Here is a 70,392-nt window from a genome sequence, read left to right on the forward strand (position 1 = left end):
TTAAACGAAATCACGACGCGACATAGGATATCAACAGTGACACTATTTAAGTGACAGTTTGACTGTCAAATCCATGTATTGGTGTGTGGCCATAGACTTTTATAGAGAGAGCGCGTTTCATTTTCTTTGCCATTTCATTAATTTATGTGGCATTTCTAAGTCCTGCATAACCCAGTACGTGTGACAAAATCATTGGTACAAAACCACAGATATTGATCTGTTTTAAGCAGTCAATCTATGTCATCTTGAAAACGATACACTTTTATACTAATATCACCAATCTGAGGTAAAATGGATGTGTAATTCCACAACATTTTCTGGGGTGAAAATGAAGGTTTGTGTAGGTTATTAACACAAACTGTCCACATTAGGGAAATTCGCAGAATATACAATTTACTATGGCAAAATATTTCAACATGTCTATTTAAGATGATAGTATACACTATATATACAAAAGTATGTGGACACCCCGCCAAATTAGTGGATTTGGCTATTTCAGCCACACCCGTTGCTGACAGGTGTATAAAATCGAGCACAGAGCCATGTAATCTCCATAGACAGACATTGGCCTTACTGAAGAGCTCAGTGAATTTCAACATGGCACCACCTTTTCAACAAGTCAGTTAGTCAAATTTCTGTCCTGCTATAGCTGCCCCGGTCAACTATAAGTGCTGTTATTGTGAATTGGAAACGTCTAGGAGCAACAACGGCTCAGCCTTTAAGTGGTAGGCCACACAAGCTCACAGAACGGGAGTCCCCGCAGCAAGCCTTCCCAAAAGAGTGGAGGCTATTATAGCAGCAAAGGGGGAGCCAACGCCATATGCCCATAATTCTGGAATGAGATGTTCGACGAGCAGCTGTCCACATACTTTTGGTAATGTAGTTTGTTGCCCACTCGCAAACTATTGCAACAATGACATCTCTTTCTCACTCATTTAACCATTTAGAGAGTAAAATAATGCTCTCAACCACATTTTAACCAGGTGCTCTAGACTAGAGCCTCCATCGTCTGTACAGCAGCCTGAACGTTTGACATCCCTACCTTTTAGGTTTCTCTTTGTGTCTAGTCCATTGTACTGGCCTGTGTGATGTGTAGGACTTTGATGCATTTTATTGCTTTATCGTTTATCACCTGAAAATTCAGTCTCAGCCAACAATTGTTGATATCCTCCGTCCCTTACCTGACCCTTACAGACGCAGATGCCGGACCCGAAGACGTTCAAGCAGCACTTTGAGAGCAAGCATCCCAAATCCCCAATGCCCCCAGAGCTGGATGATGTTGAGGCTTAAAAGACCAACACACACAATGGACCTACAGCTGGGTTAAGATGCTCTCATCATTCAGACTCCCAGTTTACATGTTAGAAGCAAACTCTTTCCCTATGCTAAAGTTGTATTTTGTATGACTCAATATGTGGATATGTTGTCACTCATCGCCTTTCATGTTGTGATTCACAGACACACGATGACCACGATTAGAGCGCTGCAACTGGAACTTAATGGTGTCAAGAGACAAAATACTGAGACCCCTGGACATGGGTGGGGGATATTTGTGACAATGACATAAAAAGGGGGGCAGAAGCACACCAGCACCCCATATTATATGTCCAACCATCCCTGAACTTCAGACTCTTTTGAAGCGCCCATCTTAATTATATGAGCCCACTCTACCTACATCCCTTTTCCCCATGCTGTTTCCTTCATTAATACCTGATTCAGTAACATCTAGACTGTTACACGTCTAAAAGTATCAGGGTGTTACTGTTTTTGCAACTTTTTCTCAGTTGTGTACCACTGTCTTACTTTAACCACCAACTCTTTTCTAAACCTCCTCCCATACACTCTTGTGCAAATCATTTCTGCTTTCTTTGAGAATGGTGTCATAGTGGAAAGGATTTGTTATTTGCCTAAGACTGAGTCTTGTTCTGCCTGTAAAAGGCCCTGGTTGAAATAGTGCCAAAATCACTGTGGATAGTCACCTGGTCCACGTTGTAACAGTTGTATTTTGCATTTGACCATTTCCAAGAAATGTAGCAATATATATGAAATCATTCCTCTGCCTATTTGATCCATTCTGAAGGAAAGCAGTGAATATGTTTTGTGTGTGAGAGAGAATATGTATGCCCTGTAAATCTAGCAGAAAATGTGTTGCTTCCAAATGCAAGTTAAACGCCATTCCGTCTATACTGATACCAGACAAATGCATACTTACAAGTATTTTCAAATGTATTTCCAATATACTGGAATGCTATGTAGCTGGAGAGGGGTTGGAGTTTCTGGAGGTCTGTGTTCACTGGCAATTCCTCTCACTTCTGCATCAAATCAACCTCTACAATATATATTTTACTTATTTTATTACAAATATAGCAGTACAGAGTCCTCCATAAATATATTGACAATGACACATTCCTGTGTATTGGATCCTCTGTACATAGAAAATCTGCAAACAAATAGGAATGACATTTGCCATTGCTACTAACTTGTTCAAAGTATAATTAAAGAAATGTAAAAAAAAAAATGTAATTTGTCACGCACTTATGGTCCATATTTTTTGAGTTTTAATTGAACCATGTGTAGTACATCTAAAAGAGACAATGAGAAATTCTTGGTTCAACAAGACAACAGTCATCAAAAGGGTAGAAATGTAGCGTTGCACATGTCAGAGTACTTTACAGCTTTGATTGGATCCATATAATATATGACAAAGGGTGATGTAATTATCTGAATTACTGTAGATGTGAATAGTTTAAGAGTGAAGTATGGTTATAAGTCGAATGCGAAGATCCGTCGTTATGAAAGAGGTAATGGGTGTTATTCATATGCCATTCTCACACTCAATATCAATATATTATACTGAACAAAAATGTAAACACCACATATAAAGTGTTGGTTTCATGAACTGAAATAAAAGATCCCAGAAATGTTCTATATGTACAAAAAGTTTATTTCTCAAATGTTCATGAATTTACATAAGTTTACATCCATGTTAGTGAGCATTTCTTCTTTGCCAAAATAATCCATCCACCTGACAGGTGGGGCATTTCAATAAACTGATTAAACAGCATGCTCATTAGACAAGTGCACCTTGTGCTGGGGACAATAACAGGCCACCTTATAATGTGCAGTTTTTCCACACAACATACTCAGTTTTTTCTCAAATTTTGATGGAGCATGCTGACTGGTGGATTGTCCACCAGAGCTGTTGCTGGAGTAGTAATTTCTCTACCAATGTCGTTGTAGAGAATTTGGTAGTATGTCCAAGCGCAGACCAATTTTAACCATGACAGCTCAGGACCTCCACATCCAGCTTCTTAACATGCAGTATCATCTGAGATCAGACACCCCGATAGCTGATGAAACTGGAATTGCACAACTGAAGAATTTGTCAGAAGAAACCGTCACAGGGAAGCCCATCTGCGTGTTCGTCGTACTCACCAGGGTCTTGACCTGACTTCAGTGGACAAATGCTCACCTTTGATGGCCACTGGCACACTGAAGAAGTGTGCTCTTCATGGATGAATCCTGCATCGCGTGGGCAAGCGGTTTGCTGATGTCAACATTGTGAACAGAGTGCCCCATGGTGGCGGTGGGGTTATGGTATGGGGAAATAAACTATGGACAACGAACACAATTGCATTTTATCGATGGCAATTTGAATTGAATGCACAGAGAAACCGTGACGAGATCCTGAGGCCCATTGTTTCATTCATCCGCCGCCAACAACTCATATTTCAGGATGATAATGCGCGGTCCCATGTTGCAAGGATCTGTACACAATTCCCAGAAGCTGAAAATATCAACATTCTTCCATGTCCTGCATACTCACAAGCATGTTTGGCATGCTCTGGATCAACGTGCAGGACAGCATGTTCCAGTTCCTGACAAAATCCAGCAACTTTAAAAAAATATTGAAAAGGAGTGGGACAACATTCCACAGGCGTCAATCAACAGCCTGATCAACTCTATGCTAAGGTGATGTGGGCTCCCGAGTAGCGTAGCGGTCTAAGGTACTGTGTCAGTCGTGCAAGAGGTGTCACTGGTTCAAATCCAAGCTGCATTATTATTGTTATTTGACCCTGCTGGTAATCTATGAACATTAGAACATCTTGGCCATGTTCTGTTATAATCTCCCCCGGGCACAGCCAGAAGAGGACTGGCCACCCCCATACCCTCTCTAGGTTTCTTCCTAGGTTCTGGCCTTTCTAGGGAGTTTTTCCTAGCCACTGTGCTTCTACACCTGCATTGCTTGCTGTTTGGGGTTTTAGGCTGGTTTCTGTACAGCACTTTGTGACATCAGCTGATGTAAGAAGGGTTTTTATAAATACATTTGATTGATTAATTGCATCACACCCGGCCGTGATTGGGAGTCCCATAGGGCGGAGCACAATTGGCCCAGCGTCATCCGGGGTAGGTCGTCATTGTAAATAAGAATCTGTTCTTAACTGACTTGCCTAGTTAAAAAATGTTATATTAAAATATATATATATATTAAATTAAATGTGTCCCGCTGCATGAGGCAAATGGTGGTCACACCAGATACTGACTGGTTTTCTGATTTCTCCTATCTTCATTTAAAAAGGTATCTGTTACCAACAGATGCACATCTGTATTCCCAGTCAGGTGAAACCCATAGATTAGGGCCTAAAGAACATATTTTAATTGACTGATGTCCTTATATGAACTATAATTCAGTAAAATCATTGAAATTGTTGCATGTTGAGTTTATATTTATGTTCAGTGTAGATACATACTATTTAGCCTCATATTGCCAGATTATTGCTATCAACCCTGTTTGTATCTTTTGGAACAATGGTAGTGAAGTTTATTAAAATGATGTAGAATAGATGAGCCACCACAGATGTTACAGGCATCCACAGGTCTTGACCACCATGTTGCGATGCTTCTTTAGGATCACATTGTTGTTGTCCTCGTAGAAGAGTACAGAGATGGGACTGAGCTTGGTGGGTGCCAGAACGCTTTGGGAACCTCATCTGGCTTCAAAAGGTGAACCTGCCATGAAAAAAGGTCAATCAGATTTATTCATACATACACTTTGATATAATCAATGATAATATCCTGTTTATAAAAGAGGTATGGATTATTATTATGCATATGCTTCAGTGCTCTCCTACCTCAGTGGGATGTGGTTTCGCCCCCCTTGTCTGAATGTGGTCAATATGTTTTATCCCGGGTTGTCTGTGCTCCACAAGACTTTATAGCCCACTGAGCCAAAGCCTAGACTTTCAGAAGTTCAACAACAACTTCCATGAAACAAGCTAAAACATTTCAATGTGCCATTGACCTAGCTAGTGACTTTAAAAAAAAAGATTTGGTCTTTAAGTTTTATATTATACACACACAACATAGGAAAGCCTCTGGTGACAAAATAGGGTCAATGGAATTAGAATGATGACCAGGAATTGTATAGGATTCTAATGGTAACCATAGAGTTCCAAACTAATTTCTATGGTAACACAGCTGTCAATTTTGTAAACAACAATTTCAAATATATGTGTTGCCATGAGACATCTAACCGTTAGAACATATCGGCGTTCTATTGAACGTTTTCTGTTCGAAAACAAGAACAACTTCAATTTGCTGTTCAACAACAACAAACTTGACTAATTTTTGAGACCTGAGATTGAAACATCGACTGGAAAATGCCTGGGTGCTTTTCAAGATTGACGGAGAGAGTGCGAGGACGTCGGCAGCCTTCTGCGTCGACAGGTTATTCAAATTCATTTATGGGTTGTTTTTGTTGTCTTTTTCCGTTTTGCAGGGTTCGCGATCGTCGGGAGGTGGACAGCGACAGCGACTTCGAAGAGGGTACGTGGAGTTTTAAACTTCTTATTTTACCACATTCAACATTGACAATGTAATTTGTTAAATGTTGTGTATTTCTGTAATCCAAACTTTCAAGGTAACGTTAACTTGAGTAATTGTTGCTAAGCAATGCACTTTTGCTAGTAGTACTAGCTAGCGTGCTACGTTTTACGTCCTAATAATTGTTTGTTTGTTTTCCTTTTCCTACTTTTAGAATCAACTGTACTGGATGAGGTCCAGTTGGATGTGCCACTGCTGCCAGTTATCCTTCATGTCCAGGATGCTGCTATCATCCTTGAGGATGTGCCAACTATCCTTGAGGTACACTTTTCAGAAAGCTTTTGGTTTTATGTTTGAAAAGTATCCCACATATTCATTCTGAAAATCTTTGTTGTCTGCTTTAGGAGGCCACTGGTAATTGGCAGCTGATACCGATTAGGTTCAGCCCCCTGTACTGTGGGCCTGTTGTGATCAGGGTAAGAGAACCACACACAGTCACATCACCGTTACAATGTTTGCTGTTTCTAACCTGAATGTACTGTAATGTCACCCCCCTCTTGTGCAGAACAATGCCAGTCCAGTGGCTAAAGCCTGGAGAACTTTCCAGTTCATCAGCCCCATTATCACCTACATGCGTGGGGGATCCCAGGTATGTGTCTTTGTAACTATCTAGTCCTAATCTACATTGTCCGAGACATGTGATCAAGATGGAAATATGTTGCAGCGATGGCTGATGTTGTTTTGTTGATGTTACTTGTCGTTTCTCTCCACAGCAGGTGGTGGTGAGGATGCACCATGTGAGTAGGGTTCGAGGCCTGGAGACTCAACTGGTGTGGGCCATCTCCAAGGAGACAGCCAGGCTTAGTCCAGAGGGCATCCCCTACTGTGCCACCAAGGTGCAGTCCGTCACTTGGATCCAGGTAAGATGTAAATACTACTGAAATAGTATTAGATTAGGCTTTTCTTCACTTATTCCATTTGGCCTTAACATGTCATCTCTCTCTGTCAGTATGTGGCTGGCAGGGTGACCCAGTATGCGTCTCACCTCCGCCACGAGACGTCTGTGGACGTGACGTTTGGCTGCTACCAGGTAAATAAACATTTTCCTATGTATATAGAATACCAATTACTGTGCATTTTTCCATTAGATATGCTCTGTTTTCTAATAATGCGTGTGTGTGGTAAACAGGTGTGTTGTGTGTGTTTTTGGAGCAGCAGACTGATGTCTCGGTGGTGTACGCCACTCTCCACATGGGGCTGGATGGGCTGCTCTCCTCCACGGCATGGTCGGAGGCTGCCTCCGTCTCTACGCCCACCAATCAGCAGTTCACTGAGCCAGAGCCTGAAGGCCACAACTGCTATGAGGTCAGATGTTAGACACACAGCTACACATTCTATAGACTAGTAGCATTAAGATCCATCCATTGACCCATTGTTTGTCATGTCACTGATGTTGAATGTTTGTTCTGTTGTTGTAGGGCTGGGAGGAGGACCTGCTGCCTGAGGAGAGGGAGGTTCCTCTGCTAAAGTGAGTTCCTCTAAATATCTGTGTAGTCTGGGCTTGTCAGATGCTGAAGCATAGTTGTCACCATCCTATATCCCCATTGACTCTACTGGTTGACATTCTCCATTCCCTCCCTCCCACAGCCTCTACCTTACCACCAAGAGAGTGGAGGACATCGCCTTGAGGCTCGTCTCCCTGCGCCAGGCCTTCACTGTGAGTGGACCCACCTAAAATGTTTCTCTCTGTATCTTCTTGTTCTGTCTGTCTCCTAGAGGAAGATGGGTGTCTCACCCTAACTTTTCCCTCTTCTCTAGACACTGCTTGGTTCCACCCTGAGCAGGAACCATCTGTTTGTGGCAGGAAAGGTCCTAATGGGCGCACTGGTTCAGGCCCACCACATGGTAGCTCACTAACTCATTATTCATTCAAGGGAAAGAGAGCGTCCTCAGTGGGAAATGTGTTCTGTTCATTAACATCAACGCTCTTTGCTTTGTGATAGGACGAGGCCGAATTCATCCGTGCCTATAATGACTTTGTGGACTACCTGAGTGACCCCTCGAAGGAGATTGACATTGAGAGGGAGCTGGCTGAGGCAAAGGTGGGTTCATTAACTCTTTAATGTCTCACTTTGGGTTCTTCCACATGCATGTCTTTTATACATCACAGTATCTGATCTGTTTGAAATCATTCCTATTTTCTTGTCCTAGATCCATCATGTTAACCTGATAGATGTCCTCTTTGAACTGGTGCTGTTTGGGTTGATGATAGCTCAGAAGTCCCTGATTGTGGTAAGTAGCATCTCACTGGTACATGTTTCGATGTCTCTATTAGCAAATTCACTTCAATTTCTCTTCTCTCCTCCTCTGTTTCCTTTAGCACCCTGGTGGGTTCATGGAGCATCTGTACGCTCTCCTGTACTCCTTCCTGCCCGCTGCTGCCAGCATTGAGCCAAAGGCTGAGAGATACCTGCTGCTGCTCAATGTAAGAGTCAAGAGTTTACTTCCTTATTCCTAGTTGACCTGAATAACAGGGTTTCAATGACATTTTACAGGGAGTAACTCTCCTTGTCTCTTTCCTCTTGGTAAGCTAGTAACTCAGAGGCATTATCTATGGGTTGTGTGGTGTTCTCTTCAGGGTGGGCTGATGGCTCTGCTTGATGACATGTTTGGGCAGCAGCTGGCCTGGTACTTTAACCCAGAATCTCTGGTCACTGAGCTCTCCAGCCTCCTGGAGTACCACCTGGAGAACCTCATGGCCAGCATGTAGTCCTACTGCAGAGATCTGAAAGGCCACTCTCTCTCTGTCTGTCCATCTCTCTCTCTCTCTGTCCGTCCGTCCATCTCTCTCTCTCTCGCTCTCCATCCATATCTCTCTCTCTGTCCATCTCTCTTTCTCTCTCTCAGGATTTGAGGACTTGAAGTGCTTTGTTGAACCTTGATTAGTTAACACAAATTAAATTAATGTATTCTCTTGTTTTCTCTCCCCACAGGATTCTTGTGACACTTTGCCACCTAACAGGGATCTAGACACTAATGCACTACATTACTTTGCACTGAATTTTACATTTTTAAAAAATATAACTGGTAGTTTAACAGCATTTGTCTCTGTCTTTTTATTTACTTAATCATTTCATCACAATTTCCTCTTCCTGGAAATATGAGGCTAATATTACATGAACAATTATGCTTTATTCTTTAGATATGGAAATTAACAACAACATTTAATTGATTTACAGGTACTAAAGGCCCACACTTTATGGCATTGTTTTGTGATGTGTGAGTCTGCCATTGTAGACTTAGGTAACTTGGGTATATTACTTTAAATTGGCCATATTTCCCATTAATGTCTGAGCCAATTACCTTCTTTCCCACTGAAACCAAAGTTATCATTCATGTGAGAGAGGGTGTAGTAGTGCATACTGACCACTAGTTGGATCATAGCGTGGTTGGTGGCGTTCATGTGAGAGAGGGTGTAGTAGTGCATACTGGAATTACCTTTATTTTTGCATAAATTGGTAAGACAATTTTATCTGATCTTCATCTAAGTCACAACAGTTGACAAACACAGTGTTCTGAACTAATAACACACTAATTGTATTTTTCTTGTCTATATTGAATACATAATTTAAACATTCACAGTGTAGGTTGGAAAAGTATGTGAACCCCAAGGCTAAGCTAACCTGAGGGTCAGCTAACCTGGAGTCCAATCAATGAGACAAGATTGGATATGCTGGTTAGAGCTGTCTAGCCCTATAAAAAAAACACTCACAAAATTTGAGCTCGCTATTCACAAGAAGCCTTGCCTGATGTGAACCATGCCTCGAACAAAAGAGATCTCAGAAGACCAATACATTTTTTGGACTTGCATAAAGCTGGAAAGGGTTACAAAAGTATCTCTAAAAGCCTTGATGTTCATCCGTCCACGGTAAGACAAATGGAGAAAGTTCAGCACTGCTGCTATTCTCCATAGGAGTGGCCATATGGGAAAGATGACTGCAAGAGCACAGCGCATTATGCTCAATGCCAGTGTCAGCTAAAGACTTACAGAAATATCTGGAACATGTTAACATCTCTGTTGACGAGTCCACGATACGTAAAACACTAAACAAGAATGGTGTTGGTGGGAGGACACCACGGAAAAGCCACTGCTGTCCAAAAAAAACATTGCTGCACGTCTGAAGTTTGCAAAAGTTCACCTGGATGTTCCACAGCGCTACTGGCAAAATACTCTGGACAGATGAAACTACAGTTGAGTTGTTTGCAAAGAACACACAACACTATGTGTGGAGAAAAAAAGGCAAAGCACACCAACATAAAAAAAAACATCCCAATGGTTAGGGGCTGCTTTGCTGCAGCTGCTTTGCTGCCTCAGGACCTGGACAGCTTGCTATCAGACATTTTGCAGGAGAATGTTCGGCCAATCTGTCCACCAATTGAAGCTCAACATAAGTTGGGTGATGCAACAGGACAACGACCCAAAACACAGAAGTAAATAAACAACAGAATGGCTTCAGAAGAAAATGCGCCTTCTGGAGTGGCCCAGTCAGTCCTGACCTCAACCCGATTGAGATGCTGTGGCAGGACCTCAAGAGAACGGTTCACACCAGACATCCCAACAATATTGCTGAACTGAAACAGTTTTGTAAAGAGGAATGGTCCAAAATTCTTCCTGACCGTTGTGCAGGTCTGATCCGCAACTACAGAAAACATTTGGTTGAGGTTATGGGTGCCAAAGGAGGGTCAACCAGTTATTAAATCCAAGGGTTCACATACTTTTTCCACCCTGCAGTATGAATGTTTACATAATGTGTTCGATAAAGACATGAAAACGTATAATTTGTTGTGTGTTATTAGTTTAAACAGATCCGATAAAATTTTACGACCAATTTATGCAGAAATCCAGGAAATTCCAAAGTGTTCACATACTTTTTCTTGCCAGTGTAGTTGATCACAAACTCAAGGAAGGCAAGAAGCCAGCAAATTCCTGTCCACTTTGAAAAGGTATTCACAATATTCTAATAATACAGGGGGTTAGGAAAGAAAACACTTGGCCTGGGGTCGTTCAGTGGTCTTGTGCTGTGGTGGAATGTCTCACCATTATGCTTGCACCAATCCAATGCTTTTAAATGCATGAGGTGAAATGATGCAGGGTATCAGAACACAGCTTATTTCTTTCCCCAAAATCAATTTGTCTCCTCAATCACTCTTGCCACTTGCTCGTAATTTTCTTGCCTGCTGAAATTCTCCCCCCTCCCCTTCTATCCCCCACCCCATTGTGCTTTTCCCTCTGAAGGCTTTTTCTACATTTTTTTTAACACTTTTTCAGTTTTAGTTTTTTTAAATGTAGGTAAAGTAGTAATAATAAAATAATGATAATAAATAAAAAATGTGTACTCTTGGCAAAAAAAGAAAGTTCAAATACATAAGTCAACATGAGTGCATATCCATAATCACAGTAAACTGTTATAATAGAAAATATGTTTTTTTTTAATGTATTATAATATAAGCAAAACTATGACTGAATGTGCCTCCATGAAGAATCCCCTCCCCAATATCTCCCTTCTCCCTCAATAGGACACCCCCAGCACCACCATCCCCATCAACCTCTCCCACCCCTCAACCACAAAACAAAATAATTATAATAATCATAGAAATTAAAATAAACATACATACAGTGCCTTGCGAAAGTATTCGGCCCCCTTGAACTTTGCGACCTTTTGCCACATTTCAGGCTTCAAACATAAAGATATAAAACTGTATTTTTTTGTGATGAATCAACAACAAGTGGGACACATTCATGAAGTGGAACGACATTTATTGGATAGTTCAAACTTTTTTAACAAATCAAAAACTGAAAAATTGGGCGTGCAAAATTATTCAGCCCCCTTAAATTAATACTTTGTAGCGCCACCTTTTGCTGCGATTACAGCTGTAAGTCGCTTGGGGTATGTCTCTATCAGTTTTGCACATCGAGAGACTGACATTTTTTCCCATTCCTCCTTGCAAAACAGCTCGAGCTCAGTGAGGTTGGATGGAGAGCATTTGTGAACAGCAGTTTTCAGTTCTTTCCACAGATTCTCGATTGGATTCAGGTCTGGACTTTGACTTGGCCATTCTAACACCTGGATATGTTTATTTTTGAACCATTCCATTGTAGATTTTGCTTTATGTTTTGGATCATTGTCTTGTTGGAAGACAAATCTCCGTCCCAGTCTCAGGTCTTTTGCAGACTCCATCAGGTTCTTCCAGAATGGTCCTGTATTTGGCTCCATCCATCTTCCCATCAATTTTAACCATCTTCCCTGTCCCTGCTGAAGAAAAGCAGGCCCAAACCATGATGCTGCCACCACCATGTTTGACAGTGGGGATGGTGTGTTCAGCTGTGTTGCTTTTACGCCAAACATTACGTTTTGCATTGTTGCCAAAAAGTTCAATTTTGGTTTCATCTGACCAGAGCACCTTCTTCCACATGTTTGGTGTGTCTCCCAGGTGGCTTGTGGCAAACTTTAAACAACACTTTTTATGGATATCTTTAAGAAATGGCTTTCTTCTTGCCACTCTTCAATAAAGGCCAGATTTGTGCAATATACGACTGATTGTTGTCCTATGGACAGAGTCTCCCACCTCAGCTGTAGATCTCTGCAGTTCATCCAGAGTGATCATGGGCCTCTTGGCTGCATCTCTGATCAGTCTTCTCCTTGTATGAGCTGAAAGTTTAGAGGGACGGCCAGGTCTTGGTAGATTTGCAGTGGTCTGATACTCCTTCCATTTCAATATTATCGCTTGCACAGTGCTCCTTGGGATGTTTAAAGCTTGGGAAATCTTTTTGTATCCAAATCCGGCTTTAAACTTCTTCACAACAGTATCTCGGACCTGCCTGGTGTGTTCCTTGTTCTTCATGATGCTCTCTGCACTTTTAACGGACCTCTGAGACTATCACAGTGCAGTTGCATTTATACGGAGACTTGATTACACACAGGTGGATTGTATTTATCATCATTAGTCATTTAGGTCAACATTGGATCATTCAGAGATCCTCACTGAACTTCTGGAGAGAGTTTGCTGCACTGAAAGTAAAGGGGCTGAATAATTTTGCACGCCCAATTTTTCAGTTTTTGATTTGTTAAAAAAGTTTGAAATATCCAATAAATGTGTCCGACTTGTTGTTGATTCATCACAAAAAAATACAGTTTTATATCTTTATGTTTGAAGCCTGAAATGTGTCAAAAGGTCGCAAAGTTCAAGGGGGCCGAATACTTTCGCAAGGCACTGTACACACGTGTACAGTACATATACATAAACATATTCACAGGAAACTCAACTTCTCATCTCTTTTCCTACATCAGATATGCAGGTGACATTTCCACGTGGATGACAGCACACAATCAACAAGACGGAGATGCTCTTCATCCGAGGGAATGCCTGCCCATTCTCAGATGTTAGATCATCTGAGATGGTCACATGTCATTTACATTCCAGCCCTTGTCAGCTCCAGATTTGACTACTTCAACTCACACCCTGCTGGAATGCCTGCATTCTCAGATTCCCCTCTGTTATTAATCTCTATATTGTAATCAATAAAGTGTTTCAAAATGCTGTACTTTTATGAACATATGTGTTTAGATCATTTCTGAGAGAGAAGGGGTGTAATATCTCCAGATGAGCATGTGGTACCCTTCCTCACCCATGCTGACAAGATGTTACTTCTTGTGGGGTCTATGCCTTGAAAGTAAGTATGAGAGTATAAGTAATGTACCTACTAAAAGTATACTGACTAAAAGGCAAAACAGAACTGTCAAATTATATTATAGCTGTGTCGTTGTATACTTGCGAATTAGAATCTTAAATTAAACATTGTTTTGTTGGTGAAAACTGAAAACTGGTTGTGACCGCTGCCCACAATGGCTCCACCAGTCCTGTATGAAAACTATCCCATCATTGGAGGATTAAGTCTGCCCTGCCTGTAAGGACTAGGTTAGCCTTGAGTTCCAGGCGACGGTATCACCTGGAAAACTTTCCAGAAAAAGTGGACTAAATGTTCAGTCGAGCTGTTGCAGCTTTCCAATATTTGTTGTCTTTTTATATTTGATTTGTCATTCTATATCTTATGCAAAGATTGAAATTTGTATTTCTTATTTAATGTTAACAAACTTAACGTTGTGATTAATATTTGTTATTTTATTAAATGTTTCTAAAATAAAAGTTTGTTTCTTTATACTCCAATTTAGCTTTCTTTTGCACGCTTTCTTTTGCAACCGAAATAGGCAACCGAAATTAATGTATGTGTGTTTATATTAGTGGGAGTAAAATGTCGGCAGGATATAAACATTTCAGAACTGCTAGTCTAATAAGACATTGGTGAGAAGACGAATTTTGGCAAAGAGATTTATTTATAAACAAATAGCCAAACCGAAAACTGCAGATATTACTAGTGCATCGCGCGATCAAACCGACATAAAAAAAAAATCAAATGAAACGTAGCCTAACGTGATCAGAATTCTCAAGTCGCAGTAATGAAGAATTGAGTTGGCAGGGTGGAGCTGTTCTGTACAACACCGGAAGAGTCATCTTTATTTCACCCTTCCTGACTGCTGATGAGCTCTTAAAGTGGCACTGCACCGAAAAGGCTCCGTGCAGGATTTCGCCAAAATGTAACCTACTGGACAAAAACTGGTTGAATCAACATTGTTTCCATGTCATTTCAACCCCAAAAATCTATGTGATGACATTGAATCAACGTCTTTTTTTCACTCAACTTTGAACCTAAATCCAATTACATTGAGGCATTTGTTTTCATTTTGAATTCAAGGTTAGTTAACAACTAAACCCAATGTAAATCAAAACTAGAAGTTGAACTAATGTCTGTGCCCGGAGAAAAGTAATTTGTCTTAGTAAACATGTTTTGAAATACAGTAGGTTGTAAAATACGGTCAATACAAAAGATCTTCTGTTGGATCTGACAATTAATCTTGATGGTTGTACAGTCATCTCAAATAAAACTGAAGGACCTTGGTGTTACCCTGGAACCCGGTCTCTCTTTTGACGAACATAGCAATAGTATTTCAAGGACAGCTTTTTTCCATCTACGTAACATTGCAAAAATCTTAAACTTTTTGTCCAAAAATGATGCAGAAAAGTTAATCTATGCTTTTGTCACTTCTAGATTAGACCACTGCAATGCTCTACTTTCTGGCTACCCGGATAAAGCACTAAACTAGGGCTGATTTCAAGATTTTACTGCTAACCTACAAGGATTTACATGGGCTTTCTCCTACCTATCTCTCCGATTTCGTCCTGCCGTACATACCTACACGTACGCTACGGTCACAAGACACAGGCCTCCTTATTGTCCCTAGAATTTCTAAGCAAACAGCTGGAGGCAGGGCTTTCTCCTATAGAGCTCCATTTTTCTGGAATGGTCTGCCTATCCATGTGAGAGATACAGACTTGGTCTCGAACTTTAAGTCTTTATTGAAGATTCATCTCTTCAGCAGGTCCTATAATTGAGTGTAGTCTGGCCCAGGGGTGTGAAGGTGAATGGAAAGGCACTGGAATGACGAACCACAATTGCAGCTACGAACCACAATTGCAGCCTCTGCCTGGACGGTTCCCCTCTATCCACTGGGATTCTCTGCCTCAAACCCTATTATGGCGAGTCACTTGCTTACTGGTGCTCTTCCATGTCGCCCTGAGAGAGGTGCGTCACTTGAGTGGGTTGAGTCACTGACGTGATCTTCCTGTCCGGGTTGGCGCCCCCCTCAGGATTATGCCGTCAATATAATTACATAGAGGAAATCTTGGTCTTTTTTGGTAAACAGCTGAGGTGTGGTGATGGAGGAATGAGGCCATCCATGACCACGAGATCAAAATGATTGTTTTAACCATGTTTTGACCACTAGACTACCTGCCGCCCCATCAATTATTAAGTGTCTATTCGTGTCGTTGGTCATCGTTTACATCCACACAGCTCTTTCTCTTATAGACATGTAGCTGCACTACATGAGGTATCTGATTAGTTTGATTAATAGTATGTATCTTAATTTAGAGAAAGATTATGGTTTTGATAGAAGTTTGTTGGTTTCCTTGTTAGTTGGTAAATTATTATTTGAACAACCTTTTTGCCTACAAAAACAACCATTTACAGTTGAAGTCGGACGTTTTAGGTTGGAGTCATTAAAACTTGTTTTCAACCACTCCACAAATTTCTTGTTAACGAACTATAGTTTTGGCAAATCGGTTGGGACATCTACTTTGTGCAAGACACAAGTCACAAATCGTTGAAGTGGGAGACTTTTATCTCCCTCACCAACATTAAACATCTGCTATCTGAGCAGCTAACCGATCGCTGCAGCTGTGCATAGTCCATCGGTAAATAGCCCACCCAATTTACCTACCTCACCCCATACTGTTTTTATTTATTTACTTTTCTGCTCTTTGCACACCAGTATCTATACCTGCACATGACCATCTGATCATTTATCACTCCAGTGTTAATCTGCTAAATATAAATTATTCGCCTACCTCCTCATGCCTTTTGCACACAATGTATATAGATTTTTTTTCTTTTTTTTTCTACTGTGTTATTGACTTGTTTATTGTTTACTCCATGTGTTGTTGTCTGTTCACACTGCTATGCTTTATCTTGGCCAGGTCGCAGTTGTAAATGAGAACTTGTTCTTAACTAGCCTACCTGGTTTAAATAAAGGTGAAATTAAAAATCTAATTTAAACAAATTCCACAATTGTTTACAGACAGATTATTTCACTTATAATTCAATTCCAGTGGGTCAGAAGTTTAGATACACTAAGTTGATTGTGCCTTTAAACAGCTTGGAAAATTCCAGAAAATTATGTTATGGCTTTAGAAGCTTCTGATAGGCTAATTGACAACATTTCAATCAATTGGAGGTGTACCTGTAGATGTATTCCAATGCCTACCTTCAAACTCAGTGCCTCTTAGCTTGACATCATGGGAAAATCAAAAGAAATCAGCCAAGACCTAAAAAAAAAAATGTTTAGACCTCGACAAGTCTGGTTCATCCTTGGGAGTAATTTCCAAACGCCTGAAGGTACCACATCCATCTGTACAAACAATAGTATGTAAGTATAAACTCCATGGGACCACACAGTCATGGGACCCTGACTCAGTTACACCAGCTCTGTCAGGAGGAATGGGCCAAAATTCACCCAACTTATTGTGGGAAGCTTGTGGAAGGCTACCCAAAACGTTTGACCCAAGTTCAACTATTTAAAGACAATGCTACCAAATACTAATTTAGTGTATGTAAACTTCTGACCCACTGGGAATGTGACGAAATAAATAAAAGCTGAAATAAATCATTCTCTCTACTATTATTCTGACATTTCACATTCTTAAAATAAAGTGGTGATCCTAACTAACCTAAAACAGGGAACTTTTACTTGGATTAAATGTCAGGAATTGTGAAAAACGGAGTTTAAATGTATTTGGCTAAGGTGTATGTAAACTTCCGACTTCAACTGTATATATAACAAATGCCTATATTTAGACACAAATAACATTGTTAATAATGATACTTATTATTATTTATTTATGGCGCTTTTCTTTACAAAAAAACAATCTCAAAGCGTATAAAATCTAAACAAACGAACAACAAATGTAGATTGATTGATGGAGATTGAATGTCTCAATTTGGATTCGAATGAAAGGTTGGGAGTTGAGGCTGAAAAAAATGGAAAAGGCACTGTAGCTTCAGAAGGGGGTGCATCGACCGTAGAGCCAGAGATAAACAAATAGTCTGACAAACAGACACGGAGCGCTTCGTCAGTGCACCACATCTGCTTCTCCACGGTCAGATCCTCCATAGGACCTGCTTCTCCGTAGGTACTGGTCCTCCATTGGCGAACGTTTTGCGCCCACCTGGGTGATGCCACGGCTAATGAAAAGCGACCACATCTTGGCAGTGATTAAGAACAGTCCCTGAGCCTCCTCTGCCACCTCTACACACAGCATGCAGTACTTGTTGTAATAATTCCCGACAAATGAAACCATAATAATAATATTACACCATTAATATTAATAATAGAGATTTGTCTAACTGTCTAACTAATAACAATGTTCATTTACATCTCTATGGTCCCTCACCAAAGAACATCCGTAATTGCATGTGCAAAACCCGGATGTTATAACAAGAAATTTGCTTACTATTTCAGCAAATCAGCGTGTAGGACGCTTGACTGAGCCATCTAATGACCAATGAGAGGGAAGTATTTTCTAATAAGGGGCGGGCTTTAATCCTAAACAGCAAGGAATAAGTCGCTGACACTTCCTTTCGTGGCCGAGTTGGCAGATAACAAAAGTGGCACAAGGACGGTTAAAGTGAACATGGCCCCCAGCGTGCAGTTGAACGATGCAGTGTCCGACGTAAAAAAGGGAATTCGGGCAATCCTTCTCGGACCCCCTGGTGCTGGGAAAGGAACACAGGTGAGTGAGTTATGCGAAGTGCAGGAATGGGAGACCGCATGGCCGACACTGCCACCTAACTGTATACACCTTGTCCTGAAGTTCATTCTGAATTGGCTTGCATAGCTTTCCCAAGTTTTGTGTAATGAATTGGGTTTCTAGATCAGACGGATGAGGAAGTATAATGCAAGTTGTAGTTAGCTAGCCTAGCTAACAAGTTATGAGCATTTGTTAAGTTGAATGAATGTAGCCATTTCCCTTCGAACTAACGTTATCTGGTGCTGACCAGTTTGATTTGTGAACTTGCAACACTTTGGCACACAGTCAATGTGGTACTCGTCTCTGGAGTCGCATGCCAATGTATTGTATGAAGGGCCCTTTTAACTGACTTTCAAAGTCCCATTAGGTGACTATGCTAATCATACTCTCCAGCTGGCCAGAGTCAACTACTTTCATTTGATCTAACCAGGTTCAATGAACGTGTAGACTATTGACTTCCCTGTCAATAAGCTCAGTGTAATTGTTATTTAGTTTCTGGGAGTCTCTGGTCCGGGAGAACAATAGGTTGTTCATGGTTTTGTTTGAAATGTGTTTGTGCTGGAACACCTGCAGCTTCCCAGGACCGAAGTTGGGGACGTCTGTACTTCCTTGCTGTAGTGGCTGGATAGCTGCACAGCATTGCCTTATAAAACACTACCATTTTTTGGGTTGCACAGGTTGGTTAAAGTACTGTAGGGCGTTCAGACACAGTGCTTTCTGAAGGTATTCATACCCCTATTTGGTTGTTACATCCTGAGTTTTTAAAAGCGAATAATTTGAGGTTTTTGGGGGGTCAATGGCCGACGCATAATACCTTATGACGGGGTTGCCCCAACTCGGGGCTGGCCTGTGGATGGTTTTATTTGACATTCTTTAAAAAATTGATTAATTGAGAAGCTGTAATGTCTTGATTCTAAGTATTCATCCCCGTTGTTATGGCAAGCCTAAATAAGTTAAGGGGGAAAAATGTGCTTAAGTTGCATGGACTGTGTGCAATAGTGTTTAACATGCTTTCTAAATGACTACCTCATCTCTGTACCCTACACATACAATTAATTATCTGTAAGGTCGTGCAGTGAATTTCAAACACAGATTCAACCACAAAGACCAGGGAGGTTTTCCAATGCATCGGAAAGAAGGGCACCTATTGGTAGCTGGGTAACAATATAAATAAATTAATAATATTTTTAAAAAGACGTTGAGTATACTAATTACACTTTGGATACACCCAGTCACTACAAAGATACAGGTGTCCTTCCTATCTCAGTTGCTGGAAAGGAAGGAAGTCGCTCAGGGATTTCACCATGAGGGCAATGGTGACTTGCAAACAGTTAGCGTTTAATGGCTATGATAGAAAACTGAGGATGGATCGACATTGTAGTTACTCCACAATACTAACCTAATTGACAGTGAAAATAAAAATATTCTGAAGCAAAGCTCTAAAGTAATACTGCAAAAAATGTGGCAAAGCAATTCACTTTTAGTCCTGAATAGACAGTGTTAAGTTTGGGTCAAATACAACACATTAGAGTACCGCTATCTATATTTTCAAGCATAGTGGTGGCTGCATCATGTTACGATTATGGGTTATGCTTGTTATCATAAAGGCTTGGAGTTTTTCAGGATAAAAAAAAGTTTACGAAATGGAGCTATGCACAGGGAAAACCAGGTTGTCTGCTTTCTAGCAGACACTGGGATATGAATTTTCATTGTCTAAAATGAGGCCAAATATACACTGGATTTGTTTACCAAGAAGACGGTGAATGTTGCTCAGTTACGGTTTTGTCTTAAACCTGCATGAAAATCTATGGCAAGACTTGACAATGGTTGTCTAACAGTGATCAACAACCAACTTGAGAGCTTGAAGAATGTTGATCAGCATAATGGGCAAATATTGTACAATCCAGGTGTGCAAAGCTCTTAGACTTAACCAGAAAGACTCACAGCTGTAATCGCTGCCAAAGGGGATTCTAACATGTGTTGACTCGGTGGTATGAGTACTTATGTCATTTAGATATTTCAATTCCATACATTTTCTAACATTTCTAAAAACATTGTGTCATTATGGGGTATTGTGTGTAGATGGGTGAGATTAAAAATATATATTCATCCATTTTGAATTCAGCCTGTAACACAACAAAATGTGGAATAAGTCGAGGGGTATGAATACTTTCTGAAGGCACTGTACTTGTGGTCTGGCTTGGAAGCTCTTAAGTATTTAGTCCCTTGGGGGTTTGGTCTTTAGCTCTCAGTCGTGGCGCAACTTGAACATCACTGTGAAATTTAAAAACAAAATGGCAACACGGTTGTCTCCTTGAAACAACTGTACTGCATGTGCTATGGCATTTAATTATTCAACCCACGTTTGTTTTTCCAGAAGTGTCCCATGCCCTCCACATACATCTAGACATTAGTCTCATGTCATAGGTGGAGGCTGGAGGGATGTTGCTATCAACTATTAAGATTCAGCACGACTTGAATGCCTTGAAGGACTCTCGCCTGTTGTATTAGTTTGACATGTTGGGGGGTGGAAATGCGTTGCTGTACTTTTCTTCAGAGTTGTCAAGTTACACTTTTGAAACATGAGACATGGCTACATAAATGCTACCCCTGTTGCCTTTGCAACATTAGGCTTAATGCCAATAATCCCCCTCCCTCCCAGGCTCCTCGGTTGGCAGAGCAGTACTGTGTGTGTCATCTGGCCACGGGGGACATGCTGAGGGCAATGGTGGCCTCTGGCTCTGAGCTCGGCAAGAGGCTCAAGGAGACCATGGATGCCGGGAAACTGGTAAGATGTGTTCATATGTTAGTTCTGACCGTGTCTCTGTGCTCATTTTAATAGGAATGAATCTGTTTTGTGTCACTGGTTCTGTAGATTAGTGGTAATCTGAGACCGGTTTACTTGGACCTCTGTCCCAATTGTGTGTTCTCATGCCTTTTTTTGTCTCACTGCTTATCACTGTCAACTTACTCATAGGTCAGTGACGAGATGGTGGTAGAACTCATAGAAAAGAACCTGGACACGCCTCCCTGTAAGAAGGGGTTCCTATTGGACGGATTCCCCCGCACAGTGAAACAAGCAGAGATGGTGAGGATTGGTTGGTGCCTGACTCTATTTTTGCTGTCAATTCCCAGAGCAAAAGTGTCTCTTGCTGTTACTCAAGCATATGCAGTGATGTAGTGGTTAAACCGATTGCCGGTCGCGGTGGAAAAAAAAGAGTGCTTCCTACACTTTCAATGCATTTTTCTGCAAAAGGTGGGTTAACTGTCGCGCAAAATGAAAAGGATGTGTAAACTGCGTTTACCCTCGACTACATCACTGGGCATATGAACCTGTTTTCTCCCTGCTCCCATGTTTCATGAGTCCCTCTCTCCTAGCTGGATGACTTGCTGGAGAAGCGCACAGAGAAGCTGGACTCTGTGATTGAGTTCTCCGTCGATGACTCCCTACTGGTGCGCAGGATCTGTGGCAGGTAGGACCAAATATTGTATAGCGGGAGAAGAGAGGGGGAGACGTGCTGCGGTGACCTGTGGTTTGATCCAGTTATTATAGACCATTTGTTGGAGAAATTGTCATGAAATGGAGCAATGCCTCCTTAATCCACAACAAACAGTGATCTTTATTGAGGACACGGCTTCATACAGAGGAAATAATTTGGCTATAGTCCATTCCAAATGTTCACATTCGCATGTCAAAAGGGGTTCTTTGTGTGGCCATTATGTGGTGTAAAATGTGGGCCAATGGCAGTGTGGTTGGGCTTGATGGAGGATGGGAGTGTTGTTGAAATGGTGTTAAACCATGTGGCCCATTAACTTTCTCCCCCCTCAGACTAATTCACCAGCCCAGTGGTCGCTCCTACCACGAGGAGTTCAATCCACCCAAAGAGCCCATGAAGGATGACGTAAGTACCTTGACGAACGTCCCCCTTTCTGAGTCTGGAAACCCTACTTCTATTGTAGAACCCAGAGGAAGCTGGTTGTATAATCCTTTAATCACATGTTTTCAAATGTTTCTGGGTCAATTTGCACTTCAAAAAGTGTGTGCCCGCTCAGTGTTTGAACAAATATTAACTTTTAACGTGTGTGTTCTTATAGAAGTGTGTGTCTGTCATATGAAGAATGTAGTGGCTCATTTGAAAAGACTCTTTCACAAGTGTTGTGACACACAATCCCTTGGCTAGGAGTTGTTCCGTGCAGGTGGCTTTGAGCTCTTGTTACAGATGCACAGAAATGGCTTTCAACACACAAATCAAAAGGGTTCTAGTGTGGTACCCAGAGATGTAGATCGGTGCTACTGGCTTGGAAATCTTTGACACCGCTCAAGGCCTTCACAAGCCCTTCTGTGTTCATCATAGATCCGAAAGGACTGGATAGGAGGTAATTAATATGGTAGAAGATGCACTTGACCATCTGGAGGGCTAGAGGGAGCCCTCACCATATTTCTTAAACCTATCAAATTTGTATAGATCTGTGAACACTGAAAGTGTTGGGAGGAAGAGAGAAATAAATAACGGGAGAGAAACCAATATGGCGCTTTTCAGTCATATGAACCCTAATGTCTTCTCTCTCTGTCCCCCATCAGGTGACAGGGCAGCCGCTGATGCGCCGCAGCGACGACAACGCGTCGACGCTGCGCTCGCGGCTAGAGGCCTACCACCGGCAGACGGTGCCCTTAGTCAAGTACTACAGCGCCCGCGGCCTGCACAAGGCCGTCGACGCTGCCCAGTCCCCCGACGTCGTCTTCGCCTCCATCCTCGCCGCCTTCTCCTCGGCTACAGCCGCCCCCTGTAAAGACCTGGTGCTCTTCGTCTAAGCTCCCTTCCACTTCAGTCGCTTCTTCACTCTCAGGACTCTGGTCCGTGCTCCTTTCGTCTAGCTTTCCAACTCTCCTCCTCGGGACTAGTCTGTGCTCCGTTCTCTACGGCTCTACTTTCTGGTGGGGTGTACTTGTATTTGAATGCGCTCCTCTACTAGGACTTTCCCCGGAAACTACAGAGAATAGCTGATTTTATAATGGTGTGTATAAGATAAGTGTAACGTCCCCCTTGGGTCAGGTATACATATTGGTGGAAATGTATCTTCATTGTGATGGCCCTTGTACTTGGATTAAATTGAGCAAGCTGTAGGGAATATGGACGTGATTAAAAATGCATTACAGTAAATGTAATACATCTTAATGTGATGTCATTAGTTTGAAAAATTAATGACGGGGATAGATGATGCGAATGTCAGTCTACTCAGAAATGAATTATCTACTTGACTCTTGTACTTTGACACTTGGTGTGCATTGATGTTCTTTGGTTAGTGAAACTGAAAGCATGCCTTTTTTTTCTAGAGCATAGCCACAAACAAAAAGTACCTGTCATACCGATGTATATTTAGTTCCTGTTAACCAACACTATTTTTATGTTCCCATTGATACGATTTCCATCCCGCTCTATAAATAGGCTACCTGTTGACTCATTTGTCCTTTCCTTTCTAGATTTTTGTCCCTTCTCCCTCTCTGTAGTCAACTGTGATCTCTGCATTTGGATGAAACATCTGCATGCCGATTGTGACTTATTGCCTTTGAATGTGACTGCATGATGTTCTCATGGTAGTCAGAAAACAATAGCAGTTGTATTGTGTAAAGCTATATTGGCCAGTAGGCTTGCTGTGGAAATTTTCCTAGCTTGACTAGATAATGTTAAGTATCAAAACAATGATTATTGAATTCTGCTTTTAGTTCCTGTCGTCAAGTTTGATACGGGCAAATGATTGTTAATGTGCTGCTAAGTCGTGTTGTGGTGCAGTGTTAATTAAAACTCATGTAAAGCCTGACGGCTGACTCTTTATGGTAGTTAATTGCACTAGATGGACAGGATTGTTAAATTGAACACATACAAGGGCCTTTATATGTCCAGTGGTGCAACTTGTCTGTACATGTTCTGCTTCTTGCTGCTTTGAATGACCCAAAACTCAGTATTTTGTTAGAATTTGCAATTGTCTCATGTTTAAATTCACCCTTTTTTCTTTTCCCCCAGCTGATTGAATCCTGGCAATGGGAGCAAGCGGAGGAAGGAGGACATGTTGTACTGTAGCACTTCATTGTGAGATGTTTCTGGAGGATGAGTGAGCATAATGCAGTGCAATCTACCATTAATTAGTGAAGCAATCTTGGAAGTGACTTATGTTTCCCTTCTAATAAAAAGATGCTTTTCTACAATCATGACAATTTTGTAGCCTCCCTTTTGTGCTGTATAACTAATATAATATTGCCTTACTTGCTACTAATAACTCAACTGCAATTACCTCAATATCATGGTTTATGTTGCATATTGTACATGGCTGGGTGGATGTCTTTATGGAACATAATACAGTTTGCATTAGCCTGCATAGTGATTTGGCTAACATTCATACTTGGCAAATGTGTACTAGGGCTAGAAGTTTTTCCCCATCAGGTTACCTGGTCAGGAAAATCTCAAAGTATTATAGACTGAAAGATGTCATTTGAGGAACTGGATCCAAGTACATTGCGCTAGCACTCAATCATATCTGGAAAGTTTGAGAATTCAGTAGGCTACATTTGCCATATCTAATCGACTGCGCTAAGAAATTTCTTATGATTTCAAATTATTTCTGGGAACTCTACACAAATAATGGTAAGCAAGTTTCAGGCGATATCATTACACAGAACCCCAAATGGACTTTAACCTGGTTTATTTCCAAGCACTGTACATTCATTTTGAGCGTTCGATGGTGACAACACCACAGACGGGTGGGGTTTCCTTGTTCTCGGTTTGTGGCGTCACGGACTGGGGCTTTCCTCCATGAGAAGGCAAAGGAGGCTGCGGAGATTCTTCTGTTGCTCTCCTAAAACGGGACAGGACGCGATCTGCATTTCATAATCTATACATACTCCATTTGATATTTTAGGAACAGCGTGTCAGGCCCCGTATAGGAGGTTGAGATGACATCGCCTAGACAACGAATATTTCAACATTCCCAAAGCAAGCGATCGCAGCCCATCGCCATTGACGAATGAACATTCACAGCGGATCCCAGAAAACGGTCTCGTACCAACCCTTCAGGTAAGACTAGTCTGCCTTATTGGGCCTTGACACGAATTGCAACATGTTCAAGATATTCCGATTTTTTGTGGCTTGGAATGTCATGTCGCTCTGTTGCTTACCTGGTAGGCTACATTATGGGAAGTAACACATCTTAACTCTAACAGAAGTGTTACTGTCCGTTACATGGTCAGTTTTTATGAACAGCCAATTGTATATATCCCATATTGTTGTGCATGTTCTGACTGCTCATTCTTGAGTAATACAAAATTACAGTGAGTCATGGCTGGTGATAGTGTACTATAGTACATACTAAGCGTTTGGGTTTATGTCCACTGAACAAAAATATAAACGCTACATGTAAAGTGTTGGCCCTATGTTTCATGAGATGAAATTTAAGATCACAGAAATATTCCATATGCACCTAAAGCATATTTCTCTAAAATGTGCCTAAATTTGTTTACAGCTGTGTTAGTGAGCATTTCTCCTTTGCCAAGATAATCCATCCACTGACCAGTGTGGCATTTCAAGAAGCTTATTAAAAAGCATGATCATTACACAGGTGCACCTTGTGCTGGGGACAATAACAGGCCACTCTAAAATGTGCAGTTTTCTCACACAACACAATGGCAGAGATGTCTCAGGTTTTGAGAGAGTGTGCAATTGACATGCTGACTGCAGGACTGTCCACCAGAGCTGTTGCCAGAGAATTGAATGATAATTTCTCTAACATATGCCACCTCCAATGTTGTTTTAGAGAATTTGGCAATACGTCCAACCGTCCTCACAACCGCAGACCACGTGTAACCACGCCAGCCCAGGACCTCCACATACGGCTTCTACACCTGCGGGATTGTCTGAGACAAGCCACCCAGTATTTCTGTATGTAAAAAAAAAAAAAACTTTGTGGGGAAAAACTCATTCTGATTGGCTGGGCTTGGCTCCCCATTGGGTGGGACTATGCCAAGCCTTGTGCAATCCATAGAGTAGAGCCTAATGAATTTATTTCAATTGACTGATTTCCTTATATGATCACTAACTCACTAAAATCGTTGAAATTGTTGCATTTATATTTTTGTTCATGTATGTTTGTACAGTAGTGTCAGGTGAACTACTGCTTAGCTCCTCTGAACATTTTTTGACATCTCTATTTCAAAGTGCCAGTTGTGTCATATGCCTTCTCATTCTCAATTTTGTCCTCTCTCACCCCCTCACTCTTTCACTCATTCATTCCTGGTACCACCACTCCCCTGTTTGTCCCAAAAGCATTATTGAGGACAGGATATTAATACATTATATATACAGAAGTATGTTGACACTCCTTCAAATGAGTGGATTTGGCTATTTCAGCCACACCCATTGCTGAAAGGTGTATCAAATTGAGCACACAGCCATGCAATCTCCATAGACAAACATTGGCAGTGGAATGGCCTACTGAAGAGCTCAGTGACTTTTAAGGTGGCACCATCATAGGATGCCACCTTTCCAACAAGTCAGTTTGTAGAATTTCAGCCCTGCTAGAGCTGCCCCGGTCAACAGTTCGTGCTGTTATTGTGAAGTGGAAACGTCTAGGAGCAAAAGCGTCAACTGCGAAGAGGTAGACCACACAAGCTCACAGAACGAGACCGCCGAGTGCTGAAGCACGTAGTGCGTAAAAATGTCTGTCTGTTGCAACACTCACTACCGAGTTCCAAACTGCCGCTTGAAGCAACGTCAGCACAATAACTGTTCGTCAGGAGCTTAATGAAATGGGTTTCCATGACCGGACAACCTCACACAAGCCTAAGATCACCATGCTCAATGCCAAGCGTCGGCTGGAGTGGTGTTAAGCTCGCCACCATTGGACTTTGGAGCAGTGGAAATGCGTTCTCTGGATTGACGAATCACGCTTCAACATCTGGTAATCCGACGGACATCTGGATTTTTGGCGAATGCCAGGAGAACGCTACCTGCCCAACTGCATAGTGCCAACTGTACAGTTTGGTGGAGGAGGAATAATGGTCTGGGGCTGTTTTTCATGGTTTGGGCTAGGCCCCTTTGTTCCAGTAAAGGGAAATATTAATGCTACATCATACAATGACATTCTAGACGATTCTGTGCTTCCAACTTTGTGGCAACATTTTGGGGATGGCCCTTTCCTGTTTCAGCATGACAATGCCCCCGTGCACAAAGCAAGGTCCATACAGAAAGGGTTTGTCAAGATCGGTGTGGAAGAACTTGACAGCCCTGCGCTTTTGACAGCCACATACCTTTGGCCATGTAGTGTATCATTCCGTTGAGCTAGAAAAGAGGTGACGACATGCAACCCTGAAAGCATGATATCCAGCTGCTTGCTCTAGTTACCATCTGTCCTCAACAACTAACAGAAAAGCAATACTCACTTCCCCACAACTACAGTTGAAGTCGGACGTTTACATACACCTTAGCCAAATACATTTCAACTCAGTTTTTCATAATTCCTGACATTTAATCCTAGTAAAAATTCCCTGTTTTAGGTCAGTTAGGATCACCACTTTATTTTAAGAATGTGAAATGTCAGAATAATAGTAGAGTGATTTATTTCAGCTTTTATTTCTTTCATCACATTCCCATTGGGTCAGAAGTTTACATACACCCAATTGGTATTTGGTAGCATTGCCTTTAAATTGTTTGACTTGGGTCAAACGTTTCGTGCAGCCTTCCACAAGCTTCCCACAATAAGTTGGGTGAGTTTTGGCCCATTCCTCCTGACTGAGCTGGTGTAACTCAGTCAGGTTTGTAGGCCTCCTTGCTTGCACACGCTTTTTCAGTTCTGCCCACAAATGTTCTATAGGATTGAGGTCATGGCTTTGTGATGGCCACTCCAATACCTTTACTTTGTTGTCCTTAAGCCATTTTGCCTCAACTTTGGAAGTATGCTTGGGGTCATTGTCCATTTGGAAGACCCATTTGCGACCAAGCTTGTCTTGAGATGTTGCTTCAATATATCCACATAATTGTCCTACCTCATGATGCCATCTATTTTGTGAAGTGCACCAGTCTCTCCTGCAGCAATCCACACCACAACATGATGCTGCCACCCCCGTGCTTCACGGTTGGGATGGTGTTCTTCGGCTTGCAAGCCTCCCCCTTTTCCTCCAAATTATGTTTGGTCATTATGGCCAAACAGTTCTATTTTTGTTTCTTCAGACCAGAGGACATTTCTCCAAAAAGTACGATATTTGTCCCCATGTGCAGTTGCAAACCGTAGTCTGGCTTTTTTATGGCAGTTTTGGAGCAGTGGCTTCTTCCTTGCTGAGCGGCCTTTCAGGTTATGTCGATATAGGCCTCGTTTTACTGTGGATATAGATACTTTTGTACCTGTTTCCTCCAGCATCTTCACAAGGTCTTTTGCTATTGTTCTGGGATTGATTTGCACTTTTTGCATCAAAGTATGTTCATCTCTAGGAGACAGAACGCGTCTCCTTCCTGAGCGGAATGACGGCTGCGTGGTCCCATGGTGTTTATACTTGCATACTATTGTTTGTACAGATGAACGTGGTACCTTCAGGTGTTTGGAAATTGCTCCCAAGGATGAACCAGACTTGTTGAGATCTACAAAAAAAATTCTGAGGTCTTGGCTGATTTCTTTTGATTTAACCATGATGTCAAGCAAAGAGGCACTGAGTTTGAAGATAGGCCTTGAAATAATCCACAGGTACACCTCCAATTGACTCAAAGGATGACAATTAGCCTATCAGAAGCTTCTAAAGCCATGCCATAATTTTCTGGAATTTTCCAAGCTGTTTAAAGGCACAGTCAACTTAGTGTTTGTAAACTCCTGACCCACTGGAAATGTGACACAGTGAATTATAAGTGAAATAATCTGTCTGCAAATAATTGTTAGAAAAAATGACTTGTGTCATGCACTAAGTCCTCACCGACTTGCCAAAACTATAGTTTGTTAACAAGAAATTTGTGGGGTGGTTGAAAAACGAGTTTGAATGACTCCAACCTAAGTGTATGTAAACTTCCGACTTCAACTGTATATTCCCATAAGCGACCTCTATTTATTAGAAATGCTGAGGTCATTACTAGTCTGAAGTCCAATATAGTGGAACTATTCTCACAATCATAGTTTGTTAAGGCCCACAAGCTTCAGGTTACAGTCGCCTGGAAGTCGACCATAATAGGCCTATGTGACATCTCTGTCCCCACTCACATGCACTGTCCTAACTGACACGTCTCTCCGCCTTCTCCTTCATTCTCTTCCCCCCTCGAATTACCCATCCCCTCCCTGACTTTCATGCCCACTGGTCAGTTGGTAGACCCTGATCGGTGTTTGTGGATTGGAGCTCAGTGAGCTATGGCTGTGGAGCTGGGGCCTGGGTCTGGGTCTGGGCCTGGGCCTGCGCTCTGCCACTGTGGCTTCTCCAGGCTTCACATGAAACGTTCAGTTTGCCTCCTGAAGGCTCCTCTAACTTTTATACCTTGTCAGCTCAGGTATTCAATCTAGCAACCTTTTGGTTACTGGCCCAAAGCTCTAACCACTAGGCTACCTGCCGCCCCATACATGTAAGACTTAAGTGTGTGTGTGTATGCGCGCATGTGTGTTTGTGTTTGACGACGTGTCTGTAATGTGTGTACGACTGGGTGTATAAGTATGTGGGTGCGTCTCATGTGCGTTCGAGTGCTTGGGATGGGGGTATTCCAGGGTATTTATTTTGCTTCATTTTGTTTGAATGCTTGATTGACTGTCCACTGCAGACAAGCTCATCGCTGCCAGCTTCAGTTCTGCAGAGGAATCACAAAGTCGGGTTTCTCTAGGTGCTTCCACAGAATGGCCCACGACTGTCTCTGGCACACAACTCTTCAAACTCCCACATCTACCATTACTGAAAGTGTGGGAGGGCTCCACAAGGCCACCAAATGGCCTCCAAACTCTATGAATCAATAGGTAACTAGATAATGGAGCTTTTAGCTGAACAGAAGGAAATGTTTCCTTTTTTAACCCAGTCAGCATGTAATATCATCACATCGTGACATGACTCAACTGGCCTGGTGTTTGGATGCGGCAGCGGCGTTGGCCTGCCCAGCCCTTCTAGCGAGCTACTGAGACATGACGATGCCCTTGTCACAGAGCGAGAGGAACGAGAGGGAGACCTAGAAAGAGCGAGAAGGAACAAGAGGGAGAGAGAGGAGAGGCGAGGTTGAAAGAGGGGTGTATAACTGTGTCGTAGCCAGAGGGGCAGTTCACTCTGTTACCTCCCTCTGTATTAGGTCCTGCCAGGAGATTAAGTCAGAAGGACACACTGAGTTGCATCTGTCTCTCTAGCCAGAGGGGCATCTCACTGCCTCACCCTGTCACCATTTTGTTTTATTACGCCCTTCTGCTCTAATGAACTTAGAACATTAAACCAGTAAATCTGAGTTCACAGAGACCACTTGCTCCATCCAGAGACACAGGCCTCAGTCCTCAGTTACAGCTCAGGGCTTACAGAGGCTTTAGGAAGTATCACTACAAACCAGCTAATTAGCTTGCCAAACACTCTGTCAGTCTTTGTACACAAACAACACACCGATGTGAATCGGATGGTTTGTGTGGTGGTGAGCTTCATTGACTTTTAGGCCTACTGGAGTACAGTACTACTGTATCAGTACGATACAATGCACCCTTTGATTGTGTTGCTGCATCCCTGAATATCAACCAAATCCCTGAATAATATGAATAAAACAATTTTGTGAGTAATTTCTGTATTTCTCTTTATTTTTATAAAGCATAATCAAAGTAGCCAAAGGGAAACACTTGAAATATAGCACAACAGTATAATAGGAACTTTCCCAGTCTTCCCTTTGACTTTGGTTGGATGTCCCTGGGAAAAAAGAAACCCATGCTTTTATTGTCTTCATTTTGCATAATGTATTTGCAGAGGCTTGTTAAGTATATCCCCAACACAGCTCTGCTGCAGCAGCATTTCAGCTCTAAGTGACTCAGTAGCATTTCAGCTCTAAGTGACTCAGCGGCTTTCAGCTCTAAGTGACTCAGCAGCATTTCAGCTCTAAGTAACTCAGCGGCTTTCAGCTCTAAGTGACTCGGCAGCATTTCAGCTCTAAGTGACTCAGTGGCTTTCAGCTCTAAGTGACTCAGCAGCATTTCAGCTCTAAGTAACTCAGCGGCTTTCAGCTCTAAGTGACTCAGCAGCATTTCAGCTCTAAGTGACTCAGTGGCTTTCAGCTCTAAGTGACTCAGCAGCATTTCAGCTCTATGTGACTCAGCGGCTTTCAGCTCTAAGTGACTCAGCGGCTTGTGTAACAACTATCAGGTATTTCGGTAGCAAAGCTCCACTACCGTTCAAAAGTTTGGGGTCACATAGAAATGTCCTTGTTTTTGAAAGAAAACCATTGTTTTTGTCCATTATAATAACATCAAATTGACCAGAAATACAGTGTAGACATTGTTAATGTTATAAATTACTATTGTAGCTGGAAACTGAAGATTATTTTATGGAATATGTACATAGGTGTATATAGGTCCATTATCAGCAACCATCGCTCCTGTGTTCCAATGGCACGTTGTGTTAGCTAATCCAAGTTTATCATTTTAAAAGGCTAATTGATCATTAGAAAACCCTTTTGCCATTATGTTGGCACAGCTGAAAACTGTTGTCCTGATTAAAGAAGCAATAAAACTGTCCTTCTTTAGACTAGTTGAGTATCTGGAGCATCAGCATTTGTGGGTTCGATTACACGCTCAAAATGTCCAGAAACAAAGAATTTCTTCTGAAACTCGTCAGTCTATTTGTGTTCTGAGAAATGAAGGCTATTCCATGGAGAAATTGTCAAGAAACTGAAGATCTCGTACAACGCTGTGTACTACTCCCTTCACAGAACAGCGCAAACTGGCTCTAACCAGAATAGAAAGAGGAGTGGGAGGCCCTGGTGTACAATTGAGCAAGAGGACATGTACATTAGAGCGTCTAGTTTGAGAAACAGACACCTGACAAGTCCTCAACTGGCAGCTTCATTAAATAGTACACGCAAAACATGAGTCTCAACGTGAACAGAGGCAACTCCGGGATGATGGCCTTCTAGGCAGTGTTCCTCTGTCCAGTGTCTGTTTTCTTTTGCCCATCTTAATCTTTTCTTTTTATTGGCCAGTCTGAGATATGGCTTTTTCTATTGCTTCTTTAATCAGCACTACAGTTTTCAGCTGTGCTAACATAATGTCAAAAGGGTTTTGTAATGATAAATTAGCCTTTTGAAATGATAAACTTGGATAAGCTAACACAACTTGTCACTGGAACACAGGAGTGATGGTTGCTGATAATGGCCGTCTGTACGTCTATGTAGATATTCCATAAAAAAATATGCCGTTTCCGGCTGTAATAGTCATTTACAACATTAACAATGTCTACACTGTATTTCTGATCAATTTGATGTTATTTTAATGGACCAAAAAAATGACTTTTCTTTCAAAAACAAGGACCTTTCTAAGTGAATGGTAGTGTATATTACGCCTAAATGATTTACAGTAAGTTTGTGTATGTGAATGTGTGTAGATGTAGGTTCATAGGGCCCCTGGGAAGGATGTCGGATCCTAAAGTGCTCAGATTGTACAGTTTCAGTGTCTTCCGCAGACAGAAATGCTTAGACTAGGCCAAACAAACTGAAAGAACAAACTGGCCCCACTTAATGTCCAAAAAGAGAAATGTCTCTGTTAAGAGGATGAGAGGCTATGCATACAGTTGACTCACAGTGCAGCAGCAAGGATAACAATATTTGACTTGTCTGAGAGGTTTTTAATGCAGAAGACAAGCTAGAGAGCTGCTCAGAGGCAAAAGAAAACAATTTCATTAGTGTAATTGTTCATCACAGTGAGAGATTGTGTGTGTGTGTGTGTGTGTGTGTGTGTGTGTGTGTGTGAGCCAGTGAGCAGCAGTCGGGTGGGAGGAAAAGTGAGGGACAAAGAGTGTGCTGATCACAGAATCCAGACCACTGAGTCTTCAGCCTGTTTATGCCCATCTGCCATGCCTCCTCACTCACACCCCTCTCTCTCTATATCACACAAAACTTTAGATACTGCACTGAACAAAACTATAAACTCAACATGCAACAATTTCAAAGATTTTACTGAGTTGCAGTTCATATGGAAATCAGTCAATTGAAATAAATTCATTAGGCCCTAATCTATAGATTTCACATGACAGGGAATACATGTTGGTCACAGGTACCTTATAAAAAGGTTGGGGAGTGGATCAGAAAACCAGTCAGTATCTGGAGTGTATCATTTGCCTCATGCAGCATGACACATCGCCTTCACATAGAGTTGATCAGGCTGTTGATTGTGGCCTGTGAAATGTTCCACCCTTCAATGGCTGTGCGAAGTTGCTGGATATAGGCGGGAACTGGAACACGCTGTTGTGCACGTCGATCCAGAGCATCCAAAACATGCTCAATGGGTAACATGTCTGCTGAGGATGCAGGCCATGGAAGATCTGGGACATTTTCAACTTCCAGGAATTGTGTACAGATATGGGATCGTGCATTATAATGCTGAAACGTGAGGTGATGGCGGCGGATGAATGGCGCTGTGCTTTCAAATGGCCATTTATAAAATGCAATTATGTTCGTTGTCCGAAGCTTATGCCTGCCCATCCCATAACCCCACTGCCACCATGGGGCACTCTGTTGACAACGTTGACATCAACAAACCACTCGCCCACATGACGCCATACACGCTGTGTGCCATCTGTTGAAACCGGGAATTATCCGTGAAGAGCACACTTCTCCAGCGTGCCAGTGGTCATCGAAGGTGAGCGTTTGCCCGCTGATGACCTTCCCTGAGATGGATCTGACAGTTTGTGCAGAAATTCTTCGGTTGTACTAAACCCACAGTTTCATCAGCTGTCCGGGTGGCTGGTCTCAGACGATCCCACAGGTGAAGAAACGGGATGTGGAGGTTTCTGGGCTGGCGTGGTTACATGTACCAATAGTATTTCAATCAATCATGGCTAGCTATATACAGTATCTATGTTAGCCCTTTCCCATATACCCTTCTGTCAACAAGGGCTGAAGTCTAATGTTTTATGAGTCAGTACACATACTGATTGATCCTCTCTCTGTGTCTGTTTCAGCCTCCTGCACTCAGAGGCTACTACTTGAATCAGAATCATATTTGCCTTGTAGTCTAGAGAGAGGATCAACCAGTACACTATGGACCTGTAGTCCAGAGGCCAGGTATACTGTAGGAGGAGAAAATCAGGCCAGGACTCTGTTATGACTCAGTGTGTGTGCTTAGAAGGTGGGTGTGCTACCTTAGACAGTGGCACAGGTTCTGAATATCAACCCTCATAACTCTCATTCTCTCATCCTTTCTCCTTAACTTAGCATAACATTATCTGCATACAGACACACACTCACCTATAACACTGTATAAATACACACCTACATTAAGCAGTACTGTAATTACCAATGTCTACATTATCTATAAATTACAAGAGTACATGTGGTGTGTGTGTGTGCGTGCGTGTGTGTGTGTGTGTGCACGTAAGTGCCAGAGTCACTGAGTGGGTCGCTCATTGCTCGGCTCATAGTGAGCATCGGCATGGCAACCGCATTAGCAGCCCAGTGTGAAGTGGAGAGCAGCTCGAGACTGTGTGTGTGTGAGAGAGAGAGAGGGTTTCATATTGACGGAGCGAGACAAGAGAAGAGCAGATGAGAGAAAGAACGAGAAGGAATGATAGAGGTTAAATAATATAGAAGGTAATTGGACTGATTAATATGTTTGCTTCCCCTTCAAGATACATTGTCATTATCATTAGTAAGTGTGAGTCAATGAGCAAGTTTTTATCAGTGATTATGCTAGCTGTGCGTGTGCATAGTGTACAGTGCATTCGGAAAGTATTCAGACCCCTTGACTTTTTCCACATTTTGTTACGTTACAGCCTTATTCTAAAATCGATTAAATCATTTTTTCCCCCTCATCAATCTACACACAATACCCCATAAAAAAAGGCAATATCACATTTACATAAGTATTCAGACTCTTTACTCAGTACTTTGTTGAAGCACTTTTGGCAGCGATTACAGCCTTGAGTCTTCTTGGGAATGATGGTACAAGCTTGGCGCACCTGTATTTGGGAAGTGTCTCTCATTCTTCTCTGCAGATCCTCCCAAGCTCTGTCATGTTGGATGGGGAGCGTCGCTGCACAGATATTTTCAGGTCTCTCCAGAGATGTTCGATTGGGTTCAAGTCAGGGCTCTGGCTGGGCCTCTCAAGGACCTTCACACTTCTCCCGAAGCCACTCCTGCATTGTCTTGGCTGTGTTCTTAGGGTCATTGTCTTGTTGGAAGGTGACCCTTTGCCCCAGTCTGAGGTCATGAGCACCTCTGGAGCAGGTTTTCATCACTGTACTTTGCGCCGGTCATCGTTCCCTCCATCCTGACTAGTCTCCAAGTCCCTGCCGCTGAATAACATCCCCACAGCATGATGCTGCCACCACCATGCTTCACCGTAGGGATGGTGCCTGGTTTCCTCCAGACGTGATGCTTGGCATTCAGGCTAAAGAGATCAATCTTGATTTGATCAGACCAGTGAATCTTGTTTCTCATGGTCTGAGAGTTTTAGGTGCCTTTTGGCTAACTCGAAGCAGGCTGTCATGTGCCTTTTAATGAGTAGTGGTGGAGTGCTGCAGAGATGTTTGTCCTTCTGGAAGGTTCTCCCTTCTCCACAAAGGATCTCTGGAGCTCTGTTAGAGTGACCATCTGGTTCTTGATCACCTCCCTGACCAAGGCCCTTCTCCCAATATTGCTCAGTTTGGCCGCCAGGCATCCATCTCTAGGAAGAATCTTGGTGGTTCCAAACTTCTTCCATTTAAGAATGATGGAGGCCATTGTGTTCTTGGGGACCTTCAATGCTATGGACAATTCCTTTGACCTCATGACTTGGTTTTTGGTCCACAGTGGGACCTTATATAGACAGGTGTGTGCCTTTCCAAATCATGTCCAATCAATTGAGTTTATCACAGGGTGACTCCAATCAAGTTGTAGAAACACCTCTTGAATGAACAATTGAAACAGGTTGCACCTGAGCTCAATCTCATAGCAAAGGGTCTGAATACTTATGTACATTTGGTATTTATGTTTTTTATTTTAAATACATTTGCAAAAATGTCTAAAAACCTTTTTTTTGCTTTGTCATTATGGGGTATTGTGTGTTGATTAATGAGGGGGGGGGAGTAATTTAATACATTTTAGAATAAGGCTATAACGTAACAAAGTGTAAAATGTCAAGGGGTCTGAATACTTTCCGAATGCACTGTATTTAATATCTTCTTCCTGGCTATCTGCACCAAGAGTTCATTGTGAAGTCGAAAAAGAGAGATAGAGAACGAGCAAGGAGGGAGAGGTGTGTCATACTGAGCATGCTCCCTGGGCTCTTTGCACTGCTAACTTCCTGTTATCTTCTTCCTCCTCACAGACGGTTGATTGAGAGTGTAAGAGAGACACACAGAAGGGAAGAGGAGAAGAACAAGAGAGAATAAAGGACTAGAGAAGAAAATCTGACTGGAGCAACCACCAAGAAGGATTTAAGAACATTTGAATAACCTCCAAGACGTTGTTCTTTAAATTCTAGAACCTATCATGTTTTTTTTCCTCCTCGTTTGAATTGAGAAACATTTACTGAGAAGGGACATTGACGTTTTTTGTTGTAGTCATTCTCCTCTTTGTGGTTTACAGTAACAGTTTACTGTCAGTTTGGACCCCCATGTTTGTTTCGATGAAAGCACACCTGTTACTTTTCTCACATTCTTGATTTGGAGCAACTGAGTGTGAGAGGTGTGAACGCCAGTGGGAGGAAGGGGACTTTGTTTCTTTCACTTTTGTCTTCTCGTTTATAGTTCCATTTTTTGTGTTCCATTGTTTCTTGTCAGAGGAAGGGGAAAAGGGGTTTCCAACTGGGTATCAGTGACATTCCATTCTGGTTTCACCCAAGGACAAGTACCCTTGTGTGTGTGTGTGTGTGTGAGGAAAGCTTTGTCACAGTGATATAAGACTATAATAAGAGTGGAAAAGGAAAGAAGCTTCGTGTGTCACTTTCTGGGAAAATGGGATCGGAAAGGGACTCGGAATCCCCCCACTCCTCGGTGAGCGGCATTCCCAACCCCAAATGCCGGGCACCAGGAAAACGCCAAGGACGCATCTCCTTCCACAGCCTTTTCCACAGCAAACGGGGTTCCCGGAGCGCCAATGTAGGGGCGGCCACACCTTTATCCCAGCTCCACAACCAAAACCATCAACAACAGCAACTCACCCCCCTTGTCCCCCCCGTAGTCCCTTCTACCCCCACACCTAACACAGCCACCACCACCACCACCACCACCACGGACGCCCCCCAGGACCCAGCCACCTCCCCCACCTCCACCCCAACAGAGCCCCTCTCTTCCAGTCGGCTCTCCCTGGGTCCGCCCCAGTCCTCCAGCTCCACGACCACCAGCACCTCTCATCCAGCGGACTTCCTGGAGTGCCCCCTGTGCCTGGTGCCCCAGCCCCCCGAACAGCTCCCTGAGCTGCTGGGCTGCAGCCACCGCTCCTGCCTGTGCTGCCTCCGCCAGTACCTGCGCATCGAGATCACTGAGAGCCGCGTCCACCTCAGCTGCCCCGAGTGCTCGGAGCGCCTGGCGCCTCATCAGGTGGCGGACATTTTGGACGACGTAGGTCTGCTGGAGAAGTATGAGGAGTTCCTACTGCGACGCTGCCTGGCCTCCGACCCAGACTGCCGCTGGTGTCCCGCGCCCGACTGCGGGTAAGAGTTAATTTCCGTTGTTAACTGGCCTCGTAACCTGAGTGTGAACCTGAACCTTAACCCTAACTCTACAGAGCCATCACTGTCTAGCCATGGTAGAAGGGGCGGAAGTACCTTAAAGCGCTTTCTGACCACAAATGTGCTTATAACCCCTGAACGTAACCGTTACCTTTACCAAACCCTTACCATTATCTCAAACTATACCTTTTTTTTGTTGGTTTGCAGATTCATGCTTTCAAAGCAGTGTTCTGTCAGTTATCCAAAGTCTGAGGATGTTAGTCGTGAACTGGAATGACCTCCAGTGTTATAACAAGCTTTAGAGGTGACAAAAGTGAGAGGAAAGATTTATAGCCTAGAATTCTCTAAGTAGGTTAGAATGTTGCAGACTATTATGTGGTTACTAGGGGAAGGACAGTGCTCAGTGGCTGATCGTGTAATGTGATATGGGGAAATTTCTGATAAACTGGTAGGAGCCTATTTTCTGTGTGTGTGTGCGACACGCAAGTGTTTATGTGTGTGTGTATGTATGTCTGTGTTTGTGTGTAGGTGACACACGCATGCATGTGTGTGTAGGAGCGAAAGCACAGATTATCTGTGCTGGTTATATTCAAAGGAAACATACCAGTTTGGTAATGTGAATCCTGTCAGACAGAGGGGAAGGACCAAGACAGTGGGCTGGACTATAGATGACCTACATTCTAAAAAGACCAGAATGACTCACTACACAACTATTCCCTCTCTACAGCCCTACCATGGAAAGGTCTAGTGTGGTTTGGGCTAACGGGAGTGGAGCTTTTCAAAGGGGCACTCTGTGTGTGTGTGTGTCATCATTGACCTACTTGAAGAGTACAGATTCCATACACTTGACATTGTGTATGTCATAATGGTACTACATTGTCGTAGGTAAGGAATATGTGGCCTTGGTCATAGTAAAGTGGCTTGGATTGTCCCTGGCTGTGGAGTCTCGGGGACCTCTGTCTAAATCGCTCTTTCTTTATTTGTCTTTCACTTTCTTTCTCTCTTTAAAAAAAAAACCAGACTACTTAACTCACTTGAATGATCACGCACACACCAGGGTTTGGCTCAATTTAGAATTTCGGGAATTGACTCCCATTCAGGCTGTAATACAACAAAATGTGGAATAAGTCAAGGGTATGATTACTTTCTGAAGGCACTGTAGAATAGATTAGGCATTTAATTATATTTCCTTTCGAATTGGAGTTCTGTATCCTGTTTACTATATATATATATATATATATATATATATATATATATATATATATATATATATATATATATATATATATATATATATATACACACACATACACATACACACACACACACACACACACCATCTCAATCTATTATTCTTGTGAAGATTTTAACTCTTGAGCTTCATTGTCCTTTAGTCTCATTGGTCAGTTCCCTCCCCATTCCCCAATCAGACCTCACTGATTGACTGGGGGAGACAACCAATCAGAGCAGCGATAGGTCTATGGTTGCTCTGCAGGCTGTCAGTTGCTATGGTGACTAGTGATGCGGCACAGATGTATCCAGTGTTGCCAGGGGTAACGGAGAGGTTGGGATTTATTTAAAGTGATCATTACTACCCACCACAGCGACCTGTATGCTCTCGTTGCCTGGCCCTTATTACATATTCGTTGCCATACTCACTGGCTCCAGGTCATCTATAAGTCTTTGCTAGGTAAAGCCCCGCCTTATATCAGCTCACTGGTCACCGTAGCAACACCCACCCGTAGCACACGCTCCAGCAGGTATATTTCACTGGTCATCCCCAAAGCCAACACCTCCTTTGGCCGCCTTTCCTTCCAGTTCTCTGCTGCCAATGACTGGAACAAATTGCAAAAATTACTGAAGCTGGAGACTTATATCTCACTCACTTACTTTAAGCATTAGCTGTCAGAGCAACTTACCGATCACTGCATCTGTACACAGCCCATCTGTAAATAGCCCATCCAACTACCTCATCCACATATTGTTATTTTTTTGCTCTTTTGCACACCAGTATCTCTACTTGCTCATCATCATCTACACATCTATCACTCCAATGTTAATGCTAAATTGTAATTATTTCGCCACTATGGTCTATTTATTGCCTTACCTCCCTAATCTTACTTCATTTGCACATGTAACCGATGTGAAATGGCTAGCTAGTTAGCAGTGGTGCGCGCTAATAGCGTTTCAATTGGTGACGTCACTCGCTCTGAGGCCTTGAAGTAGTGGTTCCCCTTTGTGGCGCGATGGGTAACGATGCTTCGTAGGTGACTGTTGTTGATGAGTGCAGATGGTCCCTGGTTCGAGGTCGGGGCGAGGGGACGGACAAAAGTTATACTGTTACACACACACTGTATATAGATTTTTCTACTGTGTTATTGACTGTATGTTTGTTTTATCCCATGTGTAACTCTGTGTTGTTGTTTTTGTCGCACTGCTTTTCTTTATCTTGGCCAGGTCACAGTTGTAAATGAGAACTTGTTCTCAGCTGGCCCAACTGGTTAAATAAAGGTGAAAAAAAAAAAAAATTACACACTCACAGGACTGAGTGTATGTGTGTACAGAGTCACAGACAGTGTACTACATTTGTACTGTAATGATAACCTAGTTGAAAACAAAGCATTGTATCACCATTTAAAAGCATTGACAGCTTGCGCTATTCTTAGACGTGGCTGTCAGAGTGCATTTGCTCCAAACCTGCAGCTTGTCAGCATTGGGCTCCTCAGATTCCCACCGCTCAAAGACGTGATGTCAGTCATGGTCGTGCTCCAACGCAGAAGAACCGACCAATCAAATCCCATTTTATTGGTCACATACACATATTTAGCAGATGTTATCGCGGGTGTAGCAAAATGCAGCGTTGACATGGAATGTTCCTACAGGGAAAAGGCTGCCGTGGCAACTTGTGTCTCTGCTCTGTTGCAACAAGCCACTGAGCTCAAACTTGAAGACATGTTGCCAGTTTGAACAAACAAAGTCATTGGGAGAGAAACCAGCACAAACTGGATTTAAGGTGCTGCTAAGAACTGTGTTAAAGGGGAAAAACCATAGTGGTGTTGACATTTCCCCTAGTTTGAGGTTTTTTAAAGAGACAGAATAGGATTTCAACAGTTTTGGTATTTGACATCTGGTTTGCCTGTGTAGCGAAACACTGAAGACCTTGAGGAGAGCGGTGTCTTAGGTCAGTTAGGATCACCACTTTATTTTAAGAATGTGAAATGTCAGAATAATAGTAGAGAGAATGATTTATTTCAGCTTTTATTTCTTTCATCACATTCCCAGTGGGTCAGAAGTTTACATACACTCAATTAGTATTTAGTACCATTGCCTTTAAATTGTTGAACTTGGTTCAAACGATTCGGGTAGCCTTCCCACAATAAGTTGGGTGAATTTTGGCTCATTCCTCCTGACAGAGCTGGTATAACTCAGTCAGGTTTCTAGGCCTCCTTGCTCGCACACACATTTTTCAGTTCTGCCCACAAATTGTCTATAAGATTGAGGTCATGGCTTTGTGATGGCCACTCCAATGCCTTGACTTTGTTGTCCTTAAGCCATTTTGCCACAATTTAAGCTTGGGGTCATTGTCTATTTGGAAGACCCATTTGCGACCAAGCTTCAACTTATATCCACATAATTGTCCTACCTCATGACGCCATCTATTTTGTGAAGTGCACCAGTCCTTCCTGCAGCAAAGCACCCCCACAACATGATGCTGCCACCCCCGTGCTTCACGGTTGGGATGGTGTTCTTCGGCTTGCAAGCCTCCCCCTTTTTCCTCCAAACATAACGATGGTCATTATGGCCAAACAGTTCTATTTTTGTTTCATCAGACCAGAGGACCTTTCTCCAAAAAGTACAATACAGTACAATTTTCCAAACTAGTCAACTTAGTGTATGTACGCTTCTGACCCACTGGAATTGTGATACAGTGAATTATAAGTGAAATAATCTGTCTGTAAACAATTGTTGGAAAAATTGCTTGTCATGCACTAAGTAGATGTCCTCACCGACTTGCCAAAACTATAGTTTGTTAATAACAAGAAATTTGTGGAGTGGTTGAAAAATGAGTTTTAATTACCCCAACATAAGTGTTTGTAAACTTCTGACTTCAACTGTACATTCAAAGCAATAATTGTGTGAGGGGTCATATGTAATTTTTAGCATTGTTTTCTGATGAGAAAGATATTCACTTTCTAATTAAATTCAGTTTAAGTCTCAGTCTTTGAGCACTGTCACTTACAAATGGTGTTATATGAGATTAGATACCATTTCATCTTTACATACAGTACTTGATGATCTTGTTACATCCGAGATAAGATAAGATAACCCTGCCTCTCCTCTTATGGTGATGTGAAAGTGTATGTACTTTATTGGGAAATGTGTGTGGTGTCATGTAACTCTGCAATTATGATAATATGCTATGAAGATTAGCTCTTGGTCTTTCTCCCCTCGTGCCCTTCATTGAGGCTACTCCAGACAGCCTGAAATCATATTTTGCCTATTTCTCCTTCCTCTCATATTCTTTTTTCTAACTCTTTGTCCAGCTTCAGTGTATTTAATTTGAACCTTAACCGCTTGATAGTTTCTTTAACTCACAATTTCCTCCAAGGCTGTTGTGTCCCCTCCACTGACTCAGTATCTCTCTCTGTCTCCCTTCTCTCTCCCTTCTCTCTCTCTCTGCTCTCTCTGTCTCCCTTCTCTCTCCCTTCTCTCTCTCTCTGCTCTCTCTCTCTGTCTCCCTTCTCTCTCTCTCTGTCTCCCTTCTCTCTCTCTCTCTCTCTCTCTCTGTCTCCCTTCTCTCTCTGCTCTCTCTCTGCTCTCTCTCTCTCTCTCTCTCTCTCTCTCTCTCTCTGTCTCCCTTCACTCTCTGCTCTCTCTCTCTGTCTCCCTTCTCTCTCTCTCTGTCTCCCTTCTCTCTCTCTCTCTCTGTCTCCCTTCTCTCTCTGCTCTCTCTCTCTGTCTCCCTTCTCTCTCTCTCTCTGTCTCCCTTCTCTCTCTCTCTCTCTCTCTCTCTCTCTCTGTCTCCCTTCTCTCTCTGCTCTCTCTCTGCTCTCTCTCTCTCTCTCTCTCTGTCTCCCTTCACTCTCTGCTCTCTCTCTCTGTCTCCCTTCTCTCTCTCTCTCTGTCTCCCTTCTCTCTCTCTCTCTCTCTCTCTCTCTCCCTCTCCCCCCAGTGATGTATTTTTCACTTTTCCATTGATTTCGCATGAGCAAATATGTGCCTATAAAGGTTTTCTGAAAATCAAATGTCTTCCTCTTTCTACCGCTGACAGGTTCGCCGTGATCGCTTCGGGCTGTGCCAGCTGCCCCCGGCTGGTGTGTTGTAGAGAGGGCTGCTTGGCTGAGTTCTGTTACCACTGCAAGCAGGCGTGGCACCCCAACCAGACCTGTGACTCGGCCCGCCAGCAGAGGGCACTCTCCTTGCACATGCACAGCAACCACTCACCCAGCTACACGCAGGAGCACGGGCACGGTACTTTGATTACTCTTCATGCTGTTATTATTATGTCTGTATATTAGTCTCACTCTTCTCATAAAGCAATTTTCAGACCTCCTTTCATGTTCCAAATCTCTCGGTGGACAGAAGAACAGTAAGTCGGTATGAATGAACCCTTATCACCCCGTCTCTTACTCTAGCTGTTGGCAGTCAAAAATAACTATATCGGCACACAATGTCCCCAAACCAATCCTCCTCTGTCTCTGGTAAAAGTAGAAGTACCTTTTAGGCACAGATCTAGAATCAGCTTACCCTCCCCATATCCAAACGGCAAGCCATAAAACTGACCTCAGATCAACGTTGTCTTGAATCCTACTCCCACTAATCAACCTACCCACTCGCTCTCTCTCGTCTCTAGCCGACGACATCAAGCCCTGCCCACGATGTGGCGCCTACATAATCAAGATGAACGACGGCAGCTGTAACCACATGACCTGTGCCGTGTGCGGCTGTGAGTTCTGCTGGCTCTGCATGAAGGAGATCTCCGACCTGCACTACCTCAGGTAACTCTCAAGCATACAGCAGTTCACGTCAACACAGATTTATGGAAGGGACTAGTAGATGACTTTCCATGTGCCAAAAATACGTATTAGTCTACCCACCCTTAGCGGAGTTGCCAACAACCGGATTCATCCGGTTTTCAGGGATACAGATAATTCAACCTGGCGTCCTTTTCCACTGAAAACCGGATGTGGGAACTCCGCTCAGCCTACACGATGACATCCACCCAATAAATAAATAAATAAAAAAAACTAATACTGATGCAAAACATAACTGAATGAAAGGCTATATTGTTTGGATAAGAAGACACCAAGTATATTCCTACATTAAAATGACAAAACATTTCCACAGATTCCGTCTAACACGTCTTAGATCGTACGAGCAATACTGTAAAAGTGGATAATAGGCAGTGATGCGCTTCTCAGTCCTGTGTGACAATTAGCAGAGGGCTCTGAATTCATAATGACACAACCTTCCATCACCTCCACTCCTCTGTTGCTGTGGTGATTGTTTTTCCTGAACATGGGCCCAGAACTAATCAGTCTTCTGTCTACCTCCCTTGCTCTTCGCCATATTTCTCCCCCTTTCTTTTTATATCTGTTTCCCACCCATTACACATTTTTCTTTATTTTTCTCAATTCACAACCCCCCCCCCCCCTTGGCACTCTCTCTATTTTCTACACATTCCATTCTTTCCCCGTTTTCTTACGTTCTCTCTCTCCCCTTTCTCTCCCTCCATATCCCTTCATCAATCCCTCTCTATCTTCTTTCTCTCAGTCCATCGGGGTGTACTTTCTGGGGAAAGAAGCCGTGGACTCGTAAGAAGAAGATCCTGTGGCAGCTGGGCACTCTGATCGGAGCCCCGGTGGGCATCACCCTCATCGCTGGTATCGCTGTGCCTGCCATGGTTATTGGCATCCCCGTCTATGTGGGGCGCAAGGTAGGCAAAAACACTGGCAGATGGGCAACCCCTCACTGAAAATCCCCCTTCATTTGGCCCACACTCAGTCATTTAGCAGAGGATCTTATTTGGAGTGGCTCACTGAGACATTCAAAGGAAAAGAATGAAAATATTTGACTTTTCATGATATTTAACAGAAAAGCTATTCATTGTAGAAATGAAATGTGGCAGTGGTGGACTTAGAAAAAGAGTTAGTTTCAATATGATGTTCACCTTCGTGGTGGCACTTTCGTTTCCTGCGTGTATTTCAGCAATCGAGAAATATAATTCCTGAAAATAGATATGGTTCCAAACCATAAGCTCCTCTTTAGTTTCGGTATGACGCTACAACTGTTCTTCGGAAACGACCTCATTTTGAAACAATTTAGCCTCGATAGAATTGTAGAATGACCCGATTTTAAAGGCTATCTCTTTACCACGTCCTGGTGGCAATACAGTATAACTGCGAGCTTGAACTTAAGCCCATTTTGAAGGCTGTAAAATAGCCCACCCACACACCCTGTATTGTTCCAGGCCCCTAAGCCTTCCCAGCTGTAGAAAATACCTTTCAGACTATTACCAGTTGTACTCAGCCAACTGCCTCACCCAATCACAACCAGAGATGTAAAGCCGTAATAGGTCTAGGTAAAGTAGCTCTGATGGTGGTACTAATATACTAATATAAGCATGTGAACAAAGAAAGAAATCCCCTCACACAACCTATGACCTACTTCTCCCAAGTGCTTTGTAATATTAATCAAACCGAAACCCCAATACAGACGTTTCAGCTGCAATAGTCTTCTATTGCCGTTCACCTTCACTACTATCTATCTTTTTTATTTTGTGATAGATTCACGCCCATTATGCGGGGAAGAAGACCAATTGCCACAGGAGGAACCTGGCCATCACGGGAGGAGTGGCCCTGTCAATCATCACAGCTCCTGTGATCGCGGCCGTCAGTGTGGGTATTGGCGTGCCCATCATGTTGGCGTACGTCTATGGAGTCGTGCCCATCTCTCTGTGCCGCGGAGGAGGCTGTGGCGTCAGCCGAGGAAAGGGGCGTGGCATGCGGATAGACTTTGACGAGGACGACGGCCCAATCACAGGTGAGCAAGACTTAAAGAGCTATCCTTTTTGCCTTAATAGAGCTAATACTGTAAAATGCAACAACGACATGAACCTACATGTATGTCTCTCTTTTATGTTACAAACATAATTGAACTGCAAGTTAATTTAGACAGGAAATATATATCATCATCAGTCATGAAATAAAAAATCTTAAATAATTGTCCCCCAGTGGCTGATGCGTGGCGGGCCCTCAAGTCTCCCAGCCTGGCTGAGAGCAGCCTGGAGAGGGCAGCCAGCGGCCTTAGCACCACCTCCCCCAGTGAGGGCCTCTCTGTGGCCCCCGGAGTCCTGGGAGACAACCCCCACTTCAACACTCTGGCCGGGGGCGCCCTTGGAGCCAGGACTGACAAATACAACAGGTATGGAGGGGAGCCCAGCAGGGAAGAGAACCTGTTCTGTACTTCTTAGGGAGGGGAATGTTGTGCATTGTAAGCAGAGACACAGTATAAATAGGGGCCAAGTCAGCCTTAAACGAACTAAGTACAGTTTTTGTTGTCCGTTTAAGAACTATAACCGCTGCTGTGAATGTTTTTCTAAATGTAATGTGGCGTATGTTGAACGCTGTAATAACTGTTGTTGGTATATAATAATAATAATTATAATAGTAATAATAACCATGTTTTGTGTTGTTCCAGGTTGGAGCTCCCGGGAGGGGAGTTGGGGAAGGACAGTGCCCAGAGAGAGACAGGTAGTCTGGGAGCGGGTAGTGACTGTGCCAGCACCCGGGGCATGGCCGGCTCCATTATCTCCTCCTACACACTCCCTGACAGGTGAGTGTCCCAATATCCCTCTCTCTTACACACACACGATTTTGAAAAAATCTACTCCTCCTCCTTGATTTGACATCTAGTCTCATTCTGTTTCTGTCGGACTCATGTTGTTGTTGTCTCTGATGCAACAGCTCAATTTCCTCGAATCTCTCTTGCGTCTGACTTGTCTTTATTCTGTGTGGTATGCATGCAGCACTTAGTGGTTCAAAAATATTTCTTTTAGCCATTGATTTAGTTCCCGACAGATGTTTTCAAATCAATTTTGAGTTAAACTTATAATGTTAGGCAAGGTGACACTGGATATAGCAGATGATATGCTGACTAGTAAATCTAAACGTCTTTGTTCTCCTAGGGACTGTATTAACCTGGAAATCCAGGTGGACATCGAGACCAAACCCAGCCACCTCTGCCTGACCAGCGAGGAAGACCTAAACACGCCCCCTGCTGCTATGGCAGCATGCCCCGGCTCAGGCGGGGAGGAGCCTCAGGACTGCAGCTCCAGAAGGGGCGGGGGTCTGTTTGGCTCAGCACTAGGCCTGTCGCCAGGGGCATCGCTCAGGGAGGGGCTTCGCGATGTCACTCTGGCCCAGCCCGAGAGCATCCGTAGCGACCTGGAGATGTCCGACACCCAATCGGACGACATCGACGAGCTAACGTCAGACGACTGTGACTCGCCTCATCCCAAGAGCTGCCGGCCCCCTCAACCCCAGGCCACCTGCAGACCCCTTCACACCTCCGACAGACTGCACTGTCCCCCGGATAATGTCATCCTCTATGTTTAAGAGTCCAACTGATGGAGAGCTCTCAGAGATTCCACAACCCCCACCCAAAATGTTATTTTTTTTCGCTTTCGGGTAATTCTTTTGCTGCTTTTTTGTTAACAAAATGTCTTACCTGCAAACAACACCCGTCTACATGTGTCTGTCTGTCCCTCTCTCAACATCTCGATCTCCTTGCAGAGAATTGGCAGGGTTCTACCTCTGAGATTTCTCTGTTTACTTCTTGGTGCAAAAATGCCTTGGCTACTTGAGAAAAGAAAGAAAAGCTAAACAAGAGGTACACATTTTCCACAAGAAATACTGCAAAAAAAGGTAAAAGGTCACCAGGCACACTAACAAGTGAATGATCGTGGGGGATGGGGTTTGTACTATGGAAGAGGATGTTTTTAGGGATGTTTGAGTGTGGCATTTGTACTGGACTTTGTTGGCTTGATTTCCTCCTTTTTTTGTTAGAACTGAATGATATTGAATGATTTAGAAGTACTTTTATTTGCTGTGTGCATGAGTCTCCGTGAACAAGAGTTTTCTATGGCTGTGTAGGCCTTCAAGTATAGTATGAGTTTACAGTAGTTTGTTCAGAGACATGACTTTTAGAGGCGATCTGCACTTGAATTTCACCTGCACAGAGAAGAACAATGTAGGGGTTACACAAGAGTCAATGTCATGGAAGATAGACAAGTACTTAATGACTGACTGCCCGCCTTACAGACAGTGATGACGCTCACTGACGAACACACTGGCTTTCTGACATGCTAGCTGCCTGACCCACTCTAGTTATGCGTGTGCGTTCTACACGAAGACTATAAAGACAAAGACCTAGTATACATTTTCAGTAGAAAACAATAGTAGAAGGAATGGATGGACTTCTTGTGATTGTATTTGTTTGTCCCACTATCGAGTGAATGTATGAATGAGCACTTGTGCACTTTATCTAAATATTCATTTTTTGTTGTTGTTGCTATTTGTTGTCATCAGTTACTGTCTTGAGTTTTCTTCCATACCTACTTGTAAAATCATAGCCAAATGTTGATTATCAGAAACTTTTTTATTTCTTCTAGAATAATAACCCATTTTTATTTATTCTAGAATAATTTACTAGAGCTTGTTTTTGCTGTTTCACCGACCACGTGTTTCAGTTGTTTTAAGATATCCCCATTTACTGTAGACATCATGAAATCTCTATATGGGAACATTGTTTCATTTCAAATCAGCTTTATGTGGTCAGATCATACTATTGAGCAGTGCTTGGTATGGTCGGTTGATGTCATTCAGTTGTCGCTTATTTCTGCCCATGAGAAACCACATGAATGTACCACGGATTGAAACAGAAACGTCCTAAATATGACAGGAGGATTTACCCTTAAGGACACATATACAGTACATGTGGGTAAAATATAAATATAAATATATGAGTAGCAATATGAAAGTGTTGTATATAAATGTGTAGTATCTCCTGGCACTGTTTTGGAAGCCCCTTTATGGGGCCAAACATACAGGACTGTGAGAGAGGTTGTGGACTTTGATTTGGAAAATAAACAAATTTTTCTGTTGCAACAATATTGTGTTATGTTCTGTTCTGTTGTGTGTGAAATATTGGATTTAGGGTATTGGAACACACACACACACATAAACACATAGAGAGAGAGAAAATAGCTTTGCATATCATACGTAGATGGTCATAGTCTGTGTTGGGGGGTGGTGAACTCCACTGAACAAAATTATAAATGCAACATGTGAAGTGTTGGTCCCATGTTTCATGAAATAAAATATCCCAGAAATGTTTACATCCCTGCTAGTGAGCATTTCTCTTGTGCAAAAATAGTCCATCTACCTGACAGGTGTGGCATATCAAGAAGATGATTAAGCAGCATGATCATTACACAGGTGCACCTTGTGCTGGGGACAATAAAAGGCCACTCTAAAATGTGCAGTTTCGTCACACAACACAATGCCACAGATGTCTCAAGTTTTGAGGGAGCGTGCAATTGGCATGTTGATTGCAGGAATGTCTACCAAAGTAATTGGCCGAGAATTGAATATTAATTTTTAAGCCGCATCCAACGTTGCTTTAGAGAATTTGGCAGTACGTCCAACCGGCCTCACAACCGCAGAACACGTGTAACCACGCCAGCCCAGGACCTCCACATCTGGCTTCTTCACCTGGGGGATGGTCTGAAACCAGCCACCTGGACAGCTATGGGTATGCACAACTGAAGAATTTGTCGGGAAGCTCATCTGAGTGCTCATCGTCCTCACCAGGGTCTTGCAGTTGGCGTCATAAACAACTTCAGTGGGCAAATGCTCACCTTCTGTGGCTACTGGCACGCTGGAGAAGTGTGCTCTTCACGGATGAATCACGGTTTCAACTGTACCGTGTATAGCGTTGTGTGGGTGAGCGGTTTACTGATGTCAATGTTGTGAACAGAGTGCCCCATGGTGACGGTGGGGTTATGGTATGGGCAGGCATAATCTAAGGACCATGAACACAATTGCATTTTATCAATGGCAATTTGAATGCACAGAGATACCATGACGAGATCCTGAGGCCCATTGTCGTGTCATCACCTCATGTTTGGGATGCTCTGGATTGACGTGTACGACAGTGTGTTTAATTTCCCACCAATATCCAGCAACTTCACACACACATTGAAGATGAGTGGGACAACATTCCAAAGGCCACAATTAACTCTATGCGAAGGAGATTTTCACGCTGCATAGGACAAATGGTGGTCACACCAACTATACTGACTGGTTTTCTGATCCACACCCCTACTTTCTTTTAAGGTATCTGTGACCAACAGATGCATATCTCTATTCCCAGTCATGTGGGAATACAGAATAATAATAATACATGTATTTCAATTGACTGTAACAGTAAAATCTTAGAAATTGTTGCATGTTGCGTTTATATTTTTGTTCAGTGTACATATACAGTGCTTTCAGAAAGCATTCATACCCCTTAACATATTCCACATTTTGTTGTGTTACAGCCTGAATTCATGAATGGAAACAAAACAAAAAAGTTCTCACCCATCTACACACAATACCCAACAATGACAAAGTGAAAACACGTTTTTAGAAATGTTTACAAATTTATTGAGAATGGAATACAGAAATATCTCATTTACGTAAGTATTCACACCCCTTTGCTATGACACTCCAAATTGAGCTCAGGTGCATCCTGTTTCCATTGATCGTTCTTGAGACAGTGTCTACAATTTCATTAGTGTCCACCTGTGGTCAATTCAATTGATTGGACATGATTTGGAAAGGAAACCCCTGTCTATATAAGGTCCCACAGTTGACAGTGCATGTCAGAGCAAAAACCAAGTCATGAAGTCAAAAGAATTGTCCTTAGAGCGCTGAGACAGGATTGTGCCGAGGCACAGATCTGAGGAAGGATACCAAAAAATGTCTGCAGCATTGAAGGTCCCCAAGAACACAGTGGCCTCAATCATTCTTAAATGGAAAATGTTTGGAACCACCAAGACTCTTCCTAGAGCTGGCCGCCCGGCCAAACTGAGCAATCAGGGGTGAAGGACCTTGGTCAGGGAGGTGACCAAGAACCCAATGGTCACTCTGACAGCACTCTAGAGTTCCTCTGTGGAGATATGAGAACCTTCCAGAAGGACAACCATCTCTGCAGCACTCCACCAATCAGGCCTTTATGGTAGAGTGGCCAGACTGAAGCCAATCAGTAAAAGGCACATGGCAGTCATGCTTGGAGTTTGCCTAAAGACTCTCAGACCCTGAGAAACAAGATTCTCTCGTCTGATGAAACCAAGATTGAACTCTTTGGCCTGAATGCCAAGCGCCACGTCTGGAGGAAACCTTGCACCATCACTACAGACTTGGTTTCCTCTATCATAATCACTCCTCTTTCACCACAGCTGCCAAACTAACCCTGATTCAGATGACCATCCTACTCATGCTAGATTACGTAGAGATGTAATTTATAGATTGGCAGGTAAGGGTGCTCTCGAGCGGCTAGTTGTTCTTTACCATTTGGCCATCAGATTTGCCCCCAATGCTCTTTATAGGACACATCACTGCATTCTATACTCCTCCTTGTGCTGCTGCCATGTTGTGTTGCTACCATGTTGTTGTGTTGCTGCCATGCTATGTTGTTGTCTTAGGTCTCTTTATGTAGTGTTGTGTTGTGTGTTTTGTCTTATATTTGTTTTACATTTTAAAATCCCCCGTCCCCGCAGGCCTTTTGCTTTCTGGTGGGCTGTCATTGTAAATAAGAATTTGTTCTCAACTTACTTACCTAATTAAATAAAAAACGGTGTTGGCAGCATCATGCTGTGGGCATGTTTTTCAGCGGCAGGGACTGGGAGAGTAGTCAGGATCGAGGCAAAGATGAATGGAGCACACAGCCAAAACAACGCAGGAGTGGCTTCGGAACATGTCTCTGAATGTCCTTGAGTGGCCCAGCCAGAGCCCGGACTTGAACCCGATCGAACATCTCTGGATAGACCTGAAAATAGGTGTGCAGCAATGCTCCCCATCCAACCTGACAGACCTTGAGAGGATCTGAAGAGAAGAATGGGAGAAACTCCCCAAATACAGGTGTGCCAAGCTTGTAGCATCATACCCAAGACTCTATGCTTTAATCACTCCCAAAGGTGCTTCAACAAAGTACTGAGTAAAGGGTCTGAATACTTATGTAAATGTGATATTAGATATTAGCAACAATTTCTAAAAAGCTGTTTTTGCTTTGTCATTATGGGGTATTGTGTGTAAATTGATGTGGTGAAAAAAACAATTGAATAGACTTTAGAATAAGGCTGTAACGTAACAAAATGTGGAAAAGGTCAAGGGGTTTGAATACTTTCCGAATGCACTGTATCTGGGGAAGGGTATAAAACAAGTTCTAGAGTGTTTTTAGTTTCCAAGAGCACGTTAGTTTCCATCATTGGGAAATGAAAAAAATATGGAACTACCTAGACTCTGCTTAGAGCTGGTCGTCCGACCAAACTGAGCAACCGGTCAAGAAGGACTTTGGTCAGGGAGAAGACTAAGAACCCAATGACCTCTGACAGAACTACAGGGTTTCTTGGTTGAAATGGGATAACCTGTCAGAAGGACAAGTCTCTAACGTCTCTACAGTACTTCACCAATCTGGACTTTATGGGACGTAAGCAACGCCTGAGAAAAAGGCACATGACAGCATGCCTGGAGTTTTCAAAAAGGCATGTGAAAGACACTGAGATCATAAGGCAAAATATTCTGTAGTCTGATGAGACAAAAATGTTACTCTTTGGCATCGTTCATCACCCGTCTAACACCATCCCCACGGTGAAACATGAGGGTGGCAGCATCATGCTATGGGAATGCTTTTCAGTGGCAGGGACAGGGACGACTGGTAAGGCTGGAGGGAACAATGAATGGAGCCAAATAAAGGCAAATCCTTGATGAGAACCTGCTTCAGAGTGCAAACGACATAAGACGAGGGCGAAGATTTACGTTCCAACAGGACAATGACCCAGAGCATACAGTCAAAGCAATGCTGGAATGGCTTCAGAACAACAATGTGAAAGTCCTTGAGTGGCCCAGCCAAAGCACAGACTTGAATCTCATTGAAAATCCGTGGAAAGACTTGAAGATTGCTGTTCACTGCCGCTCCCCATCAAATTTAACAAATATTGAGAAAATCTACAAGGATGAATGGGGAAAAAAATCCACAAATCCAGATGTGCAAAGCTGATACAACATACCCAAGACAACTCAAAGCTGTAATCGCCACCAAAGGTGCTTCTACAAAAGTATTGACTCGGGTGTGACTACTTATGTAAATTTCTATTTAATTTTCAATAAATGTGCAAACATTTCTAAAAACATGTTTTCACTCATTATGGGTATTGTGTGTAGATGGGTGAGAAATCAATTTAATCCACTTCAAATTCAGGTTGTAACACTGTGTGGAATAAATCAAAGGGTATGAATATTTTCTGAAGGCGCAGTAGTTTAACTAGTAATTTAACTATGTTTTGCAGTAGCTTCGTGGTAGTAAACTAAATTAAAATGTTCAGTAGTTAATAACTTTTTTTTGCCCTGTAGTGGTGTAACTAACAACTGGAACTACACAGTTTTGTTTAATAAGCTAAATTACACATTTGAACATCTGACTCCAGCATGATCTGTTCTTACAATTTTGTAGTCTATAACATATTTGATATAATTTATCACGAAGTAATCTGGTGGCTTGATAAACGAAACATTTGATTTGCTTCCTCAACATCGCCCAGTTTGACCCCTAGGTTCTTTACAGTAGTGTCGTAAATATAGGCTGGGTTTTCAAGCGACCATCTGATTTCAGGCTTAGGCTCACCCTACCGTAAAGTAACGGGGACCCACACAGAAGGTTAAAGTGACTTCAACAAAACGCGGTAAATAATGACAGTTATACCATATTTACATACCTTTTGACAATACAGTAGTTTAACTATTCAACCATAACTTATTTTTGCACTTCAACAATGTGGAGAAACAGTTTAGTGAGTCACAACACACAGCGCGAGTGGCCTGTTAGTCAGTAGCTGACTTTAGTCAGTTTGTCCGTTTATCAATAGTTAGCTAGCAAGCTCAACAATTACCTAGACAATGAAGTCGAGTGCAATAAGTGCACCCCATGGCTGCTAAATATTGCTAGCTACCAATAGCTAGAACTAACGTTAATAATACTAGCTAACGTTAGATAATAGGCTTGTATGAATGTCTAATTGCAACGTTGCGATGACTAACATTGGTTAGCTAACTAGCTAAGGTTGGCAAGCTGTAACGTTAACTAGCTACGGTAGCTAACTATCATGTTTGAAACAACTGTCCTAGGCTAGACATTTTATAGTATCAAATTTGCCCATTAATGTATTACTCTAATGCTAGCGCCTATGGCTGTGTATGTGGCCCCTTCTCGAGAGTTAGTAACGTTAGCTAGGTAATTTTACTGAACATGTAACGTTAGCTATTGGACCTGAAATCATATTGATGCCAGTTGTATGAACAATAATTAACAGCTAGAGCGCTCTGTGAAAAATGTCAGAGATTTCATCCACCTCTAACACATTGGGTGTACCAGTATTTATTAGATGAAGACCGTAGCAAACAGTTGCAAAAGGTTGAGGTTTCCAGGGTTAGAGTAGAGTAGAAGTTGTCATATGCAGAGGCAGTGAAGAAAGTAGAGGAAGATGGGTTAAGGGGGAGGAGTGGTGAGAGTAGTAGAGATATACCACTACAGAGGGAGAGGCCAAAAAGTGAAATACGTTTCAGTAAGATTGGATTTTTAGCATTTATAGCAATGGTTATCAATTGTACTGCAGGGATGTCTCGGAAAATTGAGGTTCTGGTGGCAGCTGCAGAAGTATTTGGGTGTGCCAGACTTGACAGCAGAAGAGTTACAGGATGTGTTAAGTGGTGATGTCCCATCCTTTCAGGGTGATGGCATGATGTAGGAGTAAATACATTTAATTAGTGGAGTAGGGGGGTGTTAATTTTATTTTATATAACTTTGAAATTAATGAGTGTAGTGTTAGATGGTAGGGTATTTAATACATTTTTATTTTTCAAGTAAAGTATAAGGGAGTTATACTCTAGTCTAGTAGGTGGCGGTAATGCAACAAATTGGATGCCAACCGCCGTTAAACCTCATAGAAGAAGCAACTGAAACCTTTTACTCAACAGTTTTGCAACTAAAACCAGTTTTTATTGGACAAATTCTGTTGCGTACAATGTAGTGAAAATGTGCTACGAAATGAATGTCACAACGTCGTTTTCTTTGTCCTATGTCATTATAAATAACATAGAATTAATCATTATATTGTTCTCTACAATATTATAACCTTAACATATTTGTACTTGACAGTGTTGAGGAAATATGAACATTATTTTGCTGTGACCATTTTGCGATTCCTTCTCATTTAAATTCTCAAAGTATTGCCATACGGGACTGATGCTGTTGCTTGCCTTTCTCTGCCATTTTTCCAACTGTTAACGACGATGACGTAGTAGTGGAGAGTCGACTCTAAAATAATTGATTCCTCGACTCCTTGCAGTGTCTTTATTCCTAGCGGAATCGACTCCTAAGATTCTGTATTTTTGGAGGAGACTGATTAGTTGCCGTACTTCCGAGAACACAAACACTTGCCTAGGGCTGAACCCATTTAGTCGACTGGTCGATTGTTTGGTTGATAGGCTGTTGGTCGACCGAGATTTCTTTAGTCGAGCAGTAGCAAAAACAAATTAAAAATATTGACCGTTTAGACTTCGCAGCTCATGTTTGTCTCTTCCATATTTGGTGTTGTGAGGTGTTACCATTTGGAGGTGTTTCCGCTGGTTGGACCAATCAAAATCAACTTGATACCTTAGTAATTTTCATCTCCAGATCCTTGTCTTTCATTGCCTATAACTGGGAATAATCTACGTTGAGGGGCTGTTTCTATGGCAATTTAAATGGAAAGAGTCAGAAATACACAAGGATAACAAGAACAGATTGTCTTCGCCGAGGGTGGATATTGAAATTCAGTCTGTTAGCCTTGTAAATAAATATATATCTAGTCCTTATTTAGTTTTGTATTCAGCTAATTTAATTTAGAAAAAGCCTGTGTTTTCGTTCACAAACCTGCAGCCACTAATTAGCTTGTCAGCTTGAGCAGCGTCATAGTGTTATATTGACAGAGTTGTGTTGAGCATTATAAACTGGGTGGACAGCTGTGGCATATCAGACTGTATACCACGGGTATGATGAAACATTTATTTTTACTGCTGGAATTACATTGGTAATAGCAATAAGACACCTTGGGGGTTGGTGGTATATGGCCAATATACCACGGCTAAGGGCTGTATCCAGGCACTCCGTGTTGCGTCGTGGGTAAGAACAGCCCTTAGCAGTGGTATATTGGCCATATACCACACCCCCTCGGGCCTTATTGGTGAAGTGACCACTGTGATGGCGTTACAGTCACTCTAAACATGCTAAATTCTCAGAGTAAATAGTCCTAACTTTTGAACCATATATGGTAGAGACATGGGGTTTGGAATGCTGTTTTTCTGATTGAAGGGACATATTTGTATAAACCTTGAATAAATTCATAATTTTATTGATGAACACCCTACAAAATCTGTTTGCTTCCGCTTGGTTCCTAACGTTAGTGAATGCACCCTTTGTTATTATGGCTGCAATGACTCTTAAGGAAAACACTTGCATTGCCAAAACCATGATGCCACAGAAAGACCCCTTTCCAAAACCACGATGCCACAGAAAGACCCCTTTCTAATCAGAAACCTTTAGCATCACTCTTGCTCTTCTCTCTTCCCCCCTCCTGCAGCATCATGCCGTTCATCGACCTCCAGGGGAAGTTGGGCATCAACCTAGACAAATGGATGTTGATCCAGGGTGGAGAGCAGCCATATAAACGGGCACCCCGCTGCCACGCCTTTGAGAAGGAGTGGATCGAGTGTGCGGATGGCATTGGTCAGACCCGTGCCAAGAAGGAATGCAAGCTCGAGTTTGAGGACTTCTATGAGTGCATGCACAGAGAGAAGACGGTGAGTGTAGGATATCTGAGCTGAAGAGTGTGTGTGAACTGTGAAGATTGATTTTGTGTGTGATGTTCATGTCCTTTCCCATCAACAAAGACCTGTTGAGGAGTTGTCCGTTGATATCCATGTCTGATAAAAAATATCTGCTTGTCCTCCTACATGGGTGTTCATCCTAGGGATGTGACAAATGGAAAATGTATGTTTAAATGTACATTAAAACTATAAGAAAAAAGCTTAAAATGTCACGTGAATTCATAATGCAGCTGCGCTGTTGGCAGCAACAGATGTTTAAGCATTGCACCTGTACTACCATTATTGTACTTCAATTCCACCTTGCAAAGTTTGCGATTCCTTCTCATTTAAATTCTCGAAGTATTGCCATACGGGACTGATGCTGTCGCTTGCCTTTCTCTGCCATTTTTCCAACTGTTAACGATGATGACGTAGTAGTGGAGAGTCGACTCTAAAATAATTGATTCCTCGGCTCCTTGCAGTGTCAATATTCCTAGCGCAATCGACTCCTAAGATTCTGTATTTTTGGAGGAGACTGATTAGTTGCCGTACTTCCGAGAACACAAACACTTGCATAGGGCTGACCCCATTTAGTCGACTGGTTGATTGTTTAGTCGATAGGCTGTTGGTCGCCCGAGATTTCTTTAGTCGAGCAGTAGCAAAAGCAATAATAAAAATATCATGGTGTACAAGACACCTGTCTGAGTGGACTAATCCATTGTGGAGGCCGTGGGGATGGCACAGTCCATCACTCTTAGGCATGTGCTACTGAAGTTGTATATGGTTAAGGACAATGGTGCAACACTAATAAAAATTATATTATTTTATAACAAATGCGTTTCATAGCGGTCACTGTCCGCGGTTCTGAAACATTAATGCACTGTTGAATTCGCACCTTTTCCTAGACCATGTTGCTATGTGCGTAATAGCAAAGTTAACCAGCATATTGGTGTTGAGGACAATGCGGCGGACGTAGCAGCAAAGTTAGGAGACAAGAAAACAGCCCTTGCCTGTTCTTGAGTGGCCCAGCCAGAGCCCGGACTTGAACCCAATCGAACATCTCTGGAGAGACCTGAAAATAGCTGTGCAGCGACACTCCCCATCCAATCTGACAGAGCTTGAGATGATCTGCAGAGATGAATGGGAGAAACTCCCCAAATACAGGTGTGCCAAGCTTGTTGTGTCATACCCAAGAAGACTCAAGGCTGTAATCGCTGCCAAAGGTTCTACAGCAATGTACTCAGTAAAGGGTCTGAATACTTATGTAAATGTGATATTTCAGTAAACTTTTTTTTTACATTTATAAAAATGCCTTTAAACCTATTTTTGATATGTCATTGTGGGGTTGTGTGTAGATTAATGAGGGGAAAAAAACTGTAATCAATTTTAGACTAAGGCTGTAACATAATGTGTGGAAAAATTCAAGAGGTCTGAATGCTCTGTATATATGGAAAAATACACATTTTACATTTTTTCGACCAATCAAACAGACGGAGAGAGAGGGGAGGGCACAGTATAGGCAGGTCGGCAGACAGTCAGAACTGTGCACTAGGCCAATCTATTGGCATCTAGCAATGGAAAGCTGTATCTCGCAATTCTTGGCATGCAATGTCTTCAGTAAAGCATGGCATTTCATCAATGAATGTGCTAGGATGTTGAGATGGGCGAGATGCAACATATAAAGTATCTGCTCGTGCACTGGTTTGCTTCACGCGGTTTACAGCGTAGTAGACCGGGCACCAAAACAGTGGAGAAGTTGAGCATCGCTCTTCAACATTCTTATTTTTGCGGAAATTTACCATTTATGCTGTTCTGCATTGACTTTAACAAAAAAAAAAGTTTTTCTGTAAAGGATCCCAATTTCGTAGAAACATTTTACCTTTTTAAAACGTTCACATCCCCAGTCCATCCTTTCCAGCTCTACCTGTTGTTGGAGAAGGAGGAATCTTTGGTGTTGATTACCAAATTAAGAGCGTCAGGACTATAGGAAATGCTTTTGTTTTGAGAGTTTTTGTTGTTAAAAATACATTGAGTTGATGAATGAAGAGAATTGTGGTTTTGATCAGCAATGAGCTGAAAAAACACACCAATACCTCCTTAAGAAGTTCTGAGCATGCACCCCCCAAAAGGTTTGACAGCCTCTCTCACAACTAAGTGTCTGAAGTGGCTTGCTCTCTCTGTCTGTCTGTAGCACAAGAGGCTGTATGAGATCCGTAAGCAGCGGGACAAGATGGTGAAGGAGGGCACCTACCAGACCCCAGCGCACCACACCGGCGCTCAGGCTGATGACAGGCCTTGACCCAATTTGACCTTGTTGACCACAAGGTGTCCCCCCCAACTTGTGTATAATAATTGTTGTTCAGATATCTCTTTATTGTTTGTGTCCAACCCTTTGCAAGTTTGCAAATAAATGTTATTGACCATGAACCTTGTGACTTTCTCTTTCTCCTTTTTTAGGTACAGTGTAGGGAGAGATGACTGGAAGAAAGGGACAGAAATGTGAAGGTGATTTATGATATGTGCACTCGGGTTTAAGTTTGTTCACTATATTTGATATTTGTGATCTTGGTTTTGAATGTGTTAATACTACAGATTTTATTCCATTTGTAATACCATACTAACTACACCATACAAGACAATTTGTTTTGAGCGTGAATGTATTTGTTAGAAAAATGAAATGATTTCAAATTAGCTTACTACAGTTGAAGTACTACAGACGATATAACCAGCATGATTAATATCCTTGAAAAAACTAAACATCTGAGAATTGCAGAAATGACCATCAGAAATATCCTTATAAACCACCCTTGCTTGGAAGTGCGGGGTTGATGATATCTGAACCCCACTCAACTCTAAACCCTGTCACCTAATTCTGTTAAATATCAGAGTTGACGGATTAGTTGATCAGCTTCTCCTAATGAAATTCAAATATGAATGAATGTACTCTGAAATCCCAATTAAATTAGCAAGCGTTTCACCAGCCCTAATAAGATTACGAGATCCTCCATGTCACCACAAGGTGGCGTCAAGAGCCAAGTAAGTACTACACAATCTCCCATCTACCTAATCGTGTCAAATCATATTTGAAGTAAATAGGCTCCGGTTACAATGTTTGACAAAAGTTTGTCGCGTTTAGTGGCAACAAAAATAAAGGGTTTATTACTTGCTAATATAGAGTGGAGAATTAATTATTATGGAGTGAGTTTAGTCTCTTCCTTAATCACAAGGGTTATTTACAAAAATGAAGAGATACCAATACTGTCACAATATAGCCGATAAACCGTTTTGATGAAGTGTGTGGAGGGAGGGGCGCTGGTAGGAGCTGGATTTTTCAGAAGTTTCAAAAGATTGCCTCATGGCCTGACTCCCGCCAAAGAGTTGCACGTTACTTTTCTGATTCATTACAGAGTCTGGTGGTGACATTGTATCTAGGCCGTGGGACAAGGTGAAAAGGCAACAAACAGTATGTGGTCTAGGCTAGTCATCACAAGGTTTTAATCAAGTGTTTGGTTAAGGGGATTTTGGCCTGTCTGGGCACTGCATTTTCTTTTACAAAACTATAGGCCTATTGTACTGCTTTATTGCCTTGCAGTTGACCTGATTCATTTTCAATTACAGAAATGCGGTCTTCCCTTATTTTGATTAACAAATGGGATTTTAAAGGAGATTGTTTTATTATGTAAGCTAAGTTAAGCAGCCTGTTACATATTACAGCCAAACGTTATGCGACCTTTTATCTTCTGAAGCAAGTCTCCGGTCTAAGTTGCAAAATTGCACTGCTTTTCATTTGGCCAGTCCCACAGAATTGGCTTTAGCCATTAAAGCATCAGCAGCGAGCCTAGTTCATCCTGAACTGTTGGACAGCATTCCGTCTCTGACTGCTCCGCGGAGGGAGGGTCCGTGTATATCGTGGCCAATGGTTATACAGGGAGGACCATTCTTGCAAGCTATTCTCCCGGCCGGACAAGCTGGACTGGGAGGGTCGTAAAAAAACTCTGACAATGTATAGTTATTTAGTTGCATAAATACATATTGGAGGAGGGGTCAGGAGAAACTGTTGTGATTGATCTAAGGATTAAGGATTAATATGATCACATGCAAAGACAAAGAAAGACCTGTTACAAAAGCAGTAGCTAAACACCGCTATTTCGTGGTTGCTATGCATCCACAAATATGCCGAAAGTAAACGCCTCTTTCTCCCCCCCCCCCCCCAGTTGGCCGTGAACGAATAGTGTAGTTGAAGTTAGAACACACCGAAATTCCATTTTCGCGACACTTACCATCTCCTCTCCAATAGCTATGGGTTAAATGTTAAACCCTTGATATAGCCTACCCGTTGATGAGGTCAGTAGAGCGAGAGTGAGGGCTAGAGAGCGAGGTGGGGGTTGTAGAGACAGGAAAGAACGGGAGAAAAGGAGGGAGAGGGAAGGAGGGGAATAGACAGCCAGCCATTGCCGAATCACAGTCGTGGTATTCATCGCTTCCTTGTCCCGGGTCAGTACAAACGGCTGAGTAGCAGCCCTGATCAGACCGTCTGTACCTAAACGTGCTTCCGAAAGAGGAAAGACGCTTGTCGTGAGGAGGGCGACTCGAAGAGCCACAGCATCCCTGTCTCTGTAACCCCTTAAAATATTCCGACTCGAGGACAGCTATTCCCCGGTAAGGTTTCGGTGTCGTGGAACACACCATGTGTAGTCTGAATCATATTGCCAGACGTCTGAGATTGTGAAATACATATGATATAATGCATGTATTGTGGTTGATTTTCAGTTGCATTTGTATTACCGATGTGGTAAAACTATTCCCTTATTCAATATCTGTTCTTAATTGCATAGTAAAAAGTTGATATTTATGCAATTGATAAAATGATTGGTGTAATTCATTAGGATATAAATACTAATGTACAGAGAGTTAATATTATTTTGGTCTATCGTTTTATTATAGCCTATCAAAATCGATGTTTTTATCCATGCTTGGTCCTGGTTTAGATGCTTTGTGCTTGAAAAGGAGAAATGATAAGGGGTTTGTAGGTCGAATAGCCTAACACTGTTATTCTACTAATGAGAGTGACACAAAACGCATTTTGTTAACACCGGCATCACAAATGGATAAATGTTATTAGCCCGTAATGCAGGCAGTGTGGACAAAGGGCCCCAGTATGCTCCTTGCCTTCGCTCCCCACGACATTTCGAAATAGGATCGATCTATGATCACTCATGCACACCGTTTCCGCTACATATTAAAGCCCTTGTCTAGCTTTTCCTCATAACGCATATTCTTATGGCTATGGTCTATTGTGATTTCTATAAATCCATAGGCTTGTGCGAGAGCTGTTTATTCAAGCTATTGTGTAATTTATGTTCGATTTCTGAATAGAAGGTGTTCCTGAATAGGATAATTTTATTGATCGGCCATTAATTATCGGTAATAATACCATGGGGACAGCGCACTCATCAAAGACGTCCCTAGAGCAGCATCAATGAATGTTCTACAGTCTGTTTTTACACAAGTCGTTTTATTTTCAGCCTTCCTCACGCTGAAGGCTGTCTGGAAAATATAACAAAAATCTGTGCTAGAGGTGAAAGCAAGATACAGGAGTCACCCGTCGATTCACACACCAGATGGCCATATGTATTTCCCTGTTGTGAGCATCCTTGTGATGATCATAACTCATTAGCTAATATTCAGTCAGTTTGTCAATCTTGCCCCACACTAGTCGAGGTAAACAGTCAAGTAGTCATTTATATCCCATTTTAAATCATTGGCACATTTTCTCCTATTCCAGTGTGATACTTCATACTCATTGCCAAAGAGTATGGCTACTACTCTCACGCCCTTTTCAGCTGCGGTGCACATGGACACACCCCCTTTTCACATGAAATATTCAGGAATCGGAAACCATATGGAATAAAATGTGCTGAGGCTGCACCATCAACTACTCTGTGTTGGCTTTTCAGTAAAACAAAAAGCAATGTCAGACAGTACTGTGTCAACTAGACATCTGTCTCAATTAACAATCTATCACTATCTCTGTCTTTCGGCCTGGCTGCCCATCTGTCTGTATCTACTTGCCTGCCTGCCTGTCCGTTCGTCTTCCTGCCCGGCTGTCTGTCTGTCTACAAGATCAGATCTGGCCATTTATCTCTGAATTTCCTCATTTTATCCCACTTGATATGCACTGTGTGTCTTGTCATGACGGGCAGGGACACCAGAGAGACATCATCATTATAGTCCCGCAACATCATTATACCGGTCGCTGCACACCATAACAGGCGGTGTGTGCGGTACGATAAAACAGTCAATATAGTGCTTTTCTTGAAGGTTATTTGAACAACCGATAAAACCGATTCCGCCCAGGATACATTGAGTACATCCCTGAGAGCAACGCATGCTTCCATCGCTGACCCCAGCATTCTGTCAGGAGAGCATCCTCTTGATACAAGGGATATGACAGTTTGCACTTCTGGAAATATTGATCACAGCTTGGAGTGAGATGATCGGAACATGACGTATGATTTCATTATCATAGATTTTACACACACACACACACACACACACAAAAGCATGCACATATGCACAGTGCAGGTTGACGTTAATTGACGTGAGTCTTGTCCTGGAGGCAGAACTGAGCGATTTCCCCTAGATAGGCCAGCTGCAAAGTCAAAAGTGGCTATATTGTAAACATTTATGAAAACAAAAATTAGCTTTTTGGTCTTAATTTAATGTTAGGGCTATGCATTAGGGTTAGCAGTGTGTTTAGGGTTAGGGTAAGTCTGATTTGTATTACTTTTCTGTCTGTGCTAGCTAGTGACCACTCTGGAGAGCTGCCTCCAGAACAAGAAAAACGCTAACCTGCATATGCAGTACACACACACGCACGCTCTCTCTCCTATCTCCCTGCCATGTTCATTCCCTCAGACAGTCAACTCCAGCAGCACCTCATTAGCTGTGACTTTTGACAGTGGCTCTCAGTATCGGAGCGTGTCTGGATCGCCAGTGAGGTGGAGTTGAGAGTCTAGTCATTGTGTCAGAATTACTCATAGCTGGGGGCCTATATCTATGAGGATCGCTCAACTGTCTCCAAGAATATTCATGCACGTACACAACACCGTGTGGATTATATGCCTTTATGCCTATAGGTAACCCCGCTGCCTGTTCAACTATCAATGAGGATTCAACAGCTGTTACTCGTTTAGTCGGTCCAAAGGCTATGAAGGAATGCTGTTTTGGAATCACTCAGTCCCGGCTCTGGATGGGAACACCTTGTATCCATGGCCATGCAAATCCGGAGGCCAAGTTATAAATTAACCCAGTCAACTGTTCTGCGTCCATACACGGTCCAACTCCAACAACTGTTGTCATGGGGAGCGAGAGGGAAGAGGACAGAGACAGAGGGAAGAGAGAAGAGAACTGAGACAGTGAAAGAGAAGAAGACTGAAAGAGAGAGAGAGGGAAGAGGACTGCGAGAGAGAACAGAGGGGGCTGTATTGGAAAGGAAATTATTGTAATATTACTTTATTTAGGTTTTTTTCTGGTTTTTCTTTCAAAAGCTGTCTTTTCCTTTCACGTGATGTCACACAAAGCCATATATGACACAGCGTGGCTTTGAACCCCCATTCTGTCTCTATTTATAAACCACTGGCTCCGGTCGCCTCAGAACCAACACTCTGTCAGGCAGCAGCAGGGAACTGAGTAATCCAACTGCACGCTGAGGACGCTGGGAAGGGTTAACCCCTTCCTGGTACCTCAAGAGACATGCTGGAGGAAGTAGGGCAGGCGTTCTGCCCAGGGCTAGACAGGTACAGGGAAATTCACCACAGTTATCACAGATGGAAATAGTATCTAGCTTGTTTGACTTACTACTCACATCTCAATGAAATATTTCCACTACCTAACCACAGCTGTAGTAGTAAGGAGTTTGTATAATTTCAGTTAATTGCAAATGGCTGCTTATGGATGGAATCCCAAAACTCATTTTTAAAATACCTTTCCTTATTTAGATAGATGGAAAACCGTGGTGGTTTTGTGGTCATCTAAGACCCCCATGAGACGTAAAACTGCAAAGGACTAGTCTGAAAAATAGCTGAACAAAACCAGAATCAAATTGTGTCAGTCATTTAGCATAGAATGGGCTGGGCTGTTCCAGGGTCAGTCTTTAGACAGTAAAACCCATTCAAAGTCCCCAGACACCACTGCGCTGAGGTCAGTTTTATTGATCCCCAATACGATGGACAGAGCCGTAGTCCATGTTCCCGTGGGTCCCATACACATCCAGCTGATCACAGAAGAACTCAGAGCTCCTCTCTTTGCATGACTTGGGTAGAGAGTCCAGTATCGACCAGGACCCAGATTGTATTAATAGATCCCGGAGTGAGTGTATTTGATCAACCTGTCCCTTGGTGTTTCCACATCATTACCTCAGTGACTCAGCAGCAATGTCTGTTGAACCATCATCATCATGACCCCAAGACCCACCTGTCAATCATCTGTTATGGTAGAGTAACGGAAGTCATGCTGCTCTAAAGTTTCCTGTCCTTGTCCTTCGTTGACTGTTGATTGAAGTGGGAGGTGTTTTCACGACAGAGCTCCAGTGACATTGTGATGTCTAGCCATCCTCTTCGCCTTCATGTCAATCATCTCCGTCTTGAAAGTTGAGTAATGGTCTTCTGTCATATGAATTAGAACTCGTCAAACTCGTTGAGCGTCATTGAGACCTGGCAGTTCTGTTAACCTAATTCTTCCTCCGTCCTCCTCCCTATCGTCATCACCATCGATGTTATAACCACGGTGACTTACACGAATTCCACGGAGCCTTGCATTATTCGTGAGCTGTGGCAGATTACACCGTGGATGATGAATTATACAGCATGGCCTATCTCTCATACTTCCTTTCTTTCCCTCCTCTTTCCTCTCTTCTTTCTTCCCCCCTTTTGTCCTGACCTTATTTATACCCCCTCCCCTACACTCTTCCCCATTTCTTCTCCTCCTCTTTTACTCCAGTCCCTCTCTTTTTCCAGCCCTCCGGCGTGATGGAGTCCTCGGACGAGGAGACACTGAGCGAGCGCTCCTGCATTAGCGAGAGGAGCGAGCGGTCTTTGCGTAGCGAGCGCTCGGGGGGCTCCCTGTCCCCCTGCCCGTCCGGGCCCCAGGCCCCCCCTGGGGACACCCTACCTTGGAACCGACCGTCCAGACACGAGAGAGGAGAGAGGAGGAAGAGGAAGACCCACGACTCGGTGCTGGACCCGGCGGAGAGGGCGGTGGTGCGTGTTGCTGGTAAGACGTTCTGGTAAATGTATACTACTGCAACACTCAACTGGCAATGGCAGGGTATACATGCAGAGATGGGAACTGATAATGGCCCCCCTTCAGTGGTGGAAGACTGGAGACAAACCTGTGGCAATGGTTTTCATTAGAACCTCAACATTTTATTACACATGGGAATGTTGTCAGGTTTAATATTGATATAATTGTGCTGTACTGGAGGGAGTTTGGAGGATGTGGCTAGGATGTATATCTCTCCATCCCACTTTACCCTCATGGATGTGGGCTGGGAGTGCATTGTACTAGCCTTGGGTGGAAAAAAACTATATCGTAGCAGTTCTCCAATTAGCAGCAACTAGGCATATATATTTTGTTAATACCGTGTACTTTCACTAAAGGTGTGTGATACCGCTCCAAAGATATCTGTCAGGTTTATGGCTTGAGGATTCAAAAAAACACTTTTCATCAGTGAACCTGTCATTGTTCCAGCTTGGGTTTTATGAGAGAGTAGAGTGTTTTGTGTTGAGCGACTGAGACACAGAGAACAAAGAATGGTTATGTATGCTGTGGTCGTTTCCTCAGGCATGCAAGCTGCTCTTCGCCTGCTATTTCTGCTAGCTTCAGTGCTCTTTACAAACACAATCAGTGCCCCACTGGGCACAGACGTCAATTCAACGTCTATTCCACATTGGTTCAACGTAATTTCACAACGTTTTCACCAAGTGTGTGCCCAGTGGGGTTGTCGTCCACTAAAATAGATGCATACAAAAGAGATGGATTGATCTGGTGTGTAACAGAATCTAGTCGACTCCTGATAACTGTTGTGAATCATGCACTTAAGCAGCGAACATGCAGATATCCAGACTGAGGAATCAGCATTTGTTTTAAAATGTAACTTAGGACTGGTGAACTGCAATCCACTTAAACAAAACATTTGAACACTTAAACAGGTTGCACTCACCGTGCATTCTGAAAGTATTCTGACCCCTTGATTTTTTCCACGTTTTGTTTAGTTACAGCCTTATTCTAAAACTGATTAAATAATTGTTTTTCCTCGTCAATTTACACACAATACCCCATAATGACAAAGCGGAAACAGATTTTTAGATTTTTTTGCAAATTTATTACAAATAAAAAACAGAGATACCTTATTTACGTAAGTATACAACTTTATTGGGAGTCCACCTGTGGTAAATTCAATTGATTTGGCATGATTTGGAAGGCCTGTCTGTATAAGGTCCCACAGTTGACAGTGCATTTCAGAGCAGAAATCAAGCCGTGAGGTCGAAGGAAGCTCCTGGACAGGATTGTGTCGAGGAACAGATCTGCGAAGGGTACCAAAACATTTCTGCAGCAGTGAAGGTCCCCAAGAGCACGGTAGCCTCCATCAAACAGAAGATGTTTGGAACCATCAAGACTCTTCCTAGAGCTGGCCGCCCGGCCAAACTGAGAAATTGGGGGAGAAGGGCCTTGGTCAGGGAGGTGACCAAGAACCCGATGGTCACCCTGCAAGAGCTCCAGAGTTCCTCTGTGGAGATGGGAAAACCTTCCAGAAGGACAACATCTCTGCAGCGCTCCACCATTCAGGCCTTTATGGTAGAGTAGCCAGATGGAAGCCACTCCTTAGTAAAAAGCAAGACAGCCCACTTGGAATTTGCTAAAAGGCACCTAAAAACTCTCAGACCATGAGAAACAAAATTCTCTGTTCTGATCAAACCAAGATTGAACTCTTTGGTCCGAATGCCAAGCGCCACGTCTGGAGAAAACCTGGCACCATCCCTCCGTTGAAGCATGGTGGTGGCAGCATCACACTGTGAGGATGTTTTTCAGAGGCAGGAACTGGGAGACTTGTCAGGATCGAGGGAAAGATGAACAGAGCAAAGTACAGAGAGATCCTTGATGAAAACCTGCTCCAGAGCACTCAGGACCTCAGACAGGGGCGAAGGTTCACCTTCCAACAGGACAACAACCCTAAGCACACAACCAAGACAACACAGGAGTGGCTTTGGGATAAGTCTCTGAATGTCCTTAAGTGGCCTAGCTAGAAACTGGACTTGAACCCGATCGAACATCTCTGGAGAGACCTGAAAAAAGCTGTGCGGTGATGCTCCCCATCCAACTTGACAGAGCTTGAGAAGATTTGCAGAGAAACTCCCCAAATACAGGTGTGTGAAGCTTCTAGCGTCATCCCCGAGAAGACTCAATGCTGTAATCGCTGCCAAATGTGCAACAACAAAGTACTGAGTAAAGGGTCTGAATAATTATGTAATTATTTATTTTTAGTAAATTTGAAAACATTTCTAAAAACCTGTTTTTTCGCTTCATCATTATGGGGTATTGTGTGTAGATTGATGAGGAAAAAAACAAGGCTGTAATTTTAACAAAATCTGTAAAAAGTCAAGGGGTCTGAATACTTTCCGAATGGACTGTAAGTACATTTATCAGGATTCAGCTGTATATACTAACCAGTGTAAAGGAGAGAGGAGGCAGTCAACAAATTCCTGGTCAGAGGTCAAGAAAAAGGAGGGAGGAAGGAGGAGGAGTGTGATAAAAAAAATGTCAGTCCATTCGTCACGGTTTACATGTCAACTTGTCATGCTAAAGCTACAAACAGGTCTTTATTTTATGGCCTGTTGGCTTGAATCAGTTGTGACATGCGTTTCCGGTGAGACACCGTGTTTCCTTTTTTTGAACCCTTGCTTCTCATTTGAACCCATGTTTTTGAGGTTTCGGACGTACTGGTCAGTTGACAGTTGTGGCCGTCTCCTGGTTCTAAGAGCTGGAATTCACAGCTGTCCTTGATGTGTTGTGGTGCCAGCCTGCCAGGGTTGTGTGTGTGTGTGTGTGTGTGTGTGTGTGTGTGTGTGTGTGTGCAAAAGTCTTTCAAGATTGTGTGTGTGTGTAAGTGAGTGAGTGGGTGGGTAGAGGCAAGGCTGTGTCAGACTGTTGTGGTTTGATGATGAGAGAGAGTTCTTGGCTCGCTGCTGGCAGCAGGACCTTTGACTGACGTCTTGGCTCAAACGTTAAGGCAAAGTTGTTGTGTAGTGGGGTGCAGAATACAGATCTATCATCTTTATTCAAGGAGACCAGGCACTCTTATATTTCCTTTTGGTTTTCATTTTTGATGCAACTGAGGATGAGGATGAGGTGAGAATAAATATAAGCAAAACTACATGCTATGGTGACTGTTTCATAATTCTAATATTCTGTATTATTTGGGTTAAATTGAATGAATTTGACCACCATAATTTGACCAAAATCTGTTTGGTCAAAGATTGGCATGTGGAAATTGGAAGCATCAGAAGCAGCTGAGGCTGAGCATCTGCAGGTCACATGGAACACAGGCTACATTTATCACATGAAAGGAACGTTATTTTAAAAAACGGTTCAAGAACAAGATCTCCTACTATTGTGGATAATTTGTCGAGTTCGGAATGATTTCCCGGCAGCTGTCTTGCCTTGGATATTTGCTGACTGGTATAGCCTATGTGTAAATGTCGGCTGGAGGCAGAGTGTATCCGGGTGTGTGGATGCAGTGGGGGGAAATGTGTTTACATACAGTATGTACTGAGGCCCCAGATATAAGGTGCCTGCATGGAATTGAGGCGTCTAGGCAACTGCCTGCCTGAGCTCTTGCTCAACAAAAATGTCACCAGGCAGCTCAAAGGACATCTCTTAGCCTGGCTCGGCCCTATTCCCCTGTTGCCATGGGGACCTGCATGCACACAGTCTCCCGGTTTCCATGGCTATGAAGGGAGCAGGAAAGACACTGGAAAAGTGAGGGCAAAAGTGAAACAGAGAGAGAGAGCGTTTGAATTTGAATTTAAGT

General features: G+C 42.7%; 6 protein-coding genes across 21 annotated transcripts in view; all 6 read left to right on the plus strand.

Annotated features, from left to right (window-relative positions):
* LOC110489330 (transcriptional regulator ZNF706) overlaps positions 1-2,518 on the plus strand; it is a 6,283-nt gene extending 3,765 nt beyond the window's left edge. The window contains exons 3-4 of one of the 2 annotated variants that reach the window (XR_002468550.3): positions 1,195-1,360; positions 1,459-2,518. Coding sequence is in view for 1 of the 2 variants with exons in the window: in XM_021562058.3 (XP_021417733.1) it covers positions 1,195-1,290 (96 nt within the window). In the remaining variant the exon portion in view is untranslated. The remainder of the gene's footprint in view (positions 1-1,194; positions 1,361-1,458) is intronic. The other variant, XM_021562058.3, reaches the window with a different exon arrangement.
* Positions 2,519-5,466: 2,948 nt separating this feature from the next.
* Positions 5,467-9,063, plus strand: LOC110489302 (uncharacterized). Of its 6 annotated transcripts, none has more exons than XM_090228095.1 (14): positions 5,467-5,826; positions 6,038-6,144; positions 6,228-6,299; positions 6,389-6,472; positions 6,597-6,743; positions 6,833-6,913; positions 7,039-7,188; positions 7,302-7,351; positions 7,471-7,540; positions 7,642-7,728; positions 7,827-7,925; positions 8,035-8,115; positions 8,204-8,308; positions 8,817-9,063. In XM_090228095.1, exons 1-14 carry the CDS (start codon positions 5,661-5,663, stop codon positions 8,949-8,951), a joined length of 1,434 nt encoding a protein of 477 aa, XP_090084221.1. In that variant the 5' UTR covers positions 5,467-5,660; the 3' UTR covers positions 8,952-9,063. The 6 variants fall into 6 exon arrangements, with proteins under 6 accessions (XP_090084221.1, XP_090084222.1, XP_090084226.1 ...); XM_090228096.1 differs by having other exon boundaries at positions 6,038-6,126; positions 6,231-6,299; XM_090228100.1 differs by having other exon boundaries at positions 8,462-8,915.
* An 8,484-nt stretch (positions 9,064-17,547) lies between these two features.
* Positions 17,548-24,517, plus strand: LOC110489317 (adenylate kinase 2, mitochondrial). 3 transcript variants are annotated; one of them, XM_021562042.3, is made up of 7 exons: positions 17,548-18,288; positions 20,969-21,094; positions 21,284-21,394; positions 21,685-21,779; positions 22,136-22,208; positions 22,889-23,093; positions 24,330-24,517. In XM_021562042.3, the coding sequence occupies exons 1-7, from the start codon at positions 18,190-18,192 to the stop codon at positions 24,335-24,337; spliced, it is 717 nt and encodes a 238-aa protein (XP_021417717.1). In that variant the 5' UTR covers positions 17,548-18,189; the 3' UTR covers positions 24,338-24,517. The 3 variants fall into 3 exon arrangements, 2 of the variants coding, with proteins under 2 accessions (XP_021417717.1, XP_021417715.1); XR_002468549.3 differs by having other exon boundaries at positions 18,081-18,288; positions 22,889-23,322; XM_021562040.3 differs by having other exon boundaries at positions 18,081-18,288; positions 22,889-23,161.
* LOC110489267 (E3 ubiquitin-protein ligase RNF19B) lies at positions 24,330-49,307 on the plus strand. 2 transcript variants are annotated; one of them, XM_036971070.2, is made up of 10 exons: positions 24,648-25,376; positions 26,113-26,237; positions 36,793-38,118; positions 43,409-43,608; positions 43,991-44,135; positions 44,911-45,073; positions 45,924-46,179; positions 46,371-46,560; positions 46,837-46,971; positions 47,324-49,307. In XM_036971070.2, the coding sequence occupies exons 3-10, from the start codon at positions 37,421-37,423 to the stop codon at positions 47,751-47,753; spliced, it is 2,217 nt and encodes a 738-aa protein (XP_036826965.2). In that variant the 5' UTR covers positions 24,648-25,376; positions 26,113-26,237; positions 36,793-37,420; the 3' UTR covers positions 47,754-49,307. The 2 variants fall into 2 exon arrangements, with proteins under 2 accessions (XP_036826963.2, XP_036826965.2); XM_036971068.2 differs by lacking the exon at positions 26,113-26,237 and having other exon boundaries at positions 24,330-25,376.
* Positions 49,308-54,087: 4,780 nt separating this feature from the next.
* ndus5 (NADH dehydrogenase iron-sulfur protein 5) lies at positions 54,088-59,727 on the plus strand. Its single transcript, NM_001165116.2, has 3 exons — positions 54,088-54,142; positions 57,077-57,296; positions 59,494-59,727. The coding sequence occupies exons 2-3, from the start codon at positions 57,081-57,083 to the stop codon at positions 59,599-59,601; spliced, it is 324 nt and encodes a 107-aa protein (NP_001158588.1). The 5' UTR covers positions 54,088-54,142; positions 57,077-57,080; the 3' UTR covers positions 59,602-59,727.
* Positions 59,728-61,512: 1,785 nt separating this feature from the next.
* The window catches only part of LOC110487604 (microtubule-actin cross-linking factor 1), a 253,063-nt gene continuing 244,183 nt past the window's right edge, over positions 61,513-70,392 (plus strand). For all 7 annotated transcript variants that reach the window (XM_090228136.1, XM_090228127.1, XM_090228137.1 and 4 more), the window contains exons 1-2: positions 61,513-61,961; positions 66,303-66,575. In XM_090228136.1, coding sequence (XP_090084262.1) covers positions 66,332-66,575 — 244 coding nt within the window. In that variant the 5' untranslated portion in view covers positions 61,513-61,961; positions 66,303-66,331. The remainder of the gene's footprint in view (positions 61,962-66,302; positions 66,576-70,392) is intronic.

This window comes from Oncorhynchus mykiss, chromosome 30, assembly GCF_057628025.1.
Source record: "Oncorhynchus mykiss isolate SJ-2025 chromosome 30, ASM5762802v1, whole genome shotgun sequence".
NCBI classification, from domain to species: Eukaryota; Metazoa; Chordata; class Actinopteri; order Salmoniformes; family Salmonidae; genus Oncorhynchus; species Oncorhynchus mykiss.

Excerpts from the sequence above, each read along its gene's own strand:
- LOC110489302 (XM_090228095.1), top strand. The coding sequence starts at position 5,661 with ATGCCTGGGTGCTTTTCAAGATTGACGGAGAGAGTGCGAGGACGTCGG. Across the intron at positions 6,473-6,596 it reads ACATGCGTGGGGGATCCCAG|CAGGTGGTGGTGAGGATGCA; the intron begins GTATGTGTCTTT and ends TTCTCTCCACAG. Across the intron at positions 7,541-7,641 it reads CCCTGCGCCAGGCCTTCACT|ACACTGCTTGGTTCCACCCT; the intron begins GTGAGTGGACCC and ends CCTCTTCTCTAG.
- LOC110489317 (XM_021562040.3), top strand. The coding sequence starts at position 18,190 with ATGGCCCCCAGCGTGCAGTTGAACGATGCAGTGTCCGACGTAAAAAAG. Across the intron at positions 18,289-20,968 it reads GTGCTGGGAAAGGAACACAG|GCTCCTCGGTTGGCAGAGCA; the intron begins GTGAGTGAGTTA and ends CCTCCCTCCCAG. Across the intron at positions 21,780-22,135 it reads GTGCGCAGGATCTGTGGCAG|ACTAATTCACCAGCCCAGTG; the intron begins GTAGGACCAAAT and ends CTCCCCCCTCAG.
- LOC110489267 (XM_036971068.2), top strand. The coding sequence starts at position 37,421 with ATGGGATCGGAAAGGGACTCGGAATCCCCCCACTCCTCGGTGAGCGGC. Across the intron at positions 45,074-45,923 it reads CCGTCTATGTGGGGCGCAAG|ATTCACGCCCATTATGCGGG; the intron begins GTAGGCAAAAAC and ends ATTTTGTGATAG. Across the intron at positions 46,180-46,370 it reads GGACGACGGCCCAATCACAG|TGGCTGATGCGTGGCGGGCC; the intron begins GTGAGCAAGACT and ends ATTGTCCCCCAG.
- ndus5 (NM_001165116.2), top strand. The coding sequence starts at position 57,081 with ATGCCGTTCATCGACCTCCAGGGGAAGTTGGGCATCAACCTAGACAAA. Across the intron at positions 57,297-59,493 it reads GCATGCACAGAGAGAAGACG|CACAAGAGGCTGTATGAGAT; the intron begins GTGAGTGTAGGA and ends GTCTGTCTGTAG.